We start from the raw sequence: 72,089 nt of genomic DNA on the forward strand, positions 1-72,089 counted from the left end.
GCTCTTACTCTTGACCCAATCTGATTTGGTTAACAATCTAGATTTAGAGCTAATCCTATATCATCCAGGTTTTCATCTAGAACTTAAGTTGTTCCTAGCCCATATTCTCATTGATTTAATTGGTGTTACAGAGTTACAGTGGACGTTATCCTAAGGGTGGAGCTTTGATGATCAAACAATTTGAAGTATGGCCTAGTGAAGTGCAGTGCAAGACGATTTTTTTGAGAATAAGATTGCACTAAGTCCTTGAATTCATTCAGAAAATATATCCACCAACAAGATCACAAGATCTTAGTCAATACCAGACTGACATTATTTCAGCTTCTTTTCATTAACACCCTTGGTCCAACCATTCAATAAGAACCTTCCATTAGCTATAACCTGAATCTGGAACAAGCTTTTTCATCAAACAGACTCTCTTGTTTCTCTCCAACTAGAATGTCCAAGAAATTACCACCACTACTAAATCCCACCCTCTTCTCCTTCTTGGTCGAAGATTGCTTTCGCTCGATTTGTCCAAAGAGTATGAAGATTGCTTTGTAGAGGTGGTCAAGGTATCTTAGACAACTTAGAACAGGAAAGAGCAGAGAGTTTGATAGAAAGGAAAAGGGATTTATTAGAAGTTGGAATGCGAAGCTCATGAATGGGTGTGGCCTTTCTTAAAAAGTCCAGCCCAACAACATCGGACCAGTACCTAGTTCATTTAAAACACGGGCTTAGCCTGCCTGCATTTTAGCCAAATGGGCTCTATGGTTTTTTAAGCCTGTCTATAATATTCCTACAAGCAAAAATGATCCTCCTTATGGGATTGATAAGAATAACTCCATTCAGATACATAATCTACTCTTCTACTCATAATTAATTCATATAAATAAGGTCTTCAAACTCTTTATTAAAATTCATATAAACTCATAATTAACGATTTTAAGCAAAAGTGATTAACGGAATTAATCCATGATATTACAGTCCCTCTGCAGGGCTTGAGTTGCAACTTAGTCTTGAAGAAGATGGTGGTCCGTTTCCATTGCAAGATGCCTTTCAATATAGGGCTGCCTGCTTGTTCATATGAATTAAGGGAATTGATCCATGATATTAGGGTTATAAAATCCCTTTCGATCCAAACCTGTCACGCTCCAATTTGAAGGACCGTATCATGAATGGTCTGCCCACCGGTTTGGCAAATGGGACAGCACAAGATAATGAGGCTTAGCCTAATATCCCACAAAAGGTGCCCCTTGCTCATCTCTTACAACAAAACCAGTTTAAGCTTTACCATCATCAAAGTTGATCTTCAAAGCACCAAGCGGAGAGGGTAGCCACCAAACTGACATCTTAGAAGTAGATGAAGACGTGTGTGCTAAGACTACACCAAGATTTCGATTGTGTTAACAAATCAGCTAGAAATACATCGACGACCATATCATGAATGAAACATGTTGTGAGGACCAATGCGGGTGTCTGTTTAGTTCCACATCGGTTATTTACCGATGAGATCTTAGGACTTATATAGGACTAAAGGATCCAAAAAATATCTTCCGGTTAGTATTTTTGAATAGAGTTCTGAATTGTTACAAATGGTATCAGACCGAACTCGACTCATAGCCTATGTGGACTAGAGAACACTGCAGCACGGATTTATGGAAGCAACAAAACCAGTTGAAGCTCTTCAAAATACTAAGTGGAGAAGGCAGCCACCAAATCAGCTAGAAATACACTGACGTCCATATCATGAATGAAACATATAGATTTCCTTACCAACTGGGTCGGAGTCATGCTAGAAGTCTAGAACAAGCTCTCATTCCTTGCATTCGGTAGCAGCTACATGGTGTAAGAGCGAATCTCTTGCAAAGGAGAGAGCCTTCGATTGCCACCCTTCAATTTTTCCCACCACTTGATATAAAAGAAATTGAAATCTACTGGCTAAAGCTCCATTCCCGACAAAGGAATACTGGGCACTACCATACCCCTTCTTTGAGTGGAATTTTCTTTGAGTGGAATTTGCAGCAATACGCCTGATTTGTGAATTGATTGTTGTGGGAGTTAGTGAACTAAAAGTAATGTGTGAGCTGGCTACATTAATTGCTTGACTTGACAATGCACAATTGATGTTAATGAGCTGTCTTTAGGTACATACAATCCTTAGTAATTGCCTAGGTACCAACAAACAATCATCCACAAAGAGGATTCTAATTCATAGACGGGCCCATCCTTCTTAGTCTGAAGGCAAAATGGCAAGCTGCAACAGCATAAAAAATATGTAAGAGCACACAATAAATAAGAGGACAATCCACAACCTAAAAGCGAGCCCATAGATGGATTAGACTATGGTGTCGGAGATCCCTTAACCAAGGACAAACTTAGGGTTATAAACACATGCACCCACCCACCCCATAAATCTAGAGTGAAAGTCAAAGGGTGCTAATAGAAGCCAGATAACCTCTGAAATCACCACTTATCCCAAAAGCTTAAATCGGTAGAATAAGATAAATTTATTTATATATTTTATATTTTCTTACATGTTTTTTACATAGCAAACTTGATAGCTATTAAACTTTTAATCCAAAGGAGCTTGCATTAGTGAGTGTATATGGGCAAGTAAGATAATTTCTACAATTTTGCGACCTTGGATAAAGGCTCCTTATGAAATAAAAACCAGTCTAGGTAAGATAGGTTTGAGTCCATTAAGCAGAATTTTAGCCACTATCTCATATATGGTATTACACAAACTAATGGATCTGAAGTCTTGTTACTTGAGAGTTTTTTTTTTTTTTTGTGCGTATTAGGGTGATGAACATCTCTTTCCAAGAATGAGACATAGAAGCATACCTGAAAGACATCAGCTTTGATAATATGCCAAAATTCTTTGAAGAAAATGGGAGAAATCTGTTTGAACTTGGGGCCTTACCTGGATGCATTTCCTCAGTTGTCATCTCAATCTCATCTCTTATGACAGCAACTTGCAGCTGGTCACTCTAGTCCGCAGATATTGTAGCCGGGACTGATGGCACCCAAGGAGAGATGTTTTCAAATTGCTGGATTAACTGAGATTTGAAATGCACTAGTGGCAACTTTTGTAAAATTATGGATGTGTGGAAGAATTTGCAAAATATCTTCTTGATTATTGAGCACCTTTTATCAAATAAAAATTTCATAAGCATAGAGACAAGGTCATATTCTTATTTCTTAAACATCAAATTTTCATATCTGTTTGCTTAAGATTGTCAACCTTTTGTCAAATTCATCATTTGATAAGCATGAGCATTATGAAATAAAAATTAGTCTAGGTAAGAGAGGTTTGAGTCCGTTAAGCGGAATTTTAGCCACTATCTCATAGATGATATTACACAAACTAATGGGTCTGAAGTCTGTTACATGAGAGGGTTGTTTTTTTTTGTGGGAATTAGGGTGATGAACATCTCTTTTCAAGAATGAGATATAGAAGCATACCCGAAAGACATCAGCTTTGATAATATGCCAAAATTCTTTGAAGAAAAATGGGAGAAATCTTTTTGAACTTGGGGCCTTATTTGGATGCATTTCCTTAGTTGCCATCTCAATCTCATCTCTTATAACAGCAACTGGCAGCTGTTCACTCTAGTCCGCAGATATCGTAGCCGGGACTGATGGCACCTAAGAAGAGATGTTTTCAAATTACTGGATTCACTAAGATTTGAAATGCACTAGTAGCAACTTTGTAAAAATTATGGATATGTGGAAGAATTTGCCAAATATCCTTTTAATTATTGAGCACCTTTTATCAAATAAAAATTTCATAAGCATAGAGACAAGGACATATTCTTATTTCTTAAACATCAAATTTTCATATCTGTTTGCTTAAGATTGTCAACCTTTTGTCAAATTCATCATTTGATAAGCATGAGCATTATAATACCTAAAAAATCAAAATTTCATGATCGTTCCACCATTACCATGTTTTTGGATTTTAGCAATATATTTTTGTTCATAAAATTTATAATTTAATTTGATAATTTATAAATAGTAATTTTTAGGCAACAATATTGCATGTTTAGATTATTTTGTTCATTAAATGAAATACTAAATTAATAATTTAATGTTTTATATTGTGGAATAGTAATTATATTAAATAATTATTTTATTTAAATGATTAAATCTTTTTCATATCTTCTAGCTATATAAATTATGTGGCTAGGGAGGTATCAACAAGCTTTAGAGCAATGTATTAGAAGCAAGATTTTTAGATCCCATGAGACACTACCGTCCCATTAGATCTTCATGGAGTTGGGTAGCCTACTATCTTGCCTCATCATGGCACTATTTTCGGTCAAAAGTTTCGTAGATACCTTATATCTCTGTCCCCATCTTTTTTTTTTCTTTTTTTTTCTTATCTCTAGCCTTTTTCTTCTCCAATCTGTTTCTTATTCATTTCTTTGCTTTCTTATTTTTTCTTCTTCTTTTTTCTTTCTTCATTCTTTTTTTTTCTTTTTCATTCTTTTTTTCTCTCTCTTTTTTTTCTTTGTTCCTTTTTTTTTTGCTTCTTTCTTTTATTTTTTTAACTTTTTCTTTCTTTCTTTCTTTTTTTCTTCTTTCTCTCTCTGCATAGATGAGTTTTGGAGTCCCGAGCTATCCTAGTTTCATTTTCTTACAAAAATAGAATGTGACAGCCAAGACGCCCTTTATCCCACTTAGACTTAAAACATTGAATAGAATTAAAAAACAGTCTCTATTCATTTTAAACCTACAACTAAATTTCTCTATTCAAAAAAGTCTTGCCATAATTAACCACTTTTCAACAAAAGAACTCCATTAAAATTTTCATAATTCTACTAAAAAAATTCCAAAAATAGAATGACCATTCTTAGGAGTGAAAGTGGATTGGATAAATTTGTCTGGATCTATTCAATATCCAAATCTATCAGAATATAAATAGAAATTTGAGCATCAGACTAATATCTGTATCCATATTCATATATGTTAAAGAAAAATGGATATGGATATGGATAGACAATATCCGATCTATATCTGAATATCCGATTCCATTTATAACTCTATTTAATTCTATATAATACTCAAAAACTTTTAAAAAAACAATTGATCACATTAAGATAATATTAACTTGATTTATCATCCACTTAATAATATATTTGATTCTACAATTATAAAACTTAATTATCTGATTTATATCCATACTTTCAGTATTCAATTTGTATCCGTATCCATTTAAAATAAATATCGATATAAATTTTTTGCATTCAATTAATATTCTATATATATTAATCGAACAAAATAAATATAAATATAAATATAAATATGTTATCCATAACAGATTGGATTTTCAGCCTTACTTATGTTTTTAGATTCGGAATTAGACTACGGCCAAAATTTGCTTGTTACAGCAAGGTATCTTTTACAGGCTCCATCGTAGCTGTCCATGTCAAAATCAACGGCACACGACCCGTCTCTCGTTTCCGACTCAAATCAGTGTACGTGTCATATTTTCATTTGCTGGAAGAGAAAATTCCATGTCATAATGGAAAATATCAATCCGATGGGCGGGGGAAGGTAGGAAGGATGGTCGCGGAAAAGCTCCGGGCACCTTCGGTGAATTTCACCTCTTTCTTGCCGTCTTATACCATCAGAGGGGGCCATTTCGGGCTTTGACCTCGCACCGAAGCCAACCTATTGGGCCTGTTCGGCGGTTCTCGTCTTCTGATCCAGGTCTCGATTCTCGTCCCATTTCTTCGATCCTTTTACGCAAGTTTTCGAGATTCTTTAAAGCTTCAGATGGTTCTTAGTTTAGATAGAAACCCTAGTTTTTTTTTTTCCCTTTTATGAAATTTTTGGGTTTCCTGAAGACGTTTTCTTTCAATTTCTTGGATCTTTTTCATGAAATTGACCCAGGATAATTGGTGATTCTCTCGTATTCTTTAATTCGGCCCAGATCGGTTTGTTAATAATTCGGATCTGGATATGCTTGTTTCGTTCCTCCGTCTTGGTGATTTATCTTGTTAGATCCGCAAGCTGAAGAGAGGGTATCGACTATGATATTAGGGTTTCAATGGGTGATATCTGCTGATTTAGGGTTATTGTTTGAAGTTTCAGTCTTCAAGAAATATGCCTTTCTTTTGATCTCCATCTTCCCGCATTTTTATCAAAAGTATTTTTTTTTTTTTAATATTGGCTAGGATATGTAATTTTTCTTTGGAACAAGTTTCTTTACTTTTATAATCCTTGTGATATTATCTTGTTCAACTTGGTCCTGAATGGGTTCTTATGCTGATGTATTGGTTTCTATGTTTTCACAGTGTATCAATAGTTAGGATTCGAATATGGCCAGTGGATTTGGGGAATCGTCGAGCAGGGAGCCCCAGAACTCTTCTTTTTCTGGAAGCAATAGCAGCAGCAATGATGCGGGCAGCTTCGATTGCAACATCTGCTTTGAGTTGGCTCAAGACCCGGTCGTGACTCTCTGCGGTCACCTATTCTGCTGGCCCTGCCTTTACAAATGGCTCCATGTTCATGCCCATTCTCAAGAATGCCCTGTGTGCAAAGCCATCATTGAAGAGGAAAAGCTAGTCCCTCTCTATGGACGAGGAAAAAACCCGACCGACCCACGATCTAAGTCGGTCCCTGGTGTCAACATTCCTAACCGTCCTGCCGGGCAAAGGCCTTCGACAGCCCCACCACCTGACCCGAGCAATTTCCCTCACTCTAACCCATGGTTTATGGGCGGGACTCCAGTGGCAAGCACGAGGCTTGGGAATTACACATTCTCTGCCGCAATCGGTGGTCTGTTCCCGTTGCTGAGCTTTCAAGTTCATGGATTCCCGGATGCAACTGCTTATGGGCCTGCAGCTGGTTTCCCGTATGGGTATGCAAATTCATTTCATGGAGGGCATGCCGCCCACGGGATTCCTCGACATGTGTCTCATGGACAGCAGGCTGATGTCTATCTGAAGGCGCTGTTGTTTCTGGTTGGTGCTCTTGTAGTTGCTAGTCTTGTTTGGTTTTAGACAGCTGTAATAAGTACATGATAGTTTTGCTAATATGCATGAAAGTATTACATGTGTTATTTGAATTCTGTGTGCCTTTAATGTACTACCATTTCAACCATGTGGTTGTAAACTGCAATATCAATTGGTGGTTTATCTCTACATGAATTTGTTCATAGGATGTTTTGTGCTATCATATTATTACATGTTCCTGGTGGCTTATCCGTTGTATAATAATAAATCTGCTGAAACACTTTGTTATGCATTCTTTATCTGAGGGCTTCTTTGAAGAAAGAAAGAAAATGTACTGATACTATGCTGCAAGTCTTTCGCTCTTGGCTGATCATGGGTTGCATTACCTAGAAAAGTTGTAATTTTTTTTTGTGTGTCTGATATGCTTTAAAGTTTGGTTTTTGCCATAGCATATTGCTAGGCGAGGGTGGTTGTATGTGCAAGTGAAACACACAAATAGGGAAAAAGAGAGTATAGAAGGAAACTAAAAGAATAAATGAGATACCTTTGATTTTGAGAAGATAAAGATCGCTAGTTGGTTATATGTTTAAAGTGTTTCCATGCTATATGATCATTCATTCTAAGGGCATTTAAGAGGTGAAATTTGATTTGTGTTATTGGCATAGTTTCTGTGAGACAATAATAGTACCTATAACCACCAAATTTTACCCCGATGCTAGTGGTTTGGCTATAGATATCTCTTCCCATTCATTTCTATTGCAAATTACATTACATCTTGTCATTGTCAACTTTCCAAAATCTTTTGTTAATACTTCCATTTGTGTTATCTTTAGTCTTCCCTCGATTTTAATGGTTGATTCAAATTTGATGCACTTATCTTATTTGGGACTGCTATATAGGCTATCTAAATCATACCTTAATTAAATCATAGTAAGCACATTATAGCCCTTACATTAACCTGTTATCTCCTTTCCTCAATATATGTTTGCTCGGGACTAAATTCTCTGCTATGGGTTGTTTGATTGTTTGTGTTTTTGTTGTTTGCAATTAAAGTTGCAATGTAGCTACAAATGCAGCATTTCAGGTTCTTTTGTTTTATGTTTTGTTTTCCTACAACTGTAGTTGTAGGTTAGGGCTTAAGGGGCAATAAGATTTCAAAAAATTGGACTGTTTAAATAACATAAAATAGTACTTGTTTTTTGGCCACTCGATGCATGGGCGCAGGGTCTTCAAATTATATGACTTTTGGTGTGTAAGCAATGTACAGGTAGATCACGCCCACCGTCTTAGATCACCGATGTGGGACTCTTGTTGTCCAATCTAAACTTGATTGGATTTGAGTGGAGATCCACTCGAGTGTAGCCAAGCCAATCTCTCTCTCTTCTTGATTCACTTGGTCACTTGTTCCCTACTTTTAATTCTATAAAAGAGTTGGGTGGGCCTCGACTCTGTTATGTTGCATTCCTTACTATCAAAGAGTTATTTTTCCCCTAATGTGGTAGTAAAATGAGTATGTGTGTGTCAAATGATGCATGCATCAGGATTTTGAACTGGGAAAGAAGAGTTTATATTTAACAGATGTAGGATAGAGTTTTAAAGAAATATTGACATGTGCATTGTGGGGTTAGGATTAGAGATGACTGCCACTAGGAGGTGTGGAAGATGTAGAGGGCTAAAGGAGAGTTCTAAAGCAGTTTTGATGGAAGCCATGGAAAGATACATAGGACTTGACCAGTACGAAGGGTAGAAGGGAGGGCTTAAGCAGGCCTTTCAGAAGTCAAGAATGGATATGAAGAAGCTTGGCATCATTGTGGAGGTGTAGGACAAGAAATTCTAAATTTAGACAATATAGGTGAGTCTTCTATGTTAAATGGCAACGGGAGGTATCTTATCTATCCCTTTACACAAATCATTGAACTGGTTGAATTGAGCAATAGGATACATTAGAGAGAATGATTATGCTTCAAAGCCTTATGAAATACATTAGGATCCTATCTGAAGAAGTTTATGGTTGGATAAAAGGGCTACATTGTCTCTACTCATTTGTTTTTGACTGTTGTGATGGATTCTCACAATTTTCAGCTGAATTTTCCCCAAGCTATTAGATGAACGTGATATATCTCATGTTTGGAAGAGTGTGTACAAAAATTATCTTCCTAATTGAAAAGCAAGCATGGATCATTGCTCATACCTCTTGAGACTTGGTGATTGATATACATTACTGTTTTCTCTTTTTTCTCATTTGGTGTTAATGGAAAACAAACTAAGCAAGTGCACTGTGAAAGTTTGTCCTCTTAATCTCTTGTACTGTTTTCTTGGTGAATCTTTACTAGGAACTGAATCGTATACGTAAATACAAAATGTTAGATGGAAGATACCATCAGTTGCATATGATTGGATGTTAACAAGGTTGGCCCCTAAAACTGTATCCAGTGCTCGTATTTTTTCAATGAATTAGTGGCTGTGTGATGCTACCTGATTTAGCTTTGTGAAAGACTTAATAACCGGGCTTCCCCGTAGAAAATTTAAAACTTTTTTCAGTGATATCATCGTGTCTTTCAGATCAAATTGGAGGGTTTTTCACTTTCTCAAAAGAATAAGGGGGACTGGAGGCTTTCTGGTAACTAATGATGCATCATTTTGTGTATCATCCAACATACTGTTTGTCCTGGGAGAAACTTTAATTGTGATCTTTGAATAACCATTCATTTAGGTGTGGTAATATCTGGGTTTTCGGGTGCTATTCTTCTGGTAATTTTGCATCGCCATTGGAAGGAACTTTAAATTTGGAAGATTAAAGATGATTCTTCTAGTAAACATGCACCTTTTTTGGAATTTTAAGATTGGGAAGATTAAACGTGATTCTGGAAATAGATTGACAACAAAGCACGGCAAGGTGGTGTCACTTGAAACTTGTGAGAGTTCATTTCGGTTGTTTTGATCCAGGATACAAATTTGGAACTTACTTTTGGAAGATCTTGTGGGAATGCTGGTTCTTTTTGAACTATCTTAAACTAACTCTATGCAATTCTTCATATAATTCTGTTTCTTCTAAAGGGTCTGACAGCGGACAGGTGACATTAGATCTGGTCCACACTGGGGATCATGGAGGCAAGTTAATGGTGTCTATGCAGTGACTTTTGATAACATGACTAGTTACTCAATGGTCTATTTTGCATATGAACCCAACTTGTTATCACGTAAATTTTCCTTGAATTCCATATTGGCTGTGCATTGAAATGGTAGATCTATGCTGTTTTAAGTGAATGTTCTCTCTTTTTGGTTTTCCCCTTCCTATACATCAAGGGCAAGACAGAGGTGGGTCTTGGCGCAATAGTTATTTTATCAGAACCTGGGTGTCATGGGTTGAAAAAGTAGAAATAGCCTTTCACCGGGTAAGGCTGCATCTATCTAACTCTCCCTAGATCTTGTAAGAGTCTCGTGCACTGGACTGCCCTCATACATCAGGGGCATGGCACCAATCAGTCTGCAGTAGAGTTTCTGAAAAAGTGATCAAGAGCTGTGTCAACTTACCTGATTCCACAAAAAGTTTTATAAGAACTACAAGAAGTCCTAGAGATTGCTTTGTTGGTAGTTGTATGGCCTATGGAGGAATCTGAAGCTCCTCGTTGTATTTTTTGTGTGTGGAATCCAGTTTTGGGAAACCTATCTTCCCAAGCAATAAATTTCAGACCCCATCTCACCTTTTCCTTTCTGTCCGACTGACTTGGAATTTAACTATACCATATGCATTGTTTCTTGCTTCCTTGTTGATTTGTCATTCTGACAATTGTGCTCCCACTATCCAGATTTTGTTTTTGCAACAAATCAAGTTCCAGCATTGCGATGTCCTTCATTCCACTTTAATCTTCAATTCATACGACTGTTAACCCAGGCAATCTTCGCGATTCATCCTCCATCTCCACCCAAGCACCTGAAAACTCTCGTTTGATCAAGATGATCATCAAATTACACAATAACACCAATCAATTCTTCCAGATATGTGTTGCTATTTCTATTTAAGCTTGCTTTCTTATGTTGATTCCTATGCAGGTTTCGGCTACTTGTTGATATTTTCTGGTGTTTACTTCACATTCCAAGATACTGCCCATTTTTTCATACTATTTCCAGTTTGACCATATGATTCCTTTTATCACTATGTAGACGGTTTTGGATGAACTGTTTTATCCAAGGTGGCTTTTATCTGAAAGTCCGCACTCTCTCTTGTTTCTACGTAGTACCACATGCTGGCCTCACTTTCTCCTGTATAGTGTTGTTGATATGATTAAGCTCACAGATTTATTGTAATTGGTATTGAGAAGATGGTGTAGCATTTTTTATGCTCAGCACATGGCCTCTCTCAGAATGCAGTCAAATGTCTTCATCCATGATGTTGAGCTCCGATCTGGATTTTATATTTTAATCAACCAAGCTTTCTTGTTGATTACCTAAAATAAATCTAAACTACATCTTGATGTCACTGTATTCTCACACTTCTTTGTGTGTAGCTCACAACCTTAATCTTATACCGCATGTTCTACGGTCATTTCTGTTTTCCTTATAGATCTACCCACAATGATGGAGTTGTGGCTGCAGTGACAAAATTAGAGGCCTGAGTGTTCTCAGTATTCATATGACTAGTACGGGTGGGACTCCTGGCTGAGGCTGGAAAAAATGTTTGATCACTGCATGGGGTTTGGAGTCTCGAACCTAGGGTAGTTCTTACTTAAGCGACATGTAAGCTTGTCATATAGGGCCTAAGTTGCTAGTCTTTGATTAATGTTACATAGGCTCTCATGGGAATGGAAGCTCTTGGCATCCGTTCCTGGGTGCATAGATGCGTGGGGTTGGGTGCTCTCTTGCCCCACTAGAAATATCTCAGGGTTGAGGATGGACTACTAAGGGGAGGACCAAGAGATCTCCAGGTCTTTGTTACACACCTACATCAGATTTCTTTGAAGCTACAGAACTCGAATGATGACTATCTTTAGGTCTTTGCCAGTGTTGACCCTTGGTGGTTTCGGTTCCAGAAGAAAACCTTGTACTGCTCTGGTTAAACAGATCTCAGCTTTTGCTGTTCATGGTTAATTAGCTTATGTATAATATCGATGTGTTAGCCTTTAATCTCCGGTATCGATCCATTATGAAAATTGCACAGTTCAATGCCCATCTCAAGAGAAGGCAGCGTGTTTAACTTGCAAAACATCAGTCAAGGGTGTGTCCCGGCTGAGAGAGTGATAAGCTCTGAAATTAGGGGACCATTTGAATGCAGTACAAATCCATCTGGGTTGATGTTTTACCTTGTGTTTAGCATTTAGTAACTCACTTGCAAAAAGCTTCATCTTGCGGTACGTGCTTTGGATAAGTCCAGTCTCATTTTAGAGCTAAAAGATGTTTTTCTCCCAATTTTATTGTGGGAACCTCTGTCACTAAAGGACATTAGTCCTATAATATGTCGTTGTTGTCTGTCTGTAAGGAAAAGCAACATTTCAGGTTGCTTGGAAAAGTCTGTCAACTAGACAATGATGATATTGTGCTTTGCATTTCAGAAAAAAGGATTTATGGATTTGTGACCCTTAGGAATTGGGATTTAGTTCAAGCCATCTAGGCTATTCTATTCCTAGTCTTGCATGTTATAACAGCTCTGAAACCTTCGGTTCTGAAACCTTAGAATTGTTTTACCTATAGCTCTTCCTCTTAAGAGAAGCTACTTCTGAAGCTAGATTATTTGATTTCAAGGCTCATTATTATGAACAAACCGAAGTAATGTCTCGTGTTACAGTAGCCTATTTTTTTTTCCTTGCCATCTTATATTCTATGTCCATTCATATAGACCTGTATGGTTTTTTTTTTTCAAGAAAATGGTCACCCATCAGAAACTCATTAAGAAAATGAATCATTATAAAAAAGAGAGGAGAAATTACAACATGCCTACGAGGTGAGCTTTGCTCTGCACATAGGCACCTTGTCTTTCTGACCATAGACCATAATCCAATATGAGATTAGAGCTCAAAAGCTTTCGTTGTAGTTTCTCAATCAGGGCTATTAATAAAGGCATTACGTGCCTTTCAGATGACCCACAACAATGCAGCCACTCCTAAACTGATCTTGCCTCTTTGCAAACACTGTCTATCCTCCAAGCATCCCATAAATTACATTCGCCGAGGTGTCTCCATTTTTCCTTTTAGTTTTAGATCCTGAATAAATCTTGATACAGAGGTTTAGTAAAATGGCATTTGAAAAAAAAAGATATGCATGGTTAGCTATCATCCAAATAGACTGCATGATTAAAGCTGGCCCCAAGATAGTTGGGATAAGATCATTATGGATATGCTTATTTGATTAGTCTATATCATCTCCATGCTTTTCATTCGAAGAATCTATCCAATTATGTCTGTTATAAATTTTAGTCGTACCAAAGTAACCAAACCTCGTGAGCTTTCTGGCATATGCTGATTAACTGAGGATTTTTTTTTTTGTATTATTTGTAGGTGAAATCTTATTCTTCACAGCACATTGATTTGCCTTTAGTATGTGCCCATTTCCTTGTGCTTCTCCCCACCTAACTCCGAGTGCTCCTTTTCCTTGTTCTTGTGTTATTACTTGTTTCCATTGTTATTTGTCACTATTTCCAGCTCGCTTGAATACCATTTATTCATCCATATGTTTGGATTTTTCTGTCCAACGATTCCCTGTTTTAGACGTTCCTTGTTGTGGATGACTGGTCCAAAATTTTGTTTGACAATGAAGTGTATCGTCTTTTATCCTTGTCCAAAATTTTTTGATTTGCTCACCAGATATCCAACAAAGGTAGACGAGCCCTTATCTATAGTTCATTAGGCCTGAGACTCACCTTTTTTTTTTTAAATAAATTTGTGCACTATACTTTGTTCAAAGTAGGTAATAAGCAAACTAGGATCAAAGAAATGCAGACAGATGAAGTGGATCAAAGAAAGCAAACCATATTTTTCTCCTATTTTATTGCCTCAGGAACATGAGGAAGAAACTGGACCAAGGAGGCCTGGCTTCAGATCTAGTTATGAAAGTAAAGAGAGATATGGCCTAAAACTGCCAACCAAGACTTCAGAAGTTGACGCTATTGTTGCGTCATTTAGACTTACTTCACGAAGACCCGTTTTGGGGATTTTAGCAGAAGGTTGGCAGACACATCGGTTTGCTTCATTGGTTCTGCTAGGCTGACTTGATAAATATATACAGTTATTTCCCTTCTTTCGCATATTTTATTAGTAATATCTGGATGATTAAAGTCAAGTAGTACCTAGTTTATACTGTATTATCTTTCAAATCCATAGTTATCTTTTGATAAATACTCTTGTGTATAATATAAATTTATGGCCTAAAACCTTTGGTATAATTATACAAGGATGACAAGAAAATAAGCAAGCTCTTGGTAGAGTAGGATGAGCAAGCAAGTCTGCCACAATAGGTAAGTCCCAGGGTGCTTTTTATCTTGATCAGGAGATCGTTTCCGTCAAATGTTTAGGAAAGTTTCTATTACTTCACAATCTTGTATTTCTACAGCTGCAGAGCCAAACATAATGCCCCGTCAGCTCCCTTCCTGTGTGTGCTGGATTGATGCTTGCTTCTGGGTCTCACCAGATCATTTTTTTCCCAAGTCTGAAGAGCAATACTCCATGGATCAATACAATTGTTGAAAAAGAAGAACAAGGAAGAAGAGAATTGTATTTTTGCATATTTATTATAATGTACAGAAAGAGTCTTTATATAGAACTTGGAGGCTGATAAAGTTTGGTAAAATCGACTAAGTTTAGCACAATCAATCACAAATCAATTAAGGTGAAATTTGGTAAGGCCAATTAAGTTTGGCATAATCAATCACAAATCAATCAAGCTCCTAATCAATCATATGATTTTAACAACTATGACTCGACATTTTATTTGATGCCTATGTTATTGAGTGGTAAGTTCAATTTCTTATGCTAGAAACGAGGGCTAAACACCAATCCTCAAAGACACAACCCTAGGGCGGCGCTTTGGCTCCATAGAAAATTTGGAATAGTTGTGCCAAGAGTTATTCCAATTTTGATTTCACTACCACTCTTGAAATAACTTTTGGCTGAAGTTTTTCCTATAAAAAGATAAAAAGCTGGTATAAATGATAGTTTTATACGGGGAATAATTCATACAACTCTCTTTTGCAATGTCCCTCCGGTATAAGCAAACTTGACTCGTATAACTATTTGTTGCAAAAGCATGTTCTCCGAATGTTTAGTAGGAGGAAAACTTGTTGCAGGTCTAATGCTTTTTTTCATTCCCAACCAAATGCTATCTTAAATATCACAATCACTACCCAAAATAAATTGCTTTGCTTCGAAGTCATGCCATGCAGCCACAACCCCTTGCCCCGTAAAAGAAATTTTCATGGTCGCGTGGGTTGGTGTTGATGTAAAATTTTTCTAGACTTATCAAGGCTATTATAATCACGAGTCAACATTTAGAGTCGGCATAAGCCGTTGTCGGCCTTCTCACTCTTTAGAAACGCCCAATCTGACTATCCATGTGCACCTTAAAAAAAAAAAAAAGACTAGACCAGACTTTGGGTTGAAACTTTGCTTTTTTTTTTTTTTTTCTTTTTTTTTGAGTTCTCTTTTTGTGCGCATGAGTACTCTTCTAAAAATTTAAATCTGCAGAAATTTCTCTTAAAATTTATATTTATTTCTATATCCTCATAAAATGCTGTTTTTGCACAAATATCCATAATAACGGTTTTTCTAATACTATTAATAAAAATTATATTTATTTTAATTAAAAATAAAATAAAATTTAAAATTACTTTTTTGTCCTCCATCGCAATCATCTTATAAATGTTTTCTTTTGTAATATCTACCCATTAAGAGTATTTTAGTCATTTTAATTTGAAACTGTTGATTTTTTAGCTGTATTAGATGACGTGGATACATATGCAAAAATAAGAATAAAAAAAGATAGAATAGCAAAACAAGTGTTTTACGAGGGTATGCATGAAAATATTAATTTTGAAAAGATATTAATGCAAAATTCGATATTTAGAAGAGTATTCATGAAAAAATAAAATTTCTTCCTGCATATTTAATTGGTCTAGGTTGGAGCTTCATGTGTGTACATTACCAAATGGTATTGTATTGTACTCATTTTTGTCGGTGTGGAATTTAGTTAATCTGAATCATGAGCAAACACATGAGGGGCCCTTGAAAATATTTAAGATAAGTGCATGAAAGTCATGTAGATGCCATTATATAAATAAGTCATTAAAAAATAGATATTCTTGGTAGATGAGTATGGCTATGAGAGTCAACCATGCTTGGCTTGGCTAGTCTTTGCAGGTTCCACCATTCACCTTAAATAATCCTTTTTTGATATTTCTGTAATTATTTTTTATTATTTTGATTTGTTTCTCTGATTATAATATTATTTTGGTATGAAATGACCTCGTTAGTTCCTTCGCTGACGCAGTAGTCTCGATCAGAGCGCTTCCTGCGGATCAGGTATGCCACGTGCTCCTCCATGAGAAGCACGTGCGTCGTGCGGTGCCGGGTAGTACTCTGCTTCCACGTGTCACTGGCGGCTTTGCTCTGTTTCTGGAAGTATGTGCGCTGGTCGCCGCAGCTGATCCACCGGATGCCAAGGGAGGCCGTCGCCCACGTGGGGAGACCGGAGCTTTTGTTCCTCAAGGCTCTGACAGCCGGGGCCCACCGGCGGTGGGCACCGGCGTGGTTCATGCCGCCAACGAGGATCCATGGTGGTCCGTGCCGGATTTCGTGTCCCTTTCTATTTCATAATGTCTCATTATTATGATAATTTATTTCTTTTCAGAATTACAGTTGGAAAGCCATAATTTTAGTTAAATCATTTTTTTTTTATCTGCTTGTTTTCTGCTCAAAATAGTGCCAGCCATCAAAACTAAGTTCAATTGGCCAAGGCTACAAATTAATAGATAGATATTGCCATGAATGTATATTGTATGAAACTGTGTTTGGAGCCTTTTTAAGTTCATTTTTCAATCAAATCCTCTTATTTGAATCATGTATTGCCATCCAAATATCTGGAGGGGCCTTGCCAACATACAATGAGGATTTTGCCCCTCTTTTCGGTGAAAAATAAAATGGATGAATTATTAAGAATGTTTTGAAATATAACTTCTGATTTTTTAGCAGGGAGATAAGTTCACATGATTAAGGGTGGAGGGATGGTTTCTGACCGTGTCATATCATGCATCTCGAAAACACATTTTGATATCTTTTTTTTCCTTTTAAAAGCAAGAAAGAGGAAAAGGGTGAGGGGAAAGGAACTTCACTCTTGATTATTGGAAAACTTATTGGCTTCATTACAATGCAAGTTTTATGGGTGATTTTTTTTTTTTTGTTTTATGTCACTTGAAGATTCACATTATTAACCTTAAGATGTGTTGAAGTCTTTTATTTAAGCTAGTCCATTTGCATATCAAGACCTACAACATAAGTCGTCAGGTGATCTAGCTAGGATGAATTGCTATAATTTTTTTTATTAATCTAAGATGTTTGAAAAGCCAATCTAAGTAATTAAGGACTAGCCAATTATGCTGAGGTGGAGCGCCACTTCGTTCTAATTAGCTGGTAACTTAACATTGTGATTCTATTCTAAATATAATTCTTAAACTAAAACAATTTGGATGTAAATTTTAATCTAACAATGAAGTAGATCTTAGTCTGATAGTTTCGTACTAAACTGAGGATTTGACTTGGTAATATCTCTTATATTGATACAAGAGGTTTGGGTTCAGCCCCCTAACCTTGTTTCTATAGTTGGCCATGCTTCAACCCGTTTTAGTTCTTTTTGAAACAAATGAATAAAGGATGTCATATATCGTACAAATTACAATAGGTGCCGAGGGCCACCATTATTGGGATCGGCTTATAGAAAAGTTGCCACCAACCCCCATTGCCATATCATAATATGCTAGTAGTGCTGCAAGAAGATTTGATCGATCTATTTGTAATCTGGAGCTAATCCAAAATTTTATGGATTGGATTTGAATCACTAAATTCCCAATCCATTATGAAACAACCCAATTTGATCGATATTTATTGTTTAATATAACTTATATTTCAAAACCCTTTCTCGAATATAAGAACTAAATTTCTATTGTCCAATCCGATCCAATCACAAGGGAGTTGCATAAGGTTTGGATTCAATTTTTTGACCCGATTTGAATATAGATTAGATTTGGATTATAACTATTCTTAATCTAACCCAACCCACATGCTAGTGCTGCAATGCTTGCAAAGAGAGGCAAAAGGGCCATTATATATGGCAGACGAATATGACTTGTAAACTCAATTCAACACCACACCATGTGTTGATGTGTAAACGCCCACACCACCTCCACCCCAGCCAACAATTTGTGGAAGCGAACCACACCGAAAGTGAAAGCCCCTCCTGAAAGAGGACCCATGCGCCTGGAAGGCAGAACACAGGCATCCACCTGCTCCAACTTTGACAGTGCCCATTCTCACAGAGGTTTCATGGAAGCCAAGCAACCCATTGACACCAACTCTTTGCCCTGAGACATTAAAAGTACCAAGACCAGAAAGAAAGCTCGCACTGAAGAGAAGGATGCAACAACGGCAAGACGTGGCCTTCCCAGCTAAAACAAAACTCCATACAAGATTTATTACCTACCTAGATTGCAAAGATATATGATGATTAGAAACATGAGAGGGACAGTGTGAGAGACTTTATGCTTAATGATGAATTAAAGGTGTTAAAGGTGGTGGGTGACACTTGGATGGCGACGCCACAACCCCCATCTATTGTTCACTGGATAGTGAAGGGAACGAAGAGAAGCTTCTTTCACTGTTGTAACAATTCTGGAGATTTGATCATAGCTGCTGAAACTTGATTGGAAAACTATGCAACTACGTCAGTGGCATTTGCTCGACTATAGAACTTGAGAAGGTGTCTGTCGGTAAGAATAGCAATTGAGCTGACCTCAAGCAACCAGGTCATCTCAATGTCTCCCAATAATTTAGACTTTAGAGCCAAAAACAGAGCTGCTTATCACCCAATTGTCTTTCATATATATAGTTTGTGCTAATTTATTTTGTTAGGTCTAGGTATGCTCTCATTTACATAGACAAATAATAGTTTATTTAATGTTATTGTTTATTCATTTATTTATTTTACTTTTAGGACTAGTTTGAATGAGCTTGAGAACTGGCAATTTTATATGGGGATTGGGGAACTTAGAAGTCGTTCCGGGGTCGGTTTTTACGCGTGCCAGCCGAACGTGTCAGAAAGCGCGGTCGAGGCGGCGTTTCGGACCGCGACGTGGCACGATTCCAGAGGAAGCACGTCCGGAGCTTCCAGCCGGCTTCCCTACGGGGGCCTCCACGCTCTTGCATCAAGTACGGTGCGGTACGCCTGTCTACTTTGACCATGGCGTAATTCTTAGTCCGGCAAAAGGCTCCCAAGTCCAACTGTCGGCGTTTCCGTGGCCTTTTACTTCAGCTAATAAAGATATTATTTTATCCGCCCGGTAAAGCCGCTGGGTTGCCACTTTCCCATCACCGTCCCCATCCAACCGTCCATTCCCATCAAACCCATAAAACTCCTAGATAACTCAACACCAATCTCAACGCATCTCCCATCCTATCCCAAAAAAAATTTGCTTTAGCCATTGACAACTCGGGCACCTATGGCTCTACAGGCGGTGTTGGAAGCCTCCACCTTCGAGTTTTTTCAATATCATATATTTTGAATGGTGGCAAGAGGGATAGTGCAGGCATTATGATCAGAGGCCTAAGCCTGGATTCTAAAGTAGTGGCAACTGGTGGGTATCCTATCTTTGATGTTTTTATTCTTAGGGTAGAATTGAAGATAGCCCGAGTAGGTTTGTGTATGTTCGGTGCGTACTACTGGCCAACGTAATTCTACTTGAAGATACATTTGGGGCATGGCAGGAGAGATGTAGCTTTTCGACCCAAGCATTTATATAGAAAGGCTAGTAAAGCAGTAGATTGGTGGTTTTGTGGCAAATTACTCTGAAAGGGTTTTGTAGGCCAAGGAGCTCGCTAAAATGCTCGGTAAGTCGTTATTTTTTTAATTTTTGTTTGGACGTATTTACAATAAAATTGTATGCGTACTTGTAGCGAAGAAAAAAAAAAAAAACTTTGCTTCACTTTGACTTCTCCTGTGTTTTTATAGGTATAAATATATACTTGCTCTCTTGTCCAAATTCCCACATCGTGGCCGAGGCTTGCTCGATCTCCTTCGCCGGACCAATGCCTCGATCCGGTCACCTCCTCGTTGGCTTCTCCCTCCTTCTTCTGTATTCCGCCACCGCCACCGCCACCGCCGCAGCAGCAGCAGGCGGCAATGGGGCGCCGAGATTCCGGGAGGCGCCGCAGTTCTACAACTCCCCGGGCTGCCCCCGGCCGCTCCCACCCTCCTCCGCCGCATCCTGCTCGCCGTCGGCGATGGTCCACGTAGCCATGACCCTCGACATCGCCTACCTCCGCGGCTCCATGGCCGCGATCCTCTCCGTCCTCCAGCACACTTCGTGCCCCCAATCCATCCAATTCCACTTCGTCGCCTCCTCGTCGATCGATTACCTAAACACCACCATCTCCACCTCCTTCCCCTCGCTCTCCTTCCGGATCTACCCCTTCGACGACTCCCTCGTCTCGGGTCTCATCTCGACGTCGATCCGCAAAGCCTTGGATCGCCCGCTCAACTACGCGCGGTCGTACCTCGCGCGAATGCTCCCCGACTGCGCCCGCCGCGTCGTATACCTCGACTCCGACCTCGTCCTCGTCGACGACATCGCCGTCCTCGCCTCCACCCCGCTCCCCGACGGGATCGCCCTCGCGGCCCCCGAGTACTGCAACGCGAATTTTACCTCGTACTTCACCCCGACTTTTTGGTCCAATCCGGCGCTCTCCATGACATTCGAAGGCCGAAAAGCGTGCTACTTCAACACCGGCGTCATGGTGATGGATCTGGAGAGGTGGAGGGAGCGGGCCTACACGGAGAGTATCGAGGAGTGGATGGAGCTCCAGAAGCAGATGCGGATCTACCAGCTGGGGTCGCTGCCGCCGTTCCTCCTGGTGTTTGCGGGTCGGATCGCGGCGGTGGAGCATCGGTGGAACCAGCACGGGCTCGGGGGGGACAACTTCCGGGGTTTGTGCCGGAATCTCCACCCGGGTCCGGTAAGCCTCCTCCACTGGAGCGGCAAGGGGAAGCCGTGGGCGAGGCTCGACGCCGGGCGACCTTGCCCGCTTGATGCCCTCTGGGCTCCCTACGATCTCCTCCAGACTCCGTTCTCCATCGAGGACTCCTGAGCCAGCTCCTCCTGCACGACCCGGATCCGCTTCACTAAATCCGAATCCGATATCTTTTATTTTTTTCATTTTTTTAATATTACTTTAAGAAAGAGAATTTTCCATTATTTGAGGTGTAGATGACGATAGCCGGACGTATAAGTCACATTGATGTTAATTAGTATTTTAGGAAGCAAAAATATATAAACGAAAAAGGAGAGCTGTTATATATATGGATTTTTTTTTTTTTTTTGCTCTGTTTCTTTTGTCGACTTTGGTAGGCAATCTTTTTAATATTATGTTAATAATGCCATGCTGGCCATTTGTACACTTTTATATGATGCGGCTGCGAAGGAAGAAACTGTTGTTGTTAAGAAATAAAAGATTCTGGCTGCTTTATGCTTGGCTCAAAGAGTTGGAGTTGTTTTAATCTTAGAAAAATGATGATTGGTGTAGGAATATAGAAGATAAGCACTTGTTAATGTTGATTTGGTAATATTAAAGGCAATCAGTATTTGCTTCATCAAAATCTACTAGAAGGCCAAGTAATATTTTCTTAGGATTCACACTGTTTAAAATATACTGGATATTATAAACTAGACTATGCTTTGTGGAAGGAAGCTGCTTCCAATCTCTGTGAATTTCTCCAAATATTTGATTTATGTCGATAATTTTGATAACCAATGCTTCTACTAAAATTAAGCAAAGAAACTTTTAAAAAAAAGAACTTGGGACAAGATATCCAAATGATCCTTGCTGCATAATAGCAAAGGCTTTTATGGAACTCCTAGGCCACAGTCTCTTGTAATCATTAAATACCTATAAATTGTTTCCTATTTTATAAAAGTTGGGAAGCAAGGCTTGTTCAATGAAATATCCTTGGAGTTGGGAATGTATGATGGCATTATGGCATGGGACATGTCCTCCATGGTGATCATGCTTTGAATCTTGGCCCACATGGGCCACGCCTTGTTCCTTTGAACATGCTAACATACAAAGTTTAAATCTTACCTTGTAGAATAGGCATGTGACTTGATTTAGCTTTCAGCTACCTGCATTTGTCTATAAGTTGCTTTGCTGTATTTCTACATGAATTCTCTTGGAGCTACATAATGATGACATGGTGAATTTGGACATGCGCTTGTTAGTAAATTATATTTTTAAATCCCAATAAAAGTAACATCTTATAACTTCTAAACATAAATGTTATAATAGAATTATTTACACAATACTTGTGTGCCTCATGATATGGGATGCATGGAATCCTCATAGGCACACAATTCACAACAATCATTGGATCTCACCCCATAATCCACATCGCGTTTATATTTGCTTCCTATGAAAGCAGGTGCCACGAGGTGTGCGAGCCTCGATGAACAGACCGGGTTTAACTAAATTAGATTTAACCTAGATGCAGGATGGTGTGAGAATTTTGTTTTATTACTGAAATTTCTTGGCTTATTTATATATTTTATATTTTCTTACACTCTCTTCATATGTGGGCCGGACTTTTCTTTAATGGGCGAGCCCAACATGTGAAATTTTTTAATAATGAGATTAAAGAGTGCGGAAACAAGGTTCGAACTTAAAGCCTCTGCTCTAACATCATGTTAAAATCACTAATTGTTCTTAAAACTTAAGTTTATAGGATAAGATAGATTTATTTATATATTCTATTTTTTTTTACATTGGCTTTCTATTATTTGTGGTGCATTTGGATGGTCTAGTGTCGGTGATGAACTGACAAGGGATTGCATAGCACTCAGTTGGAATTCTAGCAGTAGAATTAGGGCCAGTACATGGATTGGAAGTAGGTCCATCTTTGATAGGTCTTCTATGAAGCCACATGAGGCATGAGCCCACCGGATTGGTGCAAGATGTTGGATTTTTATCTCCAAAGAGCATAACCATCGTTAAGAGTCGAAGTCTTGGGGTCCACTACAAGGTTTAGGCTTGCTTGCACTTGCTCTGTTCCGGTATAGTAGGCTAGCTTGCACTTGGAGTTTAGTAGGGATTTTGACTGGGTGGTCTCATAACTTCAAGTTGCCGACTTTGATGAATGTGAGGCCATTTACCACTGGCTTTTTGGAGTTGACAATGTTAGTAGAAATTCCTGGACATTTGTACCTCTTGCTTTGAGTCAACAACTACCCAATACATGGTAAATCTCTTTATGGTCATTGGTCGTGTATGCAACTGGATTTGGCCCTTGTTTTATACGTTGATATTGGTTATGGAGCCAGACCAATAGGTCAAAAGTTACAGAGAGAGTGGCATCAACCTAAACTTTGCTGGAGATAGGCTAGATGACTTGTTCTACTTTTTGGTAAAACGAGTGTTCAACCTTTTGGAGACTACAGGTGTGAAGGCAACGGTTTGGAAATAAGTCTCTTTGTTCATGGATGGAAAGCTTCGTATGACTAATGCACATAAATTTGCTCTTTTATCAAAAAGTATCTTTAGCGGGTATAGTTATATGAAAGTAGTAAAATTTCTATTTTTGACATCTTCTTTCCATCTAATAAAAGTTGACATATATGTACATTGGGTTAGGTTCAAGTGCGTACTTTTATATAATTTTTTTCTTAATTACAATGAAGATCCCATATCAATGATCTAAGCTATCGAATCTGATTTATTATCTCTAAACTACTTAAACACTATATATATATATATATTGTACATAATATATAAATATAATACATAAATATTATATATAATACATAATATATAATATATGATACATATATAATCTATAATTGTCTACACCACATCTCAATAATCTAATTAATGACTGAAAGCAAGCGCCACATTAAGCCGATTTGATGAAATTAGTGCAAGTAGGAAGTACATGACCCTTGCTAGATGGAACAAAGTTCGATTTTGAGAAATCATTCTAAGGGTGAAAACTCATGCCAAACAGGTAGAATTCAACTTTAATCTAGATAAACAAGACTGAAAAATCAAATCTTGCTATTGGCCAGTGGAAGATCGAGACCTCTAACTTATTCATTTAGTTTAGCAGGGCACGACATGATTTTCAGATGCAAGTCATGATCAAAAAATTGTAGCACATCCTACCTTCAGGTACAATAAACCCACCATCTGTTAGATCCCATCACAAGACCCTCGTGTCAGCAGTGGGATGTTCCTGTCAGATTCATAGTTATTGTTTTAAGGCCTCAATTATCCATCAATTTCAACAAAACTTAGACATAATCTAATAAGGTCAAGGATAAAATTATATAAAACATTCAAGTAACCTATATAAAACATAAATATGAAATTAAAACATACATGATTTATTTATTAGTTTATATATATCATGCTAGTTTGAGTAGTTTTGGATTAGGGATGAATTAGGATCCATTCGGAGTTGGCTTAAAGGCCAGTCCTAGCCCAACCCTATCTAGGGTTTCAATCTTTTAGCCTAGGTCCAATCTAAATTTATAAAATCTCGACTAGAAGAATGGATGAGGCAGGTTCACGTTGAATGTGACCCAAGCTGCACCAATAGCTGTCATAACATGATGATCCGTTGTAAAACCTTGATACACTAAACTTTACTTAAAACTTTGAAAGAATCTGTTATGCCCCGAACCCGTTATCTGTATGGACCACGTAACATGGTCGCATGAATCCTAAAGCGGTGCCCTAAAGTTGCAAGGCCTAGATGAACAATTTTCCAATAAATTTCAAAAATTTAAATCAACAGATTATAGCCAAAAGAATCCAACTACTAATTCCATCATAATCAAATAATTCAAATATTCAAATACAAAATTGTAATTATCCATTAGTATTAGAAAATAAACTAGCTAACTAGTTAATGACTGTTGTTCGAGCATCACGCCAACCATCCAAAATCTACACATCTTATGACTCTGAAAAAATATGCAACAAGAGATATGAGCTTTATAGCTTAGTAAGAATCCTCACACAAACCCACACCATTATAATAATATATAGTTTTTGGAAATAACCTGAATATCACAAAGTCATGGTTTAGCTATTAGTAATACTCAAAATAAACAAATTTCACATATACAATCAAATATCTATATTAACACCTATTCAAAGCGGTACATCATACAATATCCAATTAATTTTTCAACAGTGATTTCAGTAGCTTGTCATTAAATTTTCTACAGTCCAATTTGGGTCCAAGACCCCATATCCTTTTAACTTTGGACCAAATTCCGGTCACATTTTTTGCCCATGACGGGGCAATCGATAGGTGTTACGTTTTCCGCCTATGATAGGGCAATCGATAGGTGTTACATTTTTCTTCCGTAACGGAGCAATCGATAGTAACGAGATTAGCCCATAGTCTACACTAGTTCATATTAATTATTTTATGTTTAGCTGTAAACTAACCATGGTCACGTTTTCCACTTGTGATGGGGCAATCGATAAGTGTCACGTTTTCCGCTTGTGACGGGGTAATCAATATAACATAGTTAGTCCAAGTACCACATTCATTAGTCTGATTATATAAATATAATTTATACTCATATATGCATCCATCATACTATTAATCACAAGCATACATGATTAAAACATAATTTAATACAGAAACCATCATAAAAAAATTCTTACATCTTACTTATCTTGATCATTAGTATATCATACATATATATGAACAAGGATTCTTACCTCTTTGCCAACAATCCAAATAGACTAAACACTTGCCCACACTGTGATCTATGAACTGGAGTGCACAGAACCCTACTCGACGTCTTCTTGCACAGAATATTGTTCTCCTATAGAACTAAATCAATATAAAAAATCATCCGAGGTATCTTACAACCTAGAATTCTCTATTGATCCACTAAAGGGTCTACAATCACATAGTAACCTTGAACTACCTTTGAGTCCCTTTAACCAAGAATTTCTCCGAATAAGGCTACATAGAGAAAATACCAAGATAGAGAGAAAAAGGAAGAAAGAAGAGAGAGAAACAAAAATAGAGAGGAACTAGAGAGAGGAGAGAGAAAAGAAGAAAAGAAGAAAAAGAGGATCGCAAGGCCCCCCCCCCCCTCTCCCTCTCTCTCCCTCCCTCTCCTTCCCAAAATAGAGGAAGGCCCTTGGCGGCGACAACTACTCATGGTCGGCAACCCCCAGCGGCCGACGAGACACAGCGGTGCTGGCAACGTACCCTGCCTAGGGACGACCGACAAAAACAAAAGAAAAGAATATGAAAAAGGGGAGACCCTGTTCACGATCATTCTGGTGACTCATCGGTCAGATTTAAAGTGATGATGGTGGCCGAAAACTGGAAAAAGAAAGAGAGGAAGCTTGACAACCTTACCTTTCCTCTAGTGAACTCTCCCGGCTGGACCAACAATGAAATCCCCAAATATATCCCACAAAATATCCAGAGATCTATACCTCTAATTGAAGAGCTTCCAAGGTAGATGCCAAAGGAGAGGGGAAGAGACTCTTTTATAGATGAAAATCGAGGCTCAATATGGAAAAATCAGCCCCTTAGACTCCTCCTTCCGGCGGGATTGGAGGAAGAAGTTGGTCTCTGAATAGGAGTGGAGTTCTCTTCTATGTGCAAGCCGCATTAGTCCTTACTCATACTGGGCTTGCGGCCCAATTAGGTGCGGGCCGGTCAATGGATCGGCCCTCACAAAATCGACGAGGATGAACATATACAATTGAATGCGGTATCTATCAGTCACCATTATGAAATATTGCGCTTCGGATGAGGGTTTTCTCTTAAAACAAATAATATTTTCTAATCCAACCAGACCCCTCTGACCAAACCACCTAAGATTAAGGGGTCAATATAAAAGAAGACCCTTTGAACTCTTCCGAAAGGACAAGACTTCGCAACGATAGCATTTTTTGTTCATGACGTCAATTGCTACCACGGGATCGAACAACTCTAGGCAAGAAAACTGCCTTCAAAATGCCTACCTTTTTTTTCCACATGATTATTATATTTAAGTGACCACTTGTTACAAACGGCTTTTAACAGAGAAAAAAAAAGAAAAAAGGAACATAAATAATTAACTTGGCAAATGGCAAATCCTAAAAGAAAACACGTTATCTTCTTAGTGCCCATTCATTCGCAAAAGGATTACCAAGCGAATAATATGCATCTCTAGCTCTAGAACAAAATGGAAAAGATACTAAATCCAATAGTTTAAATCCAGAAATACTTCTGCTTTTGTTTAAATCCATCTCAAACCCAATAGTTTAATAATAATCAAGCAAAAGCAGAAGGTTTCAAAAGGTTTACCGCACGCATTAGCATAAATGTTCAGAAAAAAAAATTAACTATCCTATAATCATCAATCAACTGCATGTTATTTTCATCCACTTATGTCCTCGTTGGCAACTTAAAAATCGGTTCATATTTTGTCTTTTATTTTGTTCAGATTAAATTATAGACTAAAATACGTTGTCCTTGTCTGTTCTGAAAATATGGTGCTTGCTTGACCTTCTAACTTCCCCTATGTTCAGTCTTTATCATCTCTCACAAGCTGACACCAGACGCAAAAGAAATACCAAAAGAAACAACAAATCTCTCAGTCCAGCCTGAGACTCAACAACCTATATCGGCTGAGCTTATATCACCGTGACCCGCATAACAAGACAGGGGAAAAGCTATGGGGCGCCGGTAGGTCCACACAAGATTCTCCTAGAGCCTGAGGTGACGCAGCTGTGGGAAGTCAAAATCTAATTCTCTCAAGTCCTCCCAATCTCCTCCTGCCATGTGGCAAGAGGAACTTTTCCTGCGACCTGAACGGGTGCCCCAGCACTACCATAAAAGATGGCAAGCAACTACGTTGAGGTTGCCACGTTTCACCAACTTAGAGTAACAGACAACCCAGTGCATGCAAGCCTTTTACTCCCGGAAATTTGTAGAGGAAATGCTAAGGGGGAGGATATGTTCTGATTGACTAAAACTTCAGCAGGAGTACGTAGAATGTGGAAATGGAGGGCCATGGTAGGTGAGCTGAGAGTGTATATAAAGGAGCCCAGCAGGCTGGAGAGCTCCCTTGTGAAGGGCAGAGAAGTTTGAAGGAAAGGGCTGTGTTGAGGTGTTAGATCATGGGAAGGTTAGTAGCTAAGAGCTGGGATGAGTCCAAGAAGATGTGGCACATAGGAGGGCCTGCAATACTTACAGGAGTGTTGCAGTTCTCCATTGGGTTTGTCACCGTGGCCTTTGTCGGCCATCTTGGAGATGTCGAGCTTGCTGCGGTCTCGATCGCACAGAGCGTCATCGAAGGCTTCGCCTTTGGGTTTCTGGTAATCGATCCACTGATAACTTCAGAGGCTCAATTACTTCTGAAAAACTTCTCATCCCTTGTTTCAAATTAATCTGTCAAATGAGTTTGTAACTTAGAGCCATGCTCGTAATTCCCCTTGATCTAGCTGCAAGATATGTTTCATTATTTATCAAGTATAAATTTCATGGTTGTGGTTAAAATTCTAAGCAATTGTTCTTCCATGGTTTCATGTGTTACTTGTCCAGGCTCCATGGCCCAAGGAAAATTATCCTCGCGCTAAAACACGCAAAAAATTATGGTGACAGAAATATGGATTTCTGTTTGAGTATATCCACGAAGTCTGTACATATGAAATTGCATGATGCATCATCACATGAGACACAGTAGACAAGCTGTTGCAATTTGATAATATAAAGTTCGATCTTTTTTTTTTTATGGATTTATTTGCTTTCATTTTATGACACACAGCGCTATTTCAATTTGATCATATTAGCTAGAATTTTGCATAATCATGCATAGATTGCGGTAATATAAAATCATATAATATCGAAATGTTCATAACCCATCCTCAGATGTCTCATTTTATGTATGTCCAAAACAAGTTATGTGTCCCTGTTCTTTTTCTTAGAAGTTGATCCATTACCAAATCCATTGTGCTTTAGTTTTCTAAGCCATGTGTATAACTCTGTTGGAATTTGTTCAGCAAATACAAGAGTAATTAGAATATGTTTATCATCTATCTTGTGAATCTTTTGACCTGTATCAATAGCATTAAAACTTCGAAAAGGATAAAACTAACTGGCAAATGATAAAGAATATCTGCAGTTCTTTCAAGACACATATATAGAAACTAAATGAGGCATTAGAGTAGGTATTCTCATTTGACTCTTGACTACACATGTACAGTTCAATGAATTTAAGCGCTCAACCTGTTTGCGTGCATGTTTCTTATAAAGAGTAAAGAATATATCATTCACTCTCGTGTCCCAAGAATATTTATCCATTTTATATCCAGTAAACCTAATGCTATCTTGAAAGCTTCGACAGTGGAAAACCATGAATTTATATTAAAGTGGGGAAAAAAAATGAAGCCATACCAAAATGAAGATTTAACAGAGGAGAGTTGTATCAAATGTTTACGTAGAATGCCATATTGCTCTATTGAAAAAGAAACCATAAACTGAGCGATGCTAAATTTTTGTTTTCTGACTACCAACTGTTAGCCAACTAGTTCTCATCATTCCTCTGTAGCTAGGCATGGGGAGTGCTTTGGAAACGCTCTGTGGTCAAGCTGTTGGTGCCGGGCAACTTCACATGCTAGGAGTTTACATGCAACGATCATGGGTTATTACTGGGGTCACAGCATTGGTTCTATCACCAGTTTATGTGTTCACATCGCCCATCTTAAAGCTACTTCGGCAGTCCAATGCTATATCAGAAGTTGCAGGCAAATATACTATATGGATACTCCCTCAATTGTATGCCTATGCCATGAACTTTCCTCTGCAGAAGTTTTTCCAATCTCAGAGCAAGGTCTGGGTCATGGCTGTGATTGCTGGGGTGGTCCTGGGCATCCATGCTCTGCTAAATTGGATTTTCATAACAAAAATGGGTCATGGGTTGCTGGGTGCAGCAATAGTTGGGAACATTTCTTGGTGGCTTATAAATTTGGGTCAGATGATTTATCTTGTATCTGGCTTTTTCCCTGAAGCATGGAATGGCTTTTCTATGTTAGCATTCCAAAACCTGGCAGCTTTCGTCAAACTGTCACTTGCATCAGCAGTAATGCTATGGTAAGTACTGAGCTCCAAAATATGAAAAGCAATGGGCCTATTGTTTTAAAATATCCAAATTCTCTATATTTAACTGGAGCACTTTGATGACAGCTTGGAGCTATGGTATTATACTGCGGTTATTATTCTGGTTGGTTGCTTAAAAAATCCAGAAATTGCCGTCGGCGCTATTTCTATCTGGTTAGATGTTCCATCCTTTTGCCTGTCCATCATCGAAGATACCTGCTCGAGGAACCTTACTAATGTCTAAAACAACATTAAAAATCTTCTGATTTTCTGTTACAATGCATACCGATCAGTTGTGTATGCATAGGAGTTGCTTGGTCATCAAATGATTGAACATAAGATTTCTTCTAGCTGATGAATTGTTCGTTCTCTGTCAGCATGAACTATCAACTTTGGACATTGATGATAGCTCTTGGTCTTAATGCTGCAGTGAGGTAGGCTTTATCTCTTTGAAATTGTTTGCAGCTCCTGGCATCAAAGAATTGCTGCCACAAGTGGGTTGATATATTGTTTGTTTCTTACTTTGCAGTGTACGAGTATCTAATGAACTTGGAGCAAATCACCCAAAAGCGGCCAAGTTTGCTGTAATTGTTTCTGTTTCCACATCACTATTCTTTGGGTTCATTTTTATGGCCATAGTTCTCATCTTCAGAAAGCACATACCAAAGGTTTTCACAGATGCACCTGAACTGATGAGAGAAACATCCAAACTGGGATATCTTCTGGGTGCTACAATCCTTCTGAACAGCATTCAGCCTGTTCTCTCTGGTACCTTTTCTCTACAATACAGAAAAATGAGGCATTATAAGGTTCTTCAGCACTCAAAACGAATGGTATTTAATCGAAGGAGTCTCCCTAAAATTTGCAGGAGTGGCAATAGGAGCAGGTTGGCAAGCCCTCGTTGCCTTTATAAATATAGCATGCTACTACCTTCTTGGGTTGCCCTTAGGAGCCGTTCTTGGCTTCAAGCTCAAGCTTAATGAACTAGTAAGACACTAAACAGACGAACCTGTGTTTCTTCTACTTTTATTTATAATTATAAGAATGACCTCTTGTTGACCATCAGAACGAGGTGAGTGAAGAAAAGTATGTATGTATGTATGTAACAATGTATTTACAAATGTAAATATGTGTGTGTATTAATAACTCATCTATGTGATGCAGGGCATTTGGGTGGGGATGTTAGTGGGGACTCTGCTGCAAACAGTTATCCTGCTGCTGATTACATTCAGAACTAAATGGGAAAAAGAGGTAGATCAGATCATATTGCTTTTGAAACTTTTGCTTATGGTCCCTCGAATTGAATGCATTTTTTGTATGAATGAATCAACTCCAATATTCCAGATATAATCTCGAATGATGATAGAACGAAGGACTAAAAAGAACATAAGCAGTAGAGACTTGGAAGAGCCTTCATCGATGAAATCTGTAATAGACTTCACAGATCATGCTTTTATTGTATTCATCTTAAAAATTATCATATGCAAAATGAGACTGGCATGGGATGCAACACATGGGATGATGGAGGTGGTAAAAGACAACTAATATGTAAAAGGGAACAGCCTTCACTAAATTCTATCTAAATGAGTTTACAAGGAACTAGTTTTCTAGGAAAATGCTCTTCCTCATAATTTCATTCCAAAAAGGAGCTTACACATCCACTGCCACAAGTTTGTCCTTGCAAAAAGAGGCTCGTGATGGCTTTATATGTGTCAAAACTGGATGCAACTTGCAAGGCCAGTTTCAAATCACAATGTACAATAGTCTGAACTTTGCTGCCCCTGCCTCCCCTTTTTACATTGTGGTTATGATGAGTTTTGAAATGATATGCAGGCTGTGCAAGCAGAGGAGCGCATCAGGACATGGGGAGGGCAGCATGAGTCTCGATCAGCTTCATGCGAACAACAAGCATATGCTCTGTGAAGACGAACCTTTGTTCCATCAGTAAATAGCACCTAAAAAGTGCGACCTTCAACAGCATGAAATGCCATACCACAATTTCTCAAGGCCAAATTCCTGATGCTCATTAGAAGCTGCCAAAAAAGAACTAAATCGAAACAATGAGCTCTTAGCAATGAATTGTATCCTTTAGGATGTCCTTGACTCTGCTCCTGCAAGTCGAGCAATTTGATGGCTCTATTTTGCCTAATGAGGCAAATTTAGTTAGGAGCAATCCATATCATTCTCTTAACCTTGCAATGTATGAAGAGAGAATTTTTATAATTATTAATGCGGTCTTGGCGATCCAAACTTATATAAAGTAGAACAGTTGCCTGTACTTTGATACATTTTTTGCATCTATCTCAGTTCCAATATATAAAGTAGAACAGATGCCACCTGAAACAGTCACCACTGGAACTATGAAGGAATCCCAGTTGCTACCCAAAGAGCGACTAATGTCTTCTTAAATTCACAGAGCTAGTTGATATTTTTTTTATGCTAACTACAACCGACACATGTTAATGCTGCGACAGACCAAGTTTTCTTATAAAAATAAGGAATACAATGGAGACATCACTACCAGGCTTCAAATCCGGATCTCTTCAGGTGGAGAGGCATATCGACTAAGCTATGGCTACTTGGTGTACTGACTCAGCGATAATTAACTTTTGAGTCATGCAATGAGGGGTCCGATTTTGCAAATGAATTCGTAGAGGAAATAGTTAAAAGGAGAAAGGTGGTGGGTTTTCTTTTCTTTCCTTCCCCCCACCTTTGGAGATGAGTTACCAATGGTACAATTATGTGGGATAATTGCAGATTAGTTTTAAATATTTTCATAATATAGCTTACTAATCTTCTGTAATATTTTTTAAGAGAACTGGGAGGGAGACCCGCTTATATTATAATAATGCCTAGTCCAGATTTTTGAAAATGTGCAATCCACTGGAGCAAATCTTAGTTGGAGCTGACTAAATACTATTACCAAAAAGTTTTTACAGCATGGTTTAATGGCATTAATATCAACCAGTTCTCTTTGCGCAAAGTAATCTGTAAGTTCTTCAGCTCCCGTGTTCAAGAACCATATAAGAAGAAACACTGCGAACCACATTTACCCAAAAACATAGTTTAAACTTCAGAAGAATAGAATGGCCCTATTTTCAGTGCTTTCGTGTAAAATTTTGCCTGATTCGGCACCAAATGCAGGGTTCTAACAATGGTTAGATTTATAGAAGTCAGAGATTTATGCAGCTTAATTCTAAGGTCATCATGGGTTAGCACAACTGTACACGGTTCAACATAGAAGTGCCCTTAGGTGCAATTATGTATTTAAACTATGATTTTTTTTTTTTTTTTTGCAACAAGTAACAAAAGGAAAGGACCGAAGAAGAGGTTACGAATTGAGGCACGGAATGGAGATTATTAAGATCCTATCTAAAAACCCAAGCCTTTAGAGGGATGGGCCCTAAAATATATAAGCACTACAAAAAGTTCTTAACCTGTGAAACTATTATTTCCTCGCACGTGTAAAGTCCGAGAAAGAAGACGACATATGGATTAGTAAGTAAAAGCGTAAAAATTCTGATAGACAAGAAAGTTCAGTAGACTTTGATACCATGTGAAGATCCTATCTCAACAGGGACAGCCAATATCCCTACAATTGTCCATGCCCCGTGAAGAAACTTCCCTCTCCTCACAAGCCAAAGCTACTGTCACGCCCCGAACCCGGGGGCCCGGGGCGCGAGCAGACGCCGCGCACCTGCAGGACGGACCCCACAGGCACGCAAGGCAGATAAATCTAATCAACCATCAATAACTAATTAAAGATAAATTTCAGTTCTCATATCAAATGTTCATATATACATAAGTCAAAAGAAAAAGTCAATATCTACTAGCTAACTACATCATGATCACTCCAACCCGTAATCCCCATAATCATATGTCATCACCTGCAAAAATGTAAATAGTAGGAGTGAGCTAACAGCTCAGTAGGCAACATCATGCAATAAAGTCATCATATAACATGTCGTCATGCATATAAAAAGCAACTAAACTCATGAATCCAAATATCCACACGATAATCCGTAAAAACCCAATCCGATACTCAAAATAACTCAACCGCATGACTACGGCCACATCACCCAGCGGCATAGTTACATCGAAGTGCCAATACAACTCTCCGAAGAGCCGCTCCACTGAGCCAACGCACCACTGTGCCGCACCCCCTGGTGCTAAACTCACGCTCCACCGAGCCGCTCCGAAGAGCAAAACGCACCCCTGTGCCGCCACTATTCTATCACCGATGGTCGCGGTGTCGGAACTAGTTCCTCCTTACAAGTCGACAGGGCCAACGTATCATCCCATTGGCGGGGCCTAGACTATAGTCACGCGGATTTTAAAAATCAATAAATCAACTTTCTATATCAAAGTCATAATCATGCTCCCAACAGTAAAGCACATAACAATTTATGAAATTAAATATTTGATTCTAATTCTAACACATAATGCCCATAATAATTTAATAGTTTATGAAATTAAATGCTAAATTCTAATTCTAACATATAATGCCAATCATAAATCATAACATCAACATATGCAATGTACATGTTAAAATTCTACTTTAAAGCAATAGGTCACCTACCTGGGTTCGCTTAAAAATCCCTGTCACAGATATCACGAACTTCTGATTAAACATAAATATTAGTTATTTAATTAATTAAGAAATATAATTTAAACTAATTTCAACCCCTTAAACTCCTAAGTTCATAAATCTAAGAATGGGCCCCCAAGATCAAACATATACCCTAAAATCAGAATCCTTTAAACCCAAGTCAATTGTGGCCCAAAATAGATTAGGCCCAATTGAACCAAACCGGATAACAGGTCCAGATCAGATTTCGAGCCCAAACCAACCCAGCCTACCGATCCAATCAGGCCCAACTCAGCCCAAAAACAGGTCCCTAGCCCAACCCAAACCAGGTCTGATCAGACCATAACAAAACCCATTCATGGAATAGGTGGAACCGGTTCACAATTTAAACCCGGTTCAAGGTCTGGTTCACAAGTGAGGCACCGATTTCAAAGCGAGGAAAAACCCAGACCGAATAAAGAAGAAAAAGAAAGAGAAGAAGAAGAAGAAGAAGAAGAAGAAGAGGGAAAGGAAGAAGAAGGGGGGGGGGGGTGGCTGGTGGTTCCGGTCGGCCTTCGGCAGTCGACCGTGACCCTCGGCGGCGGCGCTCGGCCAGCCGCCGTCGGCTACCCCACCTTCACGAGCGGCGCCGGACGAGAAGAGGAAGAGAAGAAGGAGAGGAAGAAAGGGAGAAAAGGGAGGAAAGAGAGGGAGACCGGGGCTGGAAGCCCGGCCCCCGTTCACCCACCTCCGGCCGAACTCGTTTCGGCCGGATTGACCCCGACCGACCACCGTCGGCCGGCCGGATTTCACAGAACTTCTCCGAAACAGGGGAGATGAAACAGATCAACAACCTTCATTCCTTCCCTTTTTAAATCCATAAAAAGTAGTAAATAGGTGATCTTTCTCACCTCCGGTCGTCGACGAGTGGATACCCGGCGGCGGTGGCGGCTCCGGTGACGACTACGGCTCCGGCGATCATCTCAAGAAGAGGGAAGAAGATGAAGGGAAAAACCCAATTTTTTTGAGGGGTGGGCTCTCAGAGAAGAGAAAGAGGGAGAGAGAGAGGGAAAGAGGGAAGAGGGGGGTGGTGCGGTGATTTCGCTGGCCGTTCGGTCGGCGTGGTCATCGTGGTCACCCCCACGATGACCCAACTGAAGTCGGCACCCCTTGCCGACTTTAGTATGTTGGGCCCTAGGACGGGCCCAATTCAGGTCTTCACACTCTAACCAACTAAAAAGAAATTTCGTCCTCGAAATTAAAACATACCTCAATCCGAGAACAAGGCAGAAAACTTCTCTCTCATCTCCTCCTCCAGCTCCCAAGTAGCTTTTCTCTCACTGTGATTGCTCCACTGCACCTTTACATAAGGAATCGTGCGCCTCCTCAAAACTTGGTCCTTCCTATCCACTATACGGATAGACTGCTCAACATAAGAAAGATCTGCGCGGAGCTGCAAAGGTGCCACTTCAATCACATGACTGGGATCAGCAATGTACCTCCTCAACATAGAGACATGAAAAACAGAATGGACCCCCGATAAAGCAGGTGGAAGTGCTAGCTTATAAGCAACAGCTCCAACTCTCTCGAGAATCTCGAATGGTCCCACATATCTCGAGCTGAGCTTACCCCGAACTCCAAATCGCATTACCCCTTTAGAAGGAGACACTCTGAGAAAAACATGATCTCCGATTTGGAATTCCAGATCCCGCCTCCTGATATCAGCATAACTCTTCTGTCTGCTTTGAGCTGCCCGAAGTCGTTCTCTGATCAGCTGAACCTTCTCCACTGTCTACTGAATAATCTCTGGACCCAGAATTTTCCTCTCCCCCACATCATCCCAACAGATAGGGATCTACACTTCCTACCATACAATGCCTCATAAGGAGCCATCTGAATACTTGCCTGGTAGCTATTGTTATAAGCAAACTCTACCAACGACAAATGATGATCCCAAAAACCCTTCATATCAATAGAACAGGCTCTCAGCATATCCTCTAGAATCTGAATGGTCCTCTCGGACTGCCCATCTGTCTGTGGATGAAAAGCTGTACTGAGGCTAAGAGTGGTTCCCAAAGCTTTGTGCAAACTGCCCCAGAAATGAGCCACAAATCGGGAGTCTCTGTCAGACACTATAGATACTGGAACTCCATGCAGCTGCATGATCTGCTCAATGTACAACTCTGCAAATCTCTCTAGTGTCATCCCAGTCTTAAATGCTAGGAAATGTGCTGATTTGGTCAATCTGTCTACAATCACCCAGACTGAATCATTACCTCTGAGGGTACGAGGTAACCCTGACACAAAATCCATAGTAATATGCTCCCACTTCCACTCTGGGATCGGCAGGGGCTGAAGCATACCAGCTGGTCTCTGATGCTCAATCTTAACTTGCTGACAAATTAAGCATTGAGATACAAACTGGGCAATCTCTCTCTTCATATTGTTCCACCAGAATACAACTTTCAGATCCCTATACATTTTTGTACTACCAGGATGCACTGTATATCCCGTACTGTGAGCCTCCTCCATAATTTCCTTCTTCAGACTAGGATCATCTGGAACACAAACTCTGCCAATGAACCTCAATGAGCCATCCTCATGTATATGAAAATAAGGCTGAGATCCAGACTCAACATCTTTCTTGATCTTCTGAAGCCGAGAGTCATCCACTTGCGCTGCCTTAATTCTGTCAATGAGTGTAGGCTGGACTCGCAAGTTTGCCAACTTCAGGGTAGCATCCTGCAGATATACCTCTATTTCTGCCCTCCTCAGATCCTCCAGGATATTTCTCAAGGCTGCAACATTTCCTGAAGATTTTCTACTTAGAGCATCTGCTACCACATTTGCCTTCCCATGGTGATAATGTATAGATAAATCATAATCCTTCAGCAATTCCAGCCACCTTCTCTGTCTCATGTTCAGCTCCTTCTGAGTGAAAAGATATTTCAAACTTTTATGATCAGTGAATACCTGGCAAGTCTCTCCATAAAGATAATGTCTCCAGATATTTAAGGCAAAAACCACAGCTGCAAGCTCAAGATCATGAGTGGGATAATTCTCTTCATAGGGCTTAAGCTGTCGGGAGGCATAAGCAATAACCTTCCCATTTTGCATTAAAACACAACCCAAACCCTTCTTGGAAGCATCACTGTAAATGGTAAAATCAGTACCGGTAACTGGTAGGGTCAGAATAGGTGCTGATACTAGACGGTGTTTCAATTCCTTAAAGCTCTTCTCACACTGATCCGATCATTCAAACTTCACTCCTTTGCGAGTGAGTCGAGTCAGGGGTCCGGCAATACTAGAGAAGCCCTCCACAAACCTTCTGTAATAACCGGCTAGTCCAAGGAAGCTGCGAATCTCAGACACATTACTCGGTCTGCTCCAATCAACCACAGCTTCAATCTTCTTTGGGTCAACCATAATTCCTTCCTTAGAGATAACATGCCCCAAAAATATCACCCTGTCCAACCAAAATTCACATTTCTTTAATTTACTATACAACTGATTCTGCCTCAGAGTCTCCAAAACAATCTTCAAGTGATGCTCATGCTCTGCCTGACTCCTTGAATATATCAGAATATCATCAATAAATACTATCACAAATTTATCCAAAAAAGGCTTAAACACTCTGTTCATCAGGTCCATAAATGCTGCTGGTGCATTAGTCAAACCAAAAGGCATCACAAGAAACTCATAGTATCCATATCTGGTACGGAAGGCAGTCTTGGCTATGTCAGACTCCTTTATCCTCAGCTGATGATATCCAGATCGAAGATCAATCTTGGAAAATACTTGAGCACCCTGAAGCTGGTCAAATAAATTATCAATCCGGGGTAGAGGGTACCTATTCTTAATAGTCACTTTATTGATTTCCCGGTAATCAATACACAGTCTCATGCTACCATCTTTCTTCCTTACAAATAATACCGGGGCACCCCAAGGAGAGACACTAGGTCGAATGAAACCCAGATCCAATAGCTCCTGTAATTGGTCCTTCAGCTCCTTTAGTTCAGCAGGGGCCATTCTATAAGGAGCTTTAGACAAAGGTGCAGTACCAGGGATTATATCAATAGCAAACTCGATATCTCTATCAGGAGGTAAGCCAGACAGATCATCAGAAAAGACATCAGGGTACTCACTGACTACTGGTATATCCTCAATTCTCTGTTCAGACTGTCCAGAATCTGCAATTGCGGCCATAAAAATAGGAAACTCCTTTCTAAGAGATCTTATGCCCTGCATAGCAGACACTACCTGAGAAGAGACACCCCAGTCATCACCAATAAAACTGAACTCATCAATACCCGGGATCCGGAAGGTCACCCTCTTCAGAAAACAGTCTATGGTAGCGTGGTATGCAGCCAACCAATCCATACCCTAGATTACATCAAAGTCATGCAGATTCATAACAATCAAATTAGCTCTCAAATCTCTACCCTCAACTAGTACTGGACAGAAAATGCAGATCTGACTAACTGTCATCGTACCCCCAGCTGGAGTACTAATGCATAGTTCCCTCTCTAAGAAAGAGTAGTGTAAATCGCACTTATGCACATATGAAGATGAGATAAAAGAATGCGTAGCACCAGAATCAAATAACACATAAGCATAAGTGGAAGATACCAACAGTGTACCTGTCACTACAGTGTTGGATGCCTGAGCATCCTGCTGAGTCAGTGCATAAACTCGTCCGTGGGTACGAGATCCTCCTCCCCTTTGCTGCCTGGGGACAGTTGACTGGGTAGCCTGTACTGGAGTGAAGGAAATCTGTCGTTGAGGAGCTACAGAACTCGGTGGCCTCTGCGCAGATCTAGTACGAGGACAACTGGAAATCTTGTGACCCGGCTGACCACACCCGAAACAAACTCCAGAAACAGTTTGAGTCTGAGGGCACTCACCTATCCGGTGGCCCTGCTGACCACACCTGAAACATGCCCCAATACCAGGCCGTGTCTGAAGACACTCAACAGCTCTATGTCCAGTCTGGCCACACCTGAAGCACACTCCTGATATCCCCCTGCGATCCGGTGCAGTCCTCTCATATGGAACTTGCTGCCCTGCTCCTGGACGGAACTGCATAGGTCGGCGCAGATGCCGCTCACTGTCAAAATCAAAGTCCCTGGTCCTCTTCGACTTCCCTTTCTGAGCATCCTGTGTCTCCTTCCAGATGATCTCCATATTTTTAGCTCTGTCAACTAGGTCATCATAATAAGTCGAGTGAACAGCAGCTAAACCCTGACGCAGGCGAGGCCTCAGTCCTTCCTCAAATCTACTCATCCTAGATTTAGGGTCTTGGACAAGAGATGGTGCAAAATGGAACAATCGATCAAACTCAGCCTCATAGTCCTCCACAGTCATACTCTCCTGAGAGAGGCTCAGAAACTCCCTCTGCAGCTCCCTGATACGACTGGAAGGGAAATACTTGGAGTAGAAGGCCATGCGGAATCCCGGGCAGGTTATTGATCCTGCATCCTGCATCATGGTCCTCTCCACAGACTCCCACCAATGATGAGCCCGGTCCTGAAGCATATAGGTGGCAAATCTGATCTTTTCCTCCTCAGTACAACCCATGGCCCTGAAGGCCTTCTCCATCTCATCTATCCAACATTCGGCCTCTTGGAGATCGGTAGTTCCCTTGAAGGCCGGAGGAGCCAACTTCCTAAACTCTACTATACTCTTCCCCTGATCTGAAGAACTAGCAGAGGGAAATAACTGCTGTGGTCCCCTCTGCTGCCGAACTAACCCAACAACCTCTCTGATCAGCTCCATCACCTGGGTCGGTCCTCCCATCCTGCTCTCCTGGCCATGATCTGGTCCATCCAGTACTGTCTGATCAGTCTCGTCCTCCTGGACTCTCTCAGTCGGATGAGAAGTGGCTGGATCACTCCCGATAGTCTCGATCAGGCGGCGAGGTGCCACACGTGCACGGCGGGGCGGCATGTTGATACATACACAAATAACACAACATCAGGGTTAGATCCATCTACTGTAAAATTTTCTACCCCACTATCATTTCTTCACATGTGTCCCTATATTCCTAAGTTTTTTTTTTTTTTTTTTTGGAATAACACATCATTAGTGTTGGATCCACCCACCCATAAGATTTTCTAACCCACTCTCATTTCTTCACATGTGTCCCTATATTCCTAAGTTTTTTTTTTTTCCGTTTTCCGAATAACATATCATTAGTGTTAGATCCACCCACCCATAAGATTTTCTACCCCACTCTCATTTCTTCACATGTGTCCCTATATTCCTAAGTTTTTTTTTAAATTATTATTATTTATTATTATATTTATTATGATTTTGTTTTAATGTCCCTAGTGATCTTTAACCTATGCTCTGATACCAATAAATCTGTCACGCCCCGAACCCAGGGGCCCGGGGCGCGAGCAGACGCCGCGCACCTGCAGGACGGACCCCGCAGGCACGCAAGGCAGATAAATCTAATCAACCATCAATAACTAATTAAAGATAAATTCCAGTTCTCATATCAAATGTTCATGTATACATAAGTCAAAAGAAAAAGTCAATATCTACTAGCTAACTACATCATGATCACTCCAACCCGTAATCCCCATAATCATATGTCATCCCCTGCAAAAATGTAAATAGCAGGAGTGAGCTAACAGCTCAGTAGGCAACATCATGCAATAAAGTCATCATATAACATGTCGTCATGCATATAAAAAGCAACTAAACTCATGAATCCAAAAATCCACACGATAATCCGTAAACCCAATCCGAGACTCAAAATAACTCAACCGCATGACTACGGCCACATCACCCAGCGGCATAGTTACATCGAAGTGCCAATACAACTCTCCGAAGAGCCGCTCCACTGAGTCAACGCACCACTGTGCCGCACCCCCTGGTGCTAAACTCACGCTCCACCGAGCCGCTCCGAAGAGCAAAACGCACCCCTGTGCCGCCACTATTCTATCACCGGTGGTCGCGGTGTCGGAACTAGTTCCTCAGTACAAGTCGACAGGGCCAACGTATCATCCCATTGGCGGGGCCTAGACTATAGTCACGCGGATTTTAAAAATCAATAAATCAACTTTCTATATCAAAGTCATAATCATGCTCCCAATAGTAAAGCACATAACAATTTATGAAATTAAATATTTGATTCTAATTCTAACACATAATGCCCATAATAATTTAATAGTTTATGAAATTAAATGCTAAATTCTAATTCTAACATATAATGCTAATCATAAATCATAACATCAACATATGCAATGTACATGTTAAAATTCTACTTTAAAGCAATAGGTCACCTACCTGGATTCGCTTAAAAATCCCTGCCACAGATATCACGAACTCCTGATTAAACATAAATATTAATTATTTAATTAATTAAGAAACATAATTTAAACTAATTTCAACCTCTTAAACTCCTAAGTTCGTAAATCCAAGAATGGGCCCCCAAGATCAAACATATACCCTAAAATCAGAATCCTTTAAACCCAAGTCAATTGTGGCCCAAAATAAATTAGGCCCAATTGAACCAAACCGGATAACAGGTCCAGATCAGATTTCGGGCCCAAACCAACCCAGCCCACAGATCCAATCAGGCCCAACTCAGCCCAAAAACAGGTCCCTAGCCCAACCCAAACCAGGTCTGATCAGACCATAACAAAACCCATTCATGGAATAGGTGAAACCGGTTCACAATTTAAACCCGGTTCAAGGTCTGGTTCACAAGTGAGGCACGGATTTCAAAGCGAGGAAAAACCCAGACCAAATAAAGAAGAAAAAGAAAGAGAAGAAGAAGGAAGAGAAGAAGAAGAAGAAGAAGAAGAAGAAGAGGGAAAGGAAGAAGGGGGGGGGGTGGCTGGTGGTTTCGGTCGGCCTTCGGCGGCCGACTGTGACCCTCGGCGGCGACGCTCGGCCAGCCGCCGTCGGCTACCCCACCTTCACGAGCGGTGCCGGACGAGAAGAGGAAGAGAAGAAGGAGAGGAAGAAAGGGAGAAAAGGGAGGAAAGAGAGGGAACCGGGGCTGGAAGCTCGGCCCCCGTTCACCCACCTCCGGCCGAACTCGTTTCGGCCGGATTGACCCCGGCAGGCCACCGTCGGCCGGCCGGATTTCACAGAACTTCTCCGAAACAGGGGAGATGAAACAGATCAACAACCTTCATTCCTTCCCTTTTTAAATCCATAAAAAGTAGTAAATAGGTGATCTTTCTCACCTCCGGTCGTCGACGAGTGGATACCCGGCGGCGGTGGCGGCTCCGGCGACGACTACGGCTCCGGCGATCGTCTCAAGAAGAGGGAAGAAGATGAAGGGAAAAACCCAATTTTTTTGAGGGGTGGGCTCTCAGAGAAGAGAAAGAGGGAGAGAGAGAGAGAGGTAGAGAGGGAAGAGGGGGGTGGTGCGGTGATTTCGCGGGCCGTTCGGCCGGCGTGGTCACCCCCACGATGACCCAACTGAAGTCGGCACCCCTTGCCGACTTCAGTATGTTGGGCCCTAGGACGGGCCCAATTCAGCTTCACAGCTACCGAGTTTGAGGAGGCACACAGCTTTAGGTCTTAGAAGGCGTTGGGCCAAATACCTAAAATAACTTCCAGCATATCTAAATTGACAGCGCCTGCTTGCGAGCAACCAAAGAGGCCTTGGATAAAGAAAAATCTCATATGTTTAAAAATCTTTATCAGCCCAGCAACTCTTATCACCCGACACCACACTCCATGTATTTATGTTGTTTTTTTGCATACTTAGAAAAATATAGTAAAGATGGTTGTTTTTTTTAACATGACCCGTTCTTTGTACTAAAAAGGTAAACTTTGATGATAGATGATAACATAAATTTACAAATGATTCTCTATCAATTTGAGCTGAAAAATATTGCAGAGGTTTCAAATTAATTTTGAAAAATGGAAAAGGACTATGTTGCAAACATTATCAACTAGAATTTCTAGTCGTGCAAGCAACGCCATTATCATGCCAACATGTGCATATAAAACATACAACATACTGTTCTTGCAGTTTAACAAAGATTAGTTTAGGTACATAACTGGATTCTTCGTTTTTAAAGTGCAGTATGGTCTGCAACAAAAAGGTGGCTGCTCAAGGAATTACAACCTCACAGGCATGGCAACTAATTTGTGGTATCCTTTTTCGGTTGATTATTTTTTCTTTTGCTATATATATTTTTGGCAATCTTTTCTGCATGTAGGCAAAGAAATAAACATAATCTAAGTTTCGGAATGCTCTTGACCACGATCAGTATGGGAAAGTCCCTGTCAATTTAATATGGTCGAGGGTGCGTCTGAGGCCATACAGAAGAACTGCCTCGTTGCCAGCTCTGAAGCCATCACCATATGCTGATGAAGTATCCGATTCGATCTGGTATTTGAAGAATTCTCCGAGTTTTCTCTCAAACTGAGACCTTGGGCCTTTTTTAGATGAAGTCGACGATGAAGAGGATGATGAGCTGGATGCGATGTTACTGCCAGTTCCTGAGATGATTTCTGAGTCGAGCCACATATGAGCCAGCACCTGGCAGATGCCTTCCTCAACTACTGGGCTAAGGGCTCGAAATCCTGCAAGCATAATATATAGAAACTAGGAACTCATACATACTGATTTTGTTACGATGAAAGACTCGGAAACATATAAACAACCTTTTGAGTTAGATAAAAAATAGTCCATTCAAAGGGCATGGCTTCGTTGAACTCTTTGAGGTTACGACAAGAAGGAAGCAAGATACCTCACAGCAAAGAATAATATCTCTATATATGGAACACAGTCAAATACAATTGCGAATACATCTGTACTTAATGCCTAGTTACTGTTTTTGTCACAATTTTTAAAAAGCAACAACATTTTTAATAAGTTGTGAAAGAAATAATAATAAAAAAGAACTAGAATTTCAAAGAATAAATTCTTGGTTAAATAGAATACTCTCTCTCTCTCTCTCATTTTATGTAAGCCATGGGAAAGTCAACCAACTAAGTCTACATGGTTGACCAGTGCTCTCAGCACTTCTCATTAAGTGCATTCAGAAACACAGCACTCGCAAGCATAGAAAAGAGGCAAAACGACAATGAAGAAACTTCCATCTCACTAGAATCTTGAACCATCAGAGTTCTAATAACATCACAACGTATGCTTGCAGGCTTAAAGCCATGCTTCACATCCTAAATAACATAAGCTACTAAAGGAACTTGGCATCATTTTCTTCTTTTCTGAGGCAAAGAAAATCCACTTTGGTAAACTTTGCATCAATACCATGAGCCACTTCTTTCCAAGATTATTCGTGAAAATCAAGGAGACTAATCATTATCTTGTTACGAAGTAAGAAACTGGCAGATGACCATTCTAGATTTAGTTCAATGCACAAAAAGTCATTCATCTGATAGCAAAAGATTAGTTCATCAGTTCATGCACAACATAGAAATAGTTGGATTCAAGCATTTCTCTTCGCAATGTATTTTAAAAGATCCGATATTACAAAAAAAGCACTTTGGTGGAACTATCTTACAATTAATTGGCACCCTGATCCTATCTTGCTTCCAAAAGGCAGGTGCAATTGTAGATGTGTTTAACTCTAGATTCTAAAAGTAAGAGATTGTCCACAGAAACAACTGGTCTTATTTGGACGTAGGGACAATACATGTAAAGAATCTGTCATTGCCCAAAGTAATAAAAACTTACAGAGGGAGAGAGAGGGAGAGAGAGAGATTTACTTAAATTAGTTGTGGTGGATCAGCTGATTACTTGAGTCAGGTAGGGTCTGTACGACGTCAAGCCAAAAAATAAGGCACATAACCCTGCTCTTAGGCATAGACACATGCTTGATTCAGTTAACATTAAGAAGCTACTAATGACAGATGGCATTCTTCTTGCTCTGGCGACCTTTTCTGATTGAATTTTTAGTAAAAGATATAGTTTCGTGCCATCTGAAATCCCCTTATTTGTCTAAAGATTTCCAGAACCATCGAGTAGGTAAGCAAAATCAGTCGAGAAAGCCAGGCAAATTTCCTTCTCACTTGGGTTGAAGACTTAGGTGGCTTTAGCGCATTGAAAAAGGGATATAACATGTTTTTTTCTTTTCTTTTCCAAAAAAAAATCCTCAGTTATGTCAGGTTTCATATCAAGGATAGGAGGGTAGGACACAAATTAGAAATCCTCTCCCTGGATGATCCCTTCTTATGCATGAATGGATTCAATCAGTAACCATAAGAAAACTAGCCCAAGTTGTTGCACACAAAGGATCAATCAAAGCAAAAGGAAACTAAATGGCAACAGAAACCAATGGCCACTGGATAAGGTTACCTTTAAGCCGAAGCCATGCATGCATCATCTCATGAGCCAGTATTGACCCTGTCAGTAATCTGCACACAGATATTCAAGTATTACAGCAATATTTGCAGCCATAGAAGACATTGTTGCCTACTGTTCTTACTGAAATAATTGAAATTTTGCAGTACAGAGAAAACAATAATCTCTCTCCTTCTTTCTGAAAGATGCTGAGCCAGATTTCAGTTAAGAAAAAAATTTAGTTTTTAGAGTTAAATATGCACGAGTCCTTTGCCAAAAAAGATGGAATTTTACAAAACACAGATAGAGTCATAATTATAATGGATGGAACAAGTAAAAGGTCAGGCAGTGCATGAGGCTCCCACCACTGCAGGAAAGTGAGAGTTAATAACAATACCTTGGGAGCCCATTAATAACAATACCTTGGGAGCCCATACAATACAAGAATGGCTGTTACATCACACTGCCGAACCAGTCTGTAGGGCCCTGTCAAGATATCTATGATTCTGTTTCCAGGCCCAATTATTGGTCTTCGTAAAATCTGATTGAGATTTTTTTCATCAGTGATTCTGAATAATGAATACTCAGACAAAACTAGCTTATGTCTTTCAATAATCACTGTAACCACATTTTAAAATGATAATGCTTAAAAAATCTTACACGGGTAACAATCTGCTCTTCCGAAAGACACAGACCTCTGGTTTCAGTGTGGTGATGCCCCTGCTCTCCAGGATAGAGAACAAGAAGAAGAAATTAAAAGCAACATGTAACAAATAAATTCTAAGCTAAGCTTATTACATGTTCTGTAACAAATTATAAAATGCCTCACATTCTTTTCTCCTTCCATGGCTTCATTTAGGGCTTGTCTTTCAACTAGAAGCAATGGAATCTGCTGTTCCACTTTCATATTTAAACCTTCATAGAATTCTTGTATATCAATGTAAAGAGGTTGGCACTCGCTGTTATCCATTATTGCAAAATTCAGACACTCTAGGCAGAGTTTTCGCCCATCATCCAGAGTCACATATTTTGTGTCTCTTGGCTGAAATTTTGAAAGATAAAGAGAGGATAAATGAGCAGAATATACATCATCAAACAAAAGATGCAACAAGCACTGTGAATTTGAGCCAGTTCAGCAGTGAACGCTAACACAGTCAAGGCAAATAAGTCATAAGAAAATGGTTCAAATAAAAAATTTATACTAAAACAGTTCATAAATCAATGTATAACTTGATACGTGGCATCAATTATCTAAGACCTGATGAGTGGTCTTGGAATTAGTATTTGTACCAACCTCCATCCGTTCACAACTGCAACACCTAGGAGTGCCATCACGCTCGTGTGAGGGACAATACTTTTGTGGCCAGAAAGGGTGAGCCCGGTATTCAACATGGCCACTTCTATTTGTTGGAATCTGCAAGAAAGATCATCATGATAAACTGATAAAACACACATTTTAAAGGGTTAAAAGTTAAAACAAACTATGATTGTACATAAGTAATATCACAAAATTTAAGAAGCATGCAACCTTGAAGCATTCAAATAACACATATGCAACCTCATAAAGTTTCTGGAGAGAGTATATAAGCGATAGACAGAATACAATGACATGTCAGAACAAAAAGCCAGACAGGGATAAATATGACAGTAATGTTATATATTGTTGAGGAATACAAATAGTGAAACCTGGTAGCTTTTTCTTGCCTAATCATGTGTCTAATATATATATATATATATATATATATATATATATATATATAGAGAGAGAGAGAGAGAGAGAGAGAGAGAGAGAGAGAGAGAGAGAGAAGCTGAAATGCTTTTCAGAGCATTTAGCTCAATGTGCTTCCCACTCAAAATCTATAAAGGACCTCTGAAAATGAAAATAAGTTAGGAAAACAAAACTGTCTGATGGATGATGCAAGATTTCTAAACTTGGTAGTACTTCTATCATATGCTAAAAGGATAAGATGCACAAGCCAGATAAATTATTTAATATAGTTACAGAAAAATGATACTGAAGCAATTGTGCAAATGGTTAGGCCAGAAACCAACATAGACCATGCGCATGGCATAGTTCATTAACAATGTTAATTATTACCTTCAGGATTTTTACTCATAAATAACATGAGTAAAAAAGAAAATCATAAACTGGTACAAACACCACAGGAGGAAATGAAACTTATCCAAGGGCATAAGTGGGTGCAGATGTTCTGTCATGGTCCCCATATATTGTTCAGATTCCATATTGTACATTTTTACATAATAATCATTGAAAGGAATTCTGTGGGGCGCAGAATCGGACATATTAGTCCATTCATGTGCATTAATGTTTAATGCTGAATGGATGTATATATTTTAGGTTTATAACAGAGATAGCAGAAATCTGCATTTTAGTAAGCAGTATAGCTAAATATAAATTTGAAAAGACAAATACTTACAAATTGCTTGCAGACATCACATTTTGGGTGATAAAGTTCCCTGTAGCAAGACTTGTGATATGGGAAATTCCCATACATAGAGAACTGTACCCAAAAAACAAAACAATAAGCTTCAAGCTTTTCAAGGATGACAATCCCTGTGTACTAGCTTCCGTACCTCATAATCAGATATTGGTTGATCGCAAGCATGGCAACGAAAACACTCTGGATGCCAAACAGAACCCATACAACTGAGATAGCGCCCATTACCAATTTCCTTTTTGCATCCAGCACATATCCTAGACCAAAATTTTGTTTCAATAAAATCCAATATGATGCTTCATATACGTTACAAGAGAACAAGAAAGATTATACAACTGAGTGAGACAAAAGACCTTTTTCTTCATTAGGCTATAGGTTGATATGATGCAATCCAGCATGAGATGCCAGAGTTTCCAATGTGACGCCAACATTCAAAGAATCTATCTTATATACTTCTTTATCTTATCTTCTTTATCCTATATACTGTGCCTCAAAGATGAATGTGTTCTTTACTACAATCCATGCCTTCTTGATTCATTCTGACTTTGAAACTCAAGGAAAACCTTGTAAGGTTGCTTCCTGGTTGCATAAGCTCAAGTTTGATAAATGATGTAATCAGTCTCCCCAGTTGCTAATGGACTATTTTGGCTAGCCACTTGCCTATAGTTGCCTTGGCCATGAAATTGGAAATAGCTCGTAAAGGGTTGACATCCTTCACAGGACATGTAACAGTCTTTAATTGATCACCCTTTGACCCATGAAGCCAGCTCCATATACACAACTTGAGGCTTGTTGGTAAAGTTCAAGATTTAGAACAAAATAGATTTATTGGTTAATAAGGTTTACATTGATAATTCAAACATGCTCCTTGATTTTTTATTTTTCCTTTGCAATGATATAATTGATGTATTATGAGATTACATCCTGCAATGTATAACTGATACCTGGTTGGCCATACCCTCACAAGGAATCACCATGATAGGATCTTGGTTCCTGATAATCAATACCCACCATGGTTTTTCCTAAATCTTTAGGAGTCAAAATTAAGATGTTAACTTAATTTCTCACAACTGAATTTCAAAATAGGATTGATGTAAGATCCAACAGTGATATTTGATAGCTATTAAAAGTTTGTTTTCTTGAGCAAAATAGTTACTAACATTCCCTCTTTAGATTTCGTAACTTTTCAATTCATGTAAATGAATAAAAAAGAAAGGAGGTTTCAAAAATGTAAAATCATGACTAAAAAATAATTAAAATTATACTCAACAACAATATATCACTTCCAACAAGTTGTTTCGCAATTCTTTTCTGATACATGTAAAACTTGCCACAGGTCTTAAACCCCAGCAAAAGGTGTTCTCTTATGTTAGCATAGAAATAAAAGATTCCCAACTAAAGCATGAATATGGAGCTTGAAGATTTACATTAGCATTGAGAACTATGGATTAACAGATTAGATATCCACCGTCCACAATGTACTTTGACTAACAACATTTTTTTTTTTTTGAAGGTTTTAAACCTCAGTCAATCCTTAGTTTTCATTTTACTTGCATATACAACTTATTAGGCAGAATATTCCACCTTATAAAACTAACCAGTGTGAACAAGAAAATCCATTTCCAAAAATACAAGAAGCAAACCAAGAACATTTACGTCAGCAATGCATCTTCATTTCTGATCAGAAAGTTGATATGCAGGTATTAAATATATGATAAAAGAGAGTTCATAAACCAAGTCCAGGAAAGAAATACCTGAAGCCTGAGGGAAAGAAAAACGGCAGTGGTTGAAAAATGTGACCATTATAACGGGGAGGAGAATCAGCATTCAAACTTTCTTGCAAAGCCCTAGCGAGCTGTTCATCTTCCTCTGCATAAGATTTGTTCTCTGAAAAAACGTAATAAACTGGTTAAAGAAAAACATAAGGAACATAAACCCATATATTGGGTGTAAATCTTCAACAGAAAACTCGACTAATACTTGTATCAAGTTATTCACCAACAATTTCTAGCAGCAAAGGAAAAAATTAAAATAACAGAAAGCGGAAAAACAATGAAAGCCAAGAGAAAACCATAAAGAGTATCCACCTTTCTACAACAGAAAACAATGATGTAAAAACAATGAGTTATTAAATGAAAACAAATGTCGCAGTATCAATATCTAGGATCGCAAGTACCAGATCTCAAATATCAGCGTTGTTCTCCAAAATATCTAGGATCACAAGTGTAGTTTATGGGCATGTTTGGTTACACCAAATTGGGCCCCCAAACTATAGCTCGGCTGAAGTGGCCTAGTTTGGCTTGTTTGGTTGCTCGAGGTGATCCCCCAAACCAATCACAAACTAGGTTAGACTGAAAACAACTAAATTGCACTTCGGTGACTTCAGCCAAAATTTATCCGGTCGCCCGAAATGGATCACTCTCACTTCCCAACTCTCTTTTAATTCCTGACCCCCTATCACGCTCTCAATTTATCACACTGCTCTTCAAAAGAGGGCGGAAAGCGAAGGATTTTAGCATGTTATAATGCGCAGCGGAAGTTAGGGATTTTAAAAATTTCTTAATAAAGTCCCTATGCATGAAACCCTTTTAAGCCTAGATCACCTTAATGATTACAATCAAATGATATAAAATAAATACAGAATTAGTAGAATACCTCAAACGCTAATCCAAAGTGTACAATCTCCACGAGGCGTCCAAGTGTCCGCCCTCCAATGGTGATCCACACGAAAAACTTGATCAAGACTTTAGCTCCAAAGACTTTTGATCCTTAATGCAGAATTCTTCTAAAGAACTCTAATGGCTTGCTTTCCTTCCTTTCTATTTTCCTTTAGCCTTCTAAAATCACTTCTAATCCTTTTTGTCCTAAAGAAGACCACCTTGTCTTGGCTTAGGACACACTAGAAGCAATGCTAGAAAGAAAGAAACTAATGTAAGAAAGAAAGAAGAGAGGAGTGGGGTGGAATTGGAATGATGAAACCCATGGAGTGCTAACCTATTTATAATAGGTGTAGGGATGCATCTCCAAGGGATGCATCCCATCCACACATCCTCTCATGAAAGGGCATCATCTAAAGGGCCATATCAAATAAGAGGAGGTGCAGATCAAGTGAGGAGGTGTATCAAATGATATGTCCTTTCATGTGGTGCCATATTTTGACCAAGTCAACATCACATGCTAATCACATGTCCATCACGCCTCACCTCTTGATCTTTCATGATGATGATCCAAGGGCTCCAATGCAAGGCGCCATTCACTTGACCCATTATATCTTCATCCAATGGTGGGATTAAGATCCAATGGTCAATTATGGTAGCCATCCTCTAACCCAATCCAATTGGGTTAAACCAACTCTCCATTATGTCTTCATCCAACGGTAGATCAAGATCTAACGGTCTAGATTGAATGATTTATTAAATCTAATCCAATTAGACTCAAACCAAGCCAATTAGGTGCCAACTCTTGGCTAACCCATATTAGAATATGATCTAATCAAATTAGATCAATTAAGAATCAGATTCGAATCCAATTCGAATCAGGAGCTAAGGTTTGCAACACCTGCTAGGATGTTTATCTTGCAAACATGATCTAATCCAATTAGACCCTTGATAAGTTTTCTTGTGTGTGACCCATTGGGTTTCATACTTAGCCAGCAATAGGTGTGAGTGCGAGTTGACCCAACTTGATTAGAACTCTTCTAATCGATTTAAGTCCAAACTGCGCGAACCCGAACTTAACAATTAGAATCCTTTCTAATTGGTGATCGAATTAAACTCTTTAATTTGATCAAATCTATAAAACAAGATTGACGTCTAGCAACGTGTCATGTCTATCCGGAAAATATGGAATTTGGTGGAAATACCAAAAATACCCTTCAGTGGCAAGTTACCATGCAATTCAATCCTTTAATCAAACTGCATCCCAAATATGTATATGAGTATGAATATATGTCAAACTCAATTTCATATTCATATTTTTCTCAATCTTTTAATGATAATTCAAATAATGAAATATTAGAAACTCTTTCTAATTTTCATTCTGCTTTGATCAAAGGCTTCCTGAATTATCATATGATTAGAATAAATAGGATGCTATCTTCTCTTACTAGAAGTGATTAATTCCTTGTTGACCTACTCATAATCTTCGTACACAATTCACCATATCCAGAAGACCTCGTACATAACTTATTGTCATGAATGAGTGTAAACCAAAATATGGGTTCATGTGCACAAGATACCATGGTGATCTCAGGTCATAGGATCAGTTGCACAACTCCCACTAAGAGAATCATCTTTTGACATGTAAGTAAGACTTCATAAGATTTCTCTTTGTAGGTCAATTCAGTGAACTCATTCCTCTAATGAGCACCCACATCTTTGTATTAGTGTCTCCACACAAATGATTGTGAGATCAATCATCCTCTGCATCGAGCATACATAAGACATGCCAGTCTTTCCGGTAATCATTGATCCCCGACTCAATGTATCCATGACTGGGAATATTTAAGATTAGGATTTTAGGATTTTAAGTCTCACTAGTATGATCTCATCATAGTCTTAAAACCATTGTCCTAATCTAAGGAGTTTATCATAAATATAATCAACAGCATATGATAAAACATAACGCCTTTATTCATATTTAAATGTCATGTACATGATTTGGACAAATCAAAAGAAAAAAACTTTCGCAATACAAATTGCGATTGGCTTGTAGGGCATCTACTCTTTCAATCTCCCACTTGCACTAAAGCCAATCGCTCTTATATTTTATCCCCATACAGTCGAGGTGGCGATCGAACTGCTGTTGTGGTAGAGCTTTAGTGAACGGGTCTGCTAAGTTGTTCTTTGTGTCTACTCGTTCAATGACTATGTCTTGTCTCTCGACGATCTCTCGAACGAGGTGGAAGCGTCTTAGAATGTGCTTGGATTTGTGATGAGATCTTAGTTCCTTTGCTTGAGCAACAGCTCCAGTGTTGTCACAATAAACTGAAACTGGTCCAGCAATCTCAGGAACTACTCCCAACTCAGCGATGAACTTTTTCATCCAGACAGCTTCCTTAGCGGCTTCACTTACAGCGATGTATTCTGCCTCAGTAGTTGAGTCAGCTACAGTTTGCTGCTTGGAACTCTTCCAGCTCACTGCACCACCATTTAGGGTAAAGACATACCCTGAAGTGGACTTGCTATCATCTGGGTCTGATTGAAAACTAAAATCAGAAAATCCTTCTAGTTTCAACTCAGATCCTCCATAAATTAGAAAAATATCTTTAGTCCTTCTTAAGTACTTAAGAATATTTTTCACAGCTATCCAATGATTTTCTCCTGGATCAGCCTGGAATCTGCTTGTTATGCCTAAGGCATAAGCAACATCAGGCCTAGTACATAGCATAGCATACATAATTGATCCTACTACCGAAGCATAGGGAATAGAATTCATTCTATTCCTCTCTTCAGATGTCTTAGGAGACATCTTCTTAGAGAGACGTATGCCATGACTCATAGGTAAGTAACCTCTTTTACTTCCTTCCATGCTGAATCTTTTCAGCACACTATCTATGTACTTAGATTGGGACAAGCCTAACATCCTTTTAGATCTATTCCTATAGATCTTTATACCAAGTATATAGGATGCTTCTCCCAAGTCTTTCATGGAAAAGCTTTTTGATAGCCAAGTCTTGACCGATTGTAACATTGGAATATCATTTCCAATATTAAGAAGACAACAATATTAAGAAGACAACGGCACTCCCACTAGTCTTCTTGTACACACATGGTTCATCCACATTTTTGATAAAACCAAACTCTTTGACTGTTGTATCAAAATGGATGTTCCAACTCCTCGATGCTTGCTTTAATCCATAAATGGATCTCTTAAGCTTGCATACTTGATTTGCTCTCCCACTTGAGACAAATCCTTCTGGCTGTGTCATGTAAACCTCTTCCTCAAGATAACCATTAAGGAAGGCGGTTTTGACATCCATCTGCCAAATTTCATAATCATAGTATGCAGCTATTGCAAGCAAAATCCGAATAGATTTAAGCATGGCAACTGGTGAAAAAGTTTCATCATAGTCAATTCCTTGCTTTTGCCTGAAATCTTTTGCCACCAATCTAGCCTTGTAGGTTTCTACTTGGCCATCTGCTCCAATCTTCTTCTTATAGACCCATTTGTAACCTATAGGGTTTACACCTTCTGGTGCATCAACCAAAGTCCATACTTGGTTGGTATACATAGAGTCTATTTCGGATTTCATAGCTTCTAACCATTTGTTAGAGTCATTACTCATGATAGCTTCCGAATAGGTCAGAGGATCATCATTTTCGACGATGTGGGCTTCATCATTCTCAATGATAAACCCATATCTCTTAGGTGCATTTTGCACTCTATCTGACCTTTGGAGAGGAGATGTGTGTTGTGGTTGTACTTCATCAATGGGTACATCTGGTTGAAGAATTTCTTGTGTTTCTATTTGTAGGTCTTGAACTTCATTAAGTTCAATTCTTCTTTCACTGCCCTTTTCTAAGATAAACTCTTTTTCTAAGAAAGTAGCATGCCTACTAACAAATACCTTTTGTTCAGTAGGGTGATAGAAGAGATATCCAATACTTTCTTTGGAATAACCTATAAATGTACATTTATCTGATCTAGCACTTAGCTTATGTCCAAAATTTCTTTTGACATATGCTTGGCAGCCCCATATTTTAAAATATTTAAGATTGGGCTTTCTACCTCTCCATATCTCATATGGAGTACTAGATACAGATTTTGAAGGTATCCTGTTTAGCACATATGTAGCAGTTTCTAAGGCATAACCCCAGAAGGAAATAGGAAGATCTGTAAAGCACATCATGGACCTTACCATATCTAATAGAGTACGATTCCTCCGTTCAGCTACACCATTTAGTTGTGGCGTATACGGAGGTGTCCATTCAGAGAGAATGCCCTTTTCTTTAAGATGATTTAAAAAATTCACTAGAAAGGTATTCACCTCCTCGATCAGATCGAAGGATTTTAATACACTTTCCGGTTTGTTTTTCAACCATACTTTGATACTCTTTAAACTTATCAAAGGCTTCGTATTTATGTTTCATAAGATACACAAATCCGAACCTTGATAAATCATCAGTGAATGTGATGAAGTAAGAGTATCCACCTCTAGCTGAAGTTGTCATAGGACCACATACATCTGTATGTATAAGTCCTAATAACTCACTTGCCCTTTCTCCATGTCCAGTGAATGGAGACTTGGTCATTTTTCCCATAAGACAAGATTCACAAGTTCCTAATGATTAATAATCATAAGGATCAAAGAACTCTTCTTTGTATAACTTGTTGATTCTTGATTCACTTATGTGACCAAGTCGGCAATGCCAAAGGAGGGTATTATTCACTTCCTCTCTCTTTCTTTTATTGCTTTTATTAATATGAAAGACATTGTCATTAAGTAATAAAACTAGAAGACCATTTTCCATAATGCCATTGCAAAGATGCTTATTAGAAAAATAAATAGAGCAACCATTGCCCTTTCCATTAATTTCAAAACCTTTCTTTAACAACAAAGGAATGGAAATTACATTTCTAATAATTTTGGGCATATAATAACAATTTTCTAATTGTAGGAGCTTTTCCGAAGGCAATTCCAAGTTGTAGGTTCCAACAGCTTCAGCCTGGATGGACTCTCCTCCAGCGCCATACAGCTCGAAGTCACCTTTCTTCAAAATTTTAATTTTCTGTAGTCCATGCAAAGATTTGCAAATGTGAAAACCACAGCCGGTATCCAATACCCATGAATTTGAATTTGAAGAACTTAATGACAAGTTGGTATGTAACATAAACATACCTTTTGATGCAACTCTTGCATCGGTCTTCATACTTGCAAGAAAACTCTTGCAATTTCTTTTCCAGTGGCCAGCTTTGCCGCAATGAAAACAGGTACTTGATCCGGAGTTTTTCTTTCCTTTTTTCTTTTTGATGCTACTCTTGGGGTTCAATCGTTTCTTAGAACCCTTATTTCCCGATTTCCTCATAGAGGTGCTATTTATAAGAAGGAGTGGACCTTTATCCTTCTTAATATGCCCTTCAGCTGTTTTGAGCATATTTAACAGCTCAGGTAGGGAGGTGTTCAGCTTGTTCATGTGAAAGTTCACAACAAATTGAGAGAATGAATTAGGCAGTGATTGCAGGATCAAATCCTGACTGAGCTCACTATCCATAGCAAAACCTAATTGACTTCATCTGGTGATCAAGTCTATAACCATAAGAACATAGTTTTGCACTGGAGTTCCTTCATTCATTCTAGCACGGAACAACTGCTTAGATATCTCATACCTAGCAGTCCTGCTTTGTTCTCCATACAACTCTTTTAAATTGAGAAGTATGGATTGAGTGTCCATGCCTTCATGTTGCCTCTGTAATTCATTGTTCATAGAGGCAAGTATGATACATTTGACAGTCACACTGTCATTTTTCCACATCTTATGTGTGGCAACCTCCTCTTCTGTAGCATCATCCCCTAGATCTCCAAGATCAGGGGTTTCAAGTATATAGGAAATTTTCTCCTGAGTGAGTACTATCTTTAAATTCCTCAACCAGTCCACATAGTTTGGTCCGGTCAACTTGTTGGCATCTAAGATGCCTCTTAGTGAAAGTGAAGAAGCCATTTAATAATTCTACATATGCAAGAACAAAACTAATATAAGCAGACCAATCATGATGACATGTTTGCAACTAGATAAGGACTTTAATCTAATTTGTCTCCTACTATTTTTATCGAATATCATAGCCCTCTCCTATGATAAACGTGAAAATATAATTTTTCTTAGTAGGGTTGAGATCCTAATTCATCATAAAAAGCCTTGTGTTTACACAACAAACTCTTATGAGTTCAAAGGTAGGAAACTCTTTCCAATTGCATCTCATGCAATTCTCAACTTTATCTTGTCCTCTTAAAATACTTATTGCCTTGTGTTAGCACAACAAACAATAATATTTTAGTTAAGTTAAACCCTTCATTTCCATATAGTCATATTCGAATAATATTGCCCTTGTGGTTGCACAACAAGGCAATATATATTAAAATATGCCATAAGCATCTTAATGCACCAAGACAGTATAACATCAGTCCCCATTGCAAGTCTTGTGTTAGCACAACAAACTAGCATGGATCTTGACATAATAATATCGAGGCATGAAGGAAGGCTATCAATAGTGTTATATTAATATTAAGCTTATCCATAATAGGCAATCAAACAATTGGCCAGGTAAGCAGGTGGAAGGCTTCCCTTACTCAGAGAGTAAGGTCCTAATTAAGTAACCACCTTTAGTGCTTTCCTTAGACACCAATTAGATTAATTGTTCTAGAATGGGTTAGCTCAAAGTTTTTCAACACTATGACTTAATATAATTTTTATTGAGGGCTTACTAGTCTCTAGCACATTCTTTAATTGTAACATACATTTAACATGTCTAAAATAAACTATTATGCATCATGGCTATCTCATAGCATGTATAAATCATAAGCAATTAATTAACATGCTTCAACATATTTTCATATGGAAAATTTCATATCATGATATTTTATTACATAACATATCATATATTAATCATACATTTCAGCATTTCTCTAAGCATATGACATTACTATCTCATAGTAAATTAATAATCATACATCATACATAATTATTTGATTGAACCAATTAAGGATGGCTCTGATACCACCGAAGGATTTTAGCATGTTATAATGCGCAGCGGAAGTTAGGGATTTTAAAAATTTCTTAATAAAGTCCCTATGCATGAAACCCTTTTAAGCCTAGATCACCTTAATGATTACAATCAAATGATATAAAATAAATACAGAATTAGTAGAATACCTCAAACGCTAATCCAAAGTGTACAATCTCCACGAGGCGTCCAAGTGTCCGCCCTCCAATGGTGATCCACACGAAAAACTTGATCAAGACTTTAGCTCCAAAGACTTTTGATCCTTAATGCAGAATTCTTCTAAAGAACTCTAATGGCTTGCTTTCCTTCCTTTCTATTTTCCTTTAGCCTTCTAAAATCACTTCTAATCCTTTTTGTCCTAAAGAAGACCACCTTGTCTTGGCTTAGGACACACTAGAAGCAATGCTAGAAAGAAAGAAACTAATGTAAGAAAGAAAGAAGAGAGGAGTGGGGTGGAATTGGAATGATGAAACCCATGGAGTGCTAACCTATTTATAATAGGTGTAGGGATGCATCTCCAAGGGATGCATCCCATCCACACATCCTCTCATGAAAGGGCATCATCTAAAGGGCCATATCAAATAAGAGGAGGTGCAGATCAAGTGAGGAGGTGTATCAAATGATATGTCCTTTCATGTGGTGCCATATTTTGACCAAGTCAACATCACATGCTAATCACATGTCCATCACGCCTCACCTCTTGATCTTTCATGATGATGATCCAAGGGCTCCAATGCAAGGCGCCATTCACTTGACCCATTATATCTTCATCCAATGGTGGGATTAAGATCCAATGGTCAATTATGGTAGCCATCCTCTAACCCAATCCAATTGGGTTAAACCAACTCTCCATTATGTCTTCATCCAACGGTAGATCAAGATCTAACGGTCTAGATTGAATGATTTATTAAATCTAATCCAATTAGACTCAAACCAAGCCAATTAGGTGCCAACTCTTGGCTAACCCATATTAGAATATGATCTAATCAAATTAGATCAATTAAGAATCAGATTCGAATCCAATTCGAATCAGGAGCTAAGGTTTGCAACACCTGCTAGGATGTTTATCTTGCAAACATGATCTAATCCAATTAGACCCTTGATAAGTTTTCTTGTGTGTGACCCATTGGGTTTCATACTTAGCCAGCAATAGGTGTGAGTGCGAGTTGACCCAACTTGATTAGAACTCTTCTAATCGATTTAAGTCCAAACTGCGCGAACCCGAACTTAACAATTAGAATCCTTTCTAATTGGTGATCGAATTAAACTCTTTAATTTGATCAAATCTATAAAACAAGATTGACGTCTAGCAACGTGTCATGTCTATCCGGAAAATATGGAATTTGGTGGAAATACCAAAAATACCCTTCAGTGGCAAGTTACCATGCAATTCAATCCTTTAATCAAACTGCATCCCAAATATGTATATGAGTATGAATATATGTCAAACTCAATTTCATATTCATATTTTTCTCAATCTTTTAATGATAATTCAAATAATGAAATATTAGAAACTCTTTCTAATTTTCATTCTGCTTTGATCAAAGGCTTCCTGAATTATCATATGATTAGAATAAATAGGATGCTATCTTCTCTTACTAGAAGTGATTAATTCCTTGTTGACCTACTCATAATCTTCGTACACAATTCACCATATCCAGAAGACCTCGTACATAACTTATTGTCATGAATGAGTGTAAACCAAAATATGGGTTCATGTGCACAAGATACCATGGTGATCTCAGGTCATAGGATCAGTTGCACAACTCCCACTAAGAGAATCATCTTTTGACATGTAAGTAAGACTTCATAAGATTTCTCTTTGTAGGTCAATTCAGTGAACTCATTCCTCTAATGAGCACCCACATCTTTGTATTAGTGTCTCCACACAAATGATTGTGAGATCAATCATCCTCTGCATCGAGCATACATAAGACATGCCAGTCTTTCCGGTAATCATTGATCCCCGACTCAATGTATCCATGACTGGGAATATTTAAGATTAGGATTTTAGGATTTTAAGTCTCACTAGTATGATCTCATCATAGTCTTAAAACCATTGTCCTAATCTAAGGAGTTTATCATAAATATAATCAACAGCATATGATAAAACATAACGCCTTTATTCATATTTAAATGTCATGTACATGATTTGGACAAATCAAAAGAAAAAAACTTTCGCAATACAAATTGCGATTGGCTTGTAGGGCATCTACTCTTTCAGAAAGCCTGTCTCCACTCTTGATCTCTCTTGACTGAATCCCTCCTGCTCTTCCCAACCCCATGGGTTGCTCGCCGGCATCTTCCCCACCCCCCATCACGGTCCCTTTCTACAACAACCCACGGCCTCACCTAAAAAAACTAGCCAGAAGGCATTATTTGGATTCCTTGGCCTTACGTAAGCACCCAAGATCTACCCAGTGCATATCCGATATGGGACTCAACACACGCCCACATAGGTCCTTACATATTTTCCTATTTAAAATCTGGCATTCTCGCCATGCTAAGAGTCTAAATCAATTAAAATCTAATCACAAGCACCACGAACGGCTCATGGTCAGCCCTAATGGGCCCGTGCTGCAGTGTCCCCTAGTCTATAAGCTATGAGTCGCGTCTATTCTAATACCATCTATTACAAACCGGGGCCTCACCCAAAAAAAGCCAACTAGAAGGTATCATTTGAGTTCCTTAACCTTGTATAAGTACCTAAGATCTATCCAATGCATAGCCAATATAGAACTAATCACACGCCCGCACGGATCCTCATATAATTTTATGTAAGAAACCGTGAGGACGTGTGTTTAGTCCCACATCGGCTATGCAATGGGTATATCTTGGATATTTATACAGAGCTAAGAAACTCAAATAACATCGTCCAGCTAGCTTCTTTAGATGAGATCCTGTATTGTCACAAATAGTATCAGAGCGGACCCGGTACATAGCCTATGTGGATTATGAGACACTGCAGCACGGGTCCATTAGGACTGACTATGAGCTGATCATGATATATGTGATTGGATTTGAATGGATTTGGAGACTTAGCCTAGCAAAAATATTGGAGCTTAAACGGGGGGAGTATGTAAGGACTCGTGCAGGCATATGTTTAGTCCCACATTGGCTATGCAATGGGTATATCCTGGGTATTTATACAAGACCAAGAAACTCAAATACTACTTTCTAGCTAGCCTTTTAGGGTGAAGTCTTGGGTTGTTACAATTTTAGCATGGAAGATTTCTCATATCCTTGGTTTCTTCGAGAGGATGTATGCAATTAAAACAATCACTATTACTAATAACAGTAGCAAAATCTGTTCCTAAATAAATATCATGGAGACCAGTTGGCAAATCTCTTCCCCAAGCCATACTAGATGTAATATTGCAATTCAATGGAAAATTTATTAAGATTCCCTAAGAAAGTTGAAATACCCATAGAATGGTTAATGATGCCATTTGTGGAAGGTGTCCTAGGCCCCTTTTCTCATTGTCTAACTGTAAAATAGATCTTTTTTCTGGTCAGTCAGTAAAATCTTATAACTTCCAGAAGGTCTAATTAGCTCGAGATGAATTTAGCAAATGGGAATTTGGATCTACCATGGCAACGGATTAATGCAAATGCACCAAAGCAGCTTTTTCTGTGGTCCCATCTCCATTCTCAAAGATTTAGAATTTGGATGATTCATTATGCCACTTCCACTGATGTCATGAAAACTTGCTACATAAAACTGTTGTTAGAGAACCATATTACTGAAGAAGCTGCTGAGATGGCTTACATCTGGGCTTCAGTATTTGATCGCATGACAGCTGACTCTTGCTCCTGCCCTCTGTGTTGCTCAAAGGAAACTATCAGGCTAACATCTTGTCGTAGTTGTTATCAGTTCTTCTATTTTGGTTCCTGATTACTACAAAATGTTTTCTTATGCTAAGGAAAACAGACTGTACTATTTTCAGCGTTGGGTTGAATTATATTCCCTCCTTTATTTAGCACTAAAGTTACATGCAGTGTGCTCCCACCAGTCAGTCCAAAGGTGAGAAATAATTTCATAAATAAATCATACTAGACATAGCATCTAACAATGAGAACTTAGATTGTGATAATAGATGGCTGTATAAACTAGTCAAATCATAAATCATTTAGAAGAACGAAAGAATTGATAGAAGAATGACAACTTCATAGTCCCATAAGAAAACATCTTGAACAAAATTTATAATAAAAGCTTTAAAACAATACTCACCAATTGCCTTTCCCTTATTTTGTTCTTCTGATAGAGAAAGTGCAATAGCATGATCTATATCTTCATTTTCAGACTCTGACTGGATATCCTACATCCATAATTCCCGGTAATATAAGATTTGCAAGAATAAGACACAAGACAATATCTTGCACAAGGTAGCTTGCAAATGTTGCATTATAGAAATTCAAAGTAAAGGAAGGATAAGATACTTTCTTTAAAACCTGATATCTATAATACATTGCCTTCTTATCAGCAAACATATAAGAGCTTCCATTCAGAAAGCTAAAATTAAATACACAGTGAGAAGTTTATAAATGCTGATGGATCTTACAGTAGAATGGTCATTTGAGGTCTTGTTGCTGCAAAAGATTAACAAAAGCAATTCTTCTTCTTCATGTAATTATTGTAAATTTGTAATCACTGGAAGGGAATGATAGAAAAGTGATGAAGAAGAACTTTTGTTGCATTAGTTTGACCAATGCTTTTGTAGGCAGTTTCTATTTGATTTGGCACCTGAATTCGCATTTGAAAATGGGAGGAAAAAGATTTGTTGATTGGATTCCCCTGTTTCCTTTGTTTGTGGGGTACCATTTGTCATCAACAGAAAAAATTGTTTGGGGAACATCACTGTCAGAAATTTACTGCAGATGTCATTTTATCAAAAAATATTGCACCATTGAGATGAGAAAAATTAATTCAGATGAAAAGCATTATAGTGGCAGTTTCAACAACACAAAAGAGAAAAGATGAATTAAAGGAATTCGATTGGGTAGGAATCCATCTATTGCTCTATTCTACTCCCAAATTAATGATGAAACATGTTGGCCTGAATCAATGGCTTCTTACCATGACTTCAAGAGGATGATGGAAAAATGACTTAATTTTGGGCCATCACTGTAAAACCTATGTTTTATATAAGAAGATCAGACTTCAGTTTATGTTGGAACATTATTTCTACAAAAGGATAAGGTAGCCAACCTAGGTAATCTACATTGAAATAGTAACCTCCTTACTCACAAGACTATATGGTCATAGAATTTAGATTCCCATGGATCCCCATATAAAATAACACTAAGACACACTAAACACTAGGACTCATTCTAAAGCAATACTACCACTATTTGCTGGATGAAACATTTCCGAAACATGCAGTGGTAGACATAACACCTTCACACTTGGTGGCCATTTGTCCATATTGTCACCAGGATATTCAAATGCATCAAACATGCATGAAGTTAGTTCTATGTAAAGGGGTGACAAGCAAAAAAAAAAAAAAAATAGATTGTCATGTAAAATAGGGAGATTTAAGGGTTGAAAAAGAGATCCCAAGAACTTGTTCAAATCTGAATGAGATTTTCCTAGGTCTAACTCATTAACCAAAAATTTGTAACAACTTTGAGGAGAATAAAAGCTAGCTTCTTTAACAATTCTAAGATCACTTGATTATTGCAGTCTTATACGAAAATTATTATAGTTTAACGTAAATTTTACTTCTTTATTCTATTTCTTGATCTTGACAGATGAATTATAATTAGTATTTATCTGTAATGTAGCATAATTTTTAGGGAATTAAAAAAATTATCATAAAGAAGAAAGGATAAAATTCAAGCAAATGTCATTACCAATGAACTAGAAGGCTCATTCCAAAAACTCTCATCTGCATATTTTCCGTGGTGTTGGCCCCAAGATATTTTATGACTGGAGCCTTTAAAAAATTTTTTCAGCCAACCCATAATGCTAGGGATGTTAGTTGAATAGAGCCAGAAAACTTTTTTCCTGCACTAAAAAAAGAACATTTCAACAAATAAAGCTTAACCAACTAAGAGAAGTGGTGTCAGAACAATATCATATACTAGAGCATAACAAATACTGTATGAGCATATGTTAAATTTCGGTTGACTAGTTTTGAGATTTAAACGTTGAAAGGCCTTCAGTGATTATAGATGATAAGGAACTTCATACTCTGCATGCAAAAAGAGGAGAGAGGAGGTCGGGAGCTTAATGCAGCTTGCAGATCTCATACATGGGTAACTTATTAGTAGTTGTTGAAACTTCATTCTTCTACACCTCAATGTCTAGTTGGAGGAAAGGTTTGTGCTTCATCCACTGTTTGCAATTAGATGCTTGAGATTTTCTCACTTCAGTATTTTTTTTCACATTTGATATGTCATTCTCAAGGTTTTGCAATATATTGTGTGCAATTTGGATGACAGAGTACATAATCAGAATTCTAGACTCTGACAGACGATTAGAGATTGGATGCAGGATAGGCAGCACACGTTCTTTTATTGGTTAGTAACACTATATCTTTTTGAGTTGTATAATATTCAAAACAGAGGTCTCTGCAAAGCGCAAAAATTAATTTGAAGGTGCATGACTGGACTTGGAGTGTTCAACATTGATTGTATCTCAGGATCGAAACCAGTTTTCCATTCAGATAAGATGAATAATAGCTCCTGAGACAGTGAGTCCACCCATCAGAAGTAGACAACTGTGACATAATCGAACCAGTTTACAGTCAGAGAATAAAGCTCCTTTTTGCACCCTTGCTACGAAGCCACCTAATCTCAGATTTATGCCTATTGCCAAAGATAAGTATAGTTATTGGAGAAAATACTACAATAAAATCAAAGGGCATTGACAGTTCAGTTGTTGATTTGTATTTGAGAAACTAGAACAGTCAAAATAAATACTAGATGAGTATCACCTATACAAGACATCCAACATGTTGTTGACTTTATCCCAGGTGCAATATTACTTGTTCTACCAGCTAATCCCATTAATCATACAAAACATGGTGAGATAAAGCCACAGGTGGATAAGAGTTCATAAAAATTCCATATGGGAAAGCATGGGCCATTATACTGTCCCATAACAATTAATGCTTGGGAAAGTCAAAAGTTGAAGAGTGCATGTTTAGAACCTCAGAATTAACAAGATAACCATCCATTTGGCTTACAATATCATGGCAAGAAGATTACAGCCTAAACAGAAAGATATGAAGTAGTCTGCTAAAGGTTAGCTTGGCCACTAATCACATATAGCCAAGCCATCCTGCCATACTTTTCATCCCTTTGTCTCTTAAAGCAAGAGTTAGAATTTACATATTAAACTATGAAAAACTGCAACTATCCCCCTCAAAAAAAAAGAGGCAAAAAATGCATTATTAAAAGTTTTTGCAAGAAACAAACATGTCAGCCTTTTGGTACATTGAATCAACAAAAGATGCCAAAACAGGTAAATATATGTCATTTTGACTTGTAATTAAATTGGGTCCAAGTTTATCTAAAACACATAAGTTATGAGACCTAAAATTATGTTGTTTCACCTGAAATGAATATGTAGAGCATGAGAACAGTCAGATTTCATCTGAATTGCATTGGCAAAGGAAAATGAAGACCAAAATTAGTAACAAAAAGAAGAGAACGACTTGCAGTTTAAACAAATTGATTAGTTTGTGGTATTGGAAGCATTCATGTTTCAGAAAAGTTGGTCACTGAACTTGACAGTAGTAAAGTTAAGATGGAGGAAATAGTGCATCAATTTGAAGACTTGACAGTTTCTTAATTGATAGAAGACAAGGACAAGGACGAGGAGATGATCCTTCAGTGATAAATCATAAATAATAATACATAAAAATGACAATATAGCATAATAGATCTATATATACGAACTCTAGGATCTACTAAGTCCTGCATTCAGGGAAGCTCATGTGCACACACAAGAAATACAAAAGAGCAATCAAGCTGGTGCAATTGACTATCATCATCTTAGGAAAAGCTATGCTGATGAGAATTGGATGATCAGATAGCAAAGGAACATCTCAACAAAATAAGGTCTAGATAATTAAAGGCAGAAAGTATTCATGATGTTCTTCAAAACAGCCAGGGAAACAACTTGAGAAATCTTATGATAAAAGACTGAATGGTGAGAAGAAAAGAAAAGGAGATCATAACTTCAAAAATCTGCACACACTTTGCTGCAATATCTGCATTGTAAGTTCATTATATTTCACATTACATTTCTTTAGACAAAGCTAAAACTGTTATACATTTTTTAAGATGACAGGAACCAAAAAAAACCAATGTCAATACTTCCAGAAGCTGAGAAAGCATCAAAAAAAGCATGGCACTAAGATGCTGGAAGTTAGAAGATAAAAAATTAAAAAATTAACAAAGATTTACGTTATCAAATAATCCCTGTCTCATCTATTTGGTCAGATATATGATTCATTCCGTGCCTCAGACACTATGAGCACATATCCCTACTCCAGCTCCAGTAGCCCCATCTCACACGGGACTGCCTAAGTCCCTCTCACAAAAAATGCGAATGACAAAATTATCTTCATCAATTCCTCACCACTTTATTTTCAACTTCTGCAACTTCAACCGAATCCTTACCTTTGACTATTCTTTTAATGACAATTTCCCACTTTCCCTTTCAGAACTTCAAAATTCATCGCACTGATGCATTGATTCTCAAAAGACCCAGTACAATGATCAATATATTTAGCTAATTTAACGTGAACAATCATTAAGCCAAATATCACATACATGTGATGATCACAGAACACTCTTAAGGAGCATCTGTAAGAGAAGATAAATATCAAAAGCAAATGATCTTTGAATAGTAAAATATTTCAAGATTAAGGAAACTCATGTTAGACTGGGATTTCCATACACACTGGTTTTGCTTACTTATATGATTGACAAGAAAGTAATATGTACTGAGTTAAGTTGCTTCCATGTCATGAGGAGCAAAAGTAAACACAATTTCTTGGATCAGTAGAATCTAAAGAGCTTTATTTATAGAAAAAGGAAAACAAAATAGACAGCTACCAAAGAATTCCAAATCCCAGTCCACTCGCCAACTCTTTGTAACTGACTTAATAATGAAGACACGGAGCCACCAATGGTTGTTGATGTTATTGCATCTAAAGAACTTGATTACAGAAAGAAGCATCATCACCATCTACAGCCCTTGGAAAGACAGAGGAAACATGCTACAGAACTTTTGCGCAGTAGTTAATGCACTCCATCATCCTAGTTAAGGGCCAAAGTAGACTGGATTTTAACTTATAACTTCAGAATGAGAAGAACTCAGTCCTAAATCAGAAGGATAAACAGGAGAAAAAAACCATGGAGTAACAGTAATGTTTGCTATGCCCCTTCAACCATTCATGCATCAAACTCAATAACTCCAAGCAGAAGCCTCTATCCCAGACTCAATTACCATAAGCAAAATTATAGCAAAGTAAGAACTCCCGTCAAAAACTCAAAAACATCTTGAAAACAATATAATTAAAAGATTTGAGCATCCAGTACCAACTCAGCATGTCTCCTACCTCAAACAGCGTGCAAAACTACCATAAAATCAAGGCGCCATTCAGATAAATCACCCGGCGATCACCAAAAGGCAATCCCGGACGAGGCCTGAATTGTACTCCCTTTCCCCTCTCTTATTCCGGCTGGACTCCGTGGAAGCTCAAAAGTGAAAGTGGTGGAGCTGAGAATCATTTGTTCTCGACACGTGGCAAAGCAATCCTGAAAACTTAGTGAAAGCCTGAAAGAAAATCCCGGATATTTTTATTCCAGCACCAACCAAGGTCAAAAGTAGGAAGGTGATGCACCTTTGTCTTTTGCCCTCCGGGCCATCAACTCCAACGTCAGCCCAAGCCAATAAAGATTTCATTCACCAGGGAATCAGGCTCATGGGGTGCGGAGTCTTTGTCGCTAAGTATGGAGCTATGTGGCGAGTGCCTTTGTGAAAGCGTGAATCGGAGAAAGAGATCGAGGCTGATGTCATTGGATTTTGGATTGCATGGCTTTCTTCTTACTTTTTGGCTATTCTTGAAAGGATTGGTTACTCTAGAGGACTCTAGTGGAGCAATAAAACTATCAAGAGAGGACAATCGATCTTTTATCTACTATATTATTCGGTACCACGAGGAGAAGGAAATTACCGTGGAGCTCTTGAGATAAACAGTTGAAAGGATTCCTTGAGCCCTCACATCTCTGTCTCTGATCCATCCCTTCGGATGCCGCCGGGAGGTCGGAAGAGAAATCCTGCAGGGGATCAACGTCGAGTTCGGATTCTCCAAGAGCACCTGAAGAGGTCGATTCCCGGAAAATCCAAGAATTTATCAAAAAATTTAGAAAATCACCTGTGAAGCCACGTCACGCTTTTGCTACCACCCGCATAAATATCACCTTTATAACGTAACTCTCCCTCTCCTCATAAGATATTTGAGGTAAGATCCTAGTTATATGAAGGGGCGTGGCTGTGCCCAGCCTTTGTTTAGTTGTCAAAAGTTTTAGAGTAAGCTGAAAGTTAGAATAAAGTATCTAATTTTCTAAAATGATAAAACTAGCTTTGACCTATTATAGTTTATTTTATATTATTAAAGAATAGCATTATATATTGTATATCACAAAGTATAATAATATAGTATTGTAGCATATTTTATATGATTAATGCTAATATTTAATATAATATTAAGCAAATTATTTTCAGAAGATCCAATTATTAATTTATTATAACTTACTAAGTTTTAAATGATATTATTTTTTATTTTTACCTAATTATATAAGAGTTTGAAGCGTAACCAATATCTAGAAACTCAATTTAACTCATAAAATTGGCTCGCACATCTTTTACAGATCAATTAGGGGCGGCAATTAGTGGATTAGGCTATCTTGACCTTGTATGTTAAAGCCCATAGGGCTTGGCTTGAATTGACCTGCTAACAAATCAAGCATACTCAAGCCATGGCACAACTCACCAACTAGCCAACCTGCCGACCAGTTTAAAGCTAAAGCCAATTTAGTTTTGGTCTTTATATTAAATGAGTAGATTTTTTTTTTCATATCTTCTGGATCATTTGTGCAACAGCTCATTTCTCCTTTTTAGTTCTGGCCAATTAAATCAATGGATTAATATCTCATATATCATATAATTTAAAAATATATAATATCCCTATAAATATAGATATTTAAAAAATTATACATTATAGAGCCCCTCCTTTATGACTTAGCGGATTAAGAGGGCTTAGCTCGTAGCCCACAAGCCTCATGCATTATATATATATATATATATTATAAAAAAATTTGTTATATTACCCCTCTTTTATCATTTAATTGATTGAGGGGTTTTGACCTATACTTAGCCCAGGAACTAATCAACTAAATGGATAGCTCAAGCCTGGGTTAGGTCGGGTGTTGACTTCTTTTTTTCATTAAGAAATGGGCAAGGGGTACCAACCCTTGTGGCTAGATTGGGCGGGTATGCCACCAAATGGATTAGCCAAAAATGGAATAATCAAAGGATGATAAGAGTAGTATGAATTCAAGTACTTTGATTTTCAAGAATTTTTACTACTGTCACACTACCTGTTAATAAGAAAAAGAAAAAGGTAGGGTGGTGTATAGTCAAGGTTACAACCAAAGTACTTTACCCCTACTCCTACTAATGAATTAGAATCCTGGTAAAAGCAAGGAACAAAGATAAAAATAAATACAATTCTAAATTGTAGATGGACTGATTTCATTATTAGCGAAAGGATCCCATGTTTAGATTACAATCCATTATTTTTTTCCAAAAACCACGTTATATAGCAACTGCTCATTCAAACAATAGCAACTCATGTATGGACACTACTCGTTAATTTTGATAATTGGCACCATCTATTCTCCACTGCTCATTATGTCATAACGGCCAAATTTGTATCAACCGCTAGACCGATGGCCATGCTCAATCAGCCTTAACCCATTGCGAGTCTTCATTCGACTTGTTCATAATATTTTTTCTTGGTGATCTCTTTATTTAACCTATAGCATAATCCACATGCAAAAGTACCTTCAAATCGATTCAGGTGGCTCCTCTATATCACACATTTGTTTTCGACCATTAGGTGTTCTTCCCTTTCTTCAGCCCTTTGGGTGGTTGCACAAGTCTTAGGTCTTGGCTCAAGACGTGGAATCACTCTTTAGATCCTGTTCTAATGTGACCACATGTATGGTGATCCTCAGGTATCAGAATGTGTAAACATCGGGTTAAGAGGCTAGGTCCAAACAGCCACACCTGAGATTAAGTCAAACCAAAATCTAGAAGTGCTAAAATCTCACTCGACACGATGTGAGCTTCTAAATCCTCCTTTGCTGAATTTGTTGCTCTTAAAGGATCTCAACTTTTAAATGAATGGTTCCTTCTCTGCAATCACAAAGACCTGCATGGAGTAGTTAAAATCTGGACTAAAATCATAGGACGGCGTGATCTTTCCAACCCCTTTTCTCCTTAATCTTTACTTTTTCTTTTTGTAACTATTTGAGCTTGAGATTTTTTCTTCCCTACTTTCTTCTTCCACCTTTGAGTTTATTTCTCTTCATGTATATTCCCATATTTCCCTTCTTTTATACTTTTTTACCCATTGATAAAGCTGGGCCTCCCCCTTTCTTCCTCAAAACAAAAAAGATGGGGGAAAAAAACAAAATTCTGATAGTAGGGTTCTAAACAGTCCAAGGATATTGTTAGAGTGCCAGTTATCAAACCGGTTCTTAAATTAACGAGACAATCGTGTAATGGTGTAGCACACAAGTAGTAGGTGCTATTGACGAGGGTTGGGCGATTCATGGGCACCATATTGAGCTTGGGAACCAGCTTGGTAACTAGAATTCGAAGTTTTCCTATTACTTAGTATTAGGAAACGAGCATCAATCCTTGTTGTCTAATGCTATAGACTCTTCAAATCGTTTTAGAACAATGGAGTTCAACCAATCTAGACTAGGATTATCTAAAAACTTTAAATCCTGAACACTCATAAAATGTCATAACATTTGGCATGGTGCACGTCTATATAGAACGGTCAACCTTGAGATCGAACTCGGTGGCTTAGGTGTGACATTTTTTGAGGTTTTCTAGTTTGAGAAAGAAAATTCTATTGAACTTTCCAATAATCAAACATTGGGGAATCCAATCTCATAATATAAATAATAGTAATAATAATAGCAATAATAATAATAATAATAAATAATCGGGTCGGGTTCCCTCACATGCTGAATGGGGTCTAAATTACCTAGGTTAATATATTTTTGAGACTATGGGAGAGGGTTTCTGACCCCCTACCCAATTTATCAGGTTAATAAATTGACGATAAATGCAAGTAGGACTCAAGTTTAGGTGTTTGATAAGGACTCCTGGTTACTTTATGTTAGGGTGAGCATGGGCAAAAAAATGTCAAGGCCGAGGCTAGCCTGGGCAAAACATAGGGCAAACTTAGTGACATGAATCGAGCCCAAGTCCACCCTTGTTCCGGCCCAGCCGAGGTTCTAATATCCCACTGCGTGGGAGGAAAGGAATGCCATAGAAAGTAGGAGGGATTGTACCTTGCCTTTTAAGTTTCCGAAATTCTTCCCATGGATTCAGCTATGGACCATTAGTTGGGAACTTTTAATGAACATCATTCCTCTTCATGTTGAAGTAAAACAATATCGGAACAACTTTGTTGGGAGTATATTTAATAATCTTGACTTTTAAA

At 38.5% G+C, this 72,089-nt stretch overlaps 4 protein-coding genes across 5 annotated transcripts; 3 read left to right on the plus strand and 1 right to left on the minus strand.

The window, feature by feature from the left end:
• The first annotated feature begins 5,517 nt into the window (after positions 1-5,517).
• Positions 5,518-7,191, plus strand: LOC103712294 (E3 ubiquitin-protein ligase RNF185). Its single transcript, XM_039115723.1, has 2 exons — positions 5,518-5,697; positions 6,285-7,191. Exon 2 carries the CDS (start codon positions 6,309-6,311, stop codon positions 6,990-6,992), a length of 684 nt encoding a protein of 227 aa, XP_038971651.1. The 5' UTR covers positions 5,518-5,697; positions 6,285-6,308; the 3' UTR covers positions 6,993-7,191.
• A 12,973-nt stretch (positions 7,192-20,164) lies between these two features.
• LOC103712295 (probable galacturonosyltransferase-like 1) lies at positions 20,165-21,674 on the plus strand. The gene has a single exon (XM_026806655.2). The coding sequence runs from the start codon at positions 20,225-20,227 to the stop codon at positions 21,281-21,283; it is 1,059 nt and encodes a 352-aa protein (XP_026662456.1). The 5' UTR covers positions 20,165-20,224; the 3' UTR covers positions 21,284-21,674.
• A 6,476-nt stretch (positions 21,675-28,150) lies between these two features.
• Positions 28,151-32,565, plus strand: LOC103712296 (protein DETOXIFICATION 33-like). The gene is made up of 8 exons (XM_008798778.2): positions 28,151-28,525; positions 29,758-30,299; positions 30,393-30,479; positions 30,683-30,739; positions 30,835-31,073; positions 31,174-31,292; positions 31,470-31,556; positions 32,139-32,565. Exons 1-8 carry the CDS (start codon positions 28,328-28,330, stop codon positions 32,226-32,228), a joined length of 1,419 nt encoding a protein of 472 aa, XP_008797000.1. The 5' UTR covers positions 28,151-28,327; the 3' UTR covers positions 32,229-32,565.
• An 11,226-nt stretch (positions 32,566-43,791) lies between these two features.
• On the minus strand, positions 43,792-68,074 carry LOC103712297 (protein DA1-related 1-like). Of its 2 annotated transcripts, none has more exons than XM_008798780.4 (12): positions 67,902-68,074; positions 64,180-64,338; positions 62,558-62,645; positions 50,361-50,493; positions 48,743-48,863; positions 48,586-48,669; positions 47,442-47,561; positions 46,977-47,189; positions 46,808-46,867; positions 46,570-46,688; positions 46,163-46,221; positions 43,792-44,427 (listed from the first exon to the last, which is right to left on the minus strand). In XM_008798780.4, exons 2-12 carry the CDS (start codon positions 64,288-64,290, stop codon positions 44,108-44,110), a joined length of 1,428 nt encoding a protein of 475 aa, XP_008797002.1. In that variant the 5' UTR covers positions 64,291-64,338; positions 67,902-68,074; the 3' UTR covers positions 43,792-44,107. The 2 variants fall into 2 exon arrangements, with proteins under 2 accessions (XP_008797002.1, XP_008797001.1); XM_008798779.4 differs by having other exon boundaries at positions 64,180-64,333; positions 67,902-68,073.
• Positions 68,075-72,089: the final 4,015 nt, after the last annotated feature.

This window comes from Phoenix dactylifera, unplaced genomic scaffold, assembly GCF_009389715.1.
Source record: "Phoenix dactylifera cultivar Barhee BC4 unplaced genomic scaffold, palm_55x_up_171113_PBpolish2nd_filt_p 000007F, whole genome shotgun sequence".
NCBI lineage: Eukaryota > Viridiplantae > Streptophyta > Magnoliopsida > Arecales > Arecaceae > Phoenix > Phoenix dactylifera.

What these genes read in the sequence shown, in the direction of transcription:
- LOC103712296 (XM_008798778.2), top strand. Translation starts at nt 28,328, where the DNA reads ATGGGAAGGTTAGTAGCTAAGAGCTGGGATGAGTCCAAGAAGATGTGG. An exon ending in GCATCAGCAGTAATGCTATG is followed by an intron (nt 30,300 to 30,392) that starts GTAAGTACTGAG and finishes CTTTGATGACAG; the next exon opens with CTTGGAGCTATGGTATTATA. An exon ending in GGTCTTAATGCTGCAGTGAG is followed by an intron (nt 30,740 to 30,834) that starts GTAGGCTTTATC and finishes CTTACTTTGCAG; the next exon opens with TGTACGAGTATCTAATGAAC.
- LOC103712297 (XM_008798780.4), bottom strand. Translation starts at nt 64,290, where the DNA reads ATGGGTTGGCTGAAAAAATTTTTTAAAGGCTCCAGTCATAAAATATCT. An exon ending in ATGAGCCTTCTAGTTCATTG is followed by an intron (nt 62,646 to 64,179) that starts GTAATGACATTT and finishes TTATGGATGTAG; the next exon opens with GATATCCAGTCAGAGTCTGA. An exon ending in TTCTTTCCCTCAGGCTTCAG is followed by an intron (nt 48,864 to 50,360) that starts GTATTTCTTTCC and finishes ATTTTGGTCTAG; the next exon opens with GATATGTGCTGGATGCAAAA.
- LOC103712294 (XM_039115723.1), top strand. Translation starts at nt 6,309, where the DNA reads ATGGCCAGTGGATTTGGGGAATCGTCGAGCAGGGAGCCCCAGAACTCT.
- LOC103712295 (XM_026806655.2), top strand. Translation starts at nt 20,225, where the DNA reads ATGCCTCGATCCGGTCACCTCCTCGTTGGCTTCTCCCTCCTTCTTCTG.